Source organism: Peromyscus maniculatus, chromosome 22, assembly GCF_049852395.1.
Source record: "Peromyscus maniculatus bairdii isolate BWxNUB_F1_BW_parent chromosome 22, HU_Pman_BW_mat_3.1, whole genome shotgun sequence".
Lineage (NCBI taxonomy): Eukaryota > Metazoa > Chordata > Mammalia > Rodentia > Cricetidae > Peromyscus > Peromyscus maniculatus.
The window spans coordinates 4,890,868-4,962,956 of record NC_134873.1 but is presented as its reverse complement, the minus strand read 5'-3'; positions in this window follow the sequence as shown (position 1 = coordinate 4,962,956).

The window sequence follows — 72,089 nt, the reverse complement described above, 5'->3', positions numbered from 1 at the left end:
TCAGTCCGTTTAGGAAGTTTAATTAATCCCTAGTGGGCCATGCAAGAAAAACACTCTGCTTTTGAGAAACGGGCCTTCTTGCACTCTACTGACTTTCCTAAAGGGCCAGTACAGTCAGCTAGCTCAGAACAAAAGAACTGTGCTTCCTACTCAAACGTGGCATATCTAGTTCAAGTCAGTATTGGAAATTAAGTAAAACTGGAACTTCACTTCAGTCCCATACACTGTACTTGCTGGGAACAGTAGCGAAAGCTATTTGCAATATGTTTGGCCATAATAGACAAGGGTGGTTTTCTTTGCCTGAATGAACACTTGCTGCTAGAACTTGAAACTGAACTTGATTCAACTACGTTTAGGAAGTGTAATTGAACCCTAGTGTGTCATGCAAGAAAAACACTCTGCTTTTGAAAACGGACATTCTTGCACTCTAGCGTGTTTCCTATATGCCCAGTACAGTGAGCTAGCTCAGAACAAAAGAACTGTGCTTCCCAAACAAACTGGGCATATCTAGTTAAACTCAGTTTTTGAAACTAAGGAAAACAGGAGATTCTCCTCAGTCCCAGCAATGTACTTGCTGGGAACAGACCCAAATGCTATTTGCACTGTTTATGGCCAGAATAGCACAAGAGTGGTATTCTTAGCATGAATGAACACTTGGTGCTAAAACTTGAAACTGAACGTGATTCAGTCCGTTTAGGAAGTTTAATTGATACCTAGTGGGCCATGCAAGAAAAACACTCTGCTTGAGAAAAGTGCATTCTTACCGTCTACTGTGTTTCCGATAAGGCCAGGACAGTGAGCTAGCTCAGAAAAAAAGAACTGTGATTCCTACACAAACGGGGCTTCATAGTTCAACTCAGTATTGGAAACTAAGTAAAACAGGAGCTTCTCTTCAGTCCCATACACTGTACTTGCTGGGAACAGACGCAAATGCTATTTGCACTGGGTATGGCCAGAGTAGCACAAGAGTGGTGTTCTTAATGTGAATGTACACTTGCTGCTAGAAATTGAAACTGAACGTGATTCAACTCCGTTTAGGAAGATTAATTGTACCCTAGTGTGCCATGCAAGAAAAACACTCTGCTTTTGAGAAACGGGCCTTCTTGCACTCTACTGTATTTCCTATAGGGCTAGTACAGTGAGCTAGCCTAGAGCAAAAGAATTGTGCTTCCTACACAAACGGGGCATATCTAATTCAACTCATTATTGGAAACAAAGTGAAAGAGGAGCTTCTCTTCAGACCCATACACTGTACTTGCTGGGAACAGACGCGAATGCTATTTGTACTGAGTATGGGCAGAATAGCACAAGATTGGTGTCCTTAACCTGAATGAACACTTTGTGCTAGAACTTGAAACTGAACGTGATTCAACTCCTTTTAGGAAGTTTAATTGAACCCTAGTGTGCCATGCAAGAAAAACACTCTGGTTTTGAGAAACTGGCATTCTTGCACTCTACTGTGTTTTCTATAGGGCCAGTACAGTAAGCTAGCTCAGAACAAAAGAACTGTGCGTCCCACACAATCAGGGCATACCTAGTACAATTCAGTATTGGAAACAAAGTAAAACAGGAGCTTCTCTTCAATCCAATACACTGTATTTGCTGGGAACAGTCAAGAATGCTATTTGCACTGTGTATGGCCAGAATAGCACAAGAGTTGTGTTCTTAGCCTGAATGAACACTTACTCCTAGAACTTGAATCTGAACATGATTCAAATCCGTTTATGAAGTTTAATTGAACCCCAGTGGTCCATGCAAGGAAAACACTCTGCTTTTGAGAAACGGGCATTCTTGCACTCTACTGTGTTTCCTATAGGGCCAGTACAGTGAGCTACCACAGAACAAAAGAACAGCTCTTCCTACACAAACGTGGCATATCTAGTTCAACTCAGTATTGGAAACTAAGTAAAACGGGAGCTTCTCTTCAGTCGCATTCACTGTACTTGCTGGGAACAGACGCGAATGCTATTTCCAATGTGTATGGCCAGAATAGCACAAGACTGGTGGTCTAGGCCTGAATCAACACTTGCTGCTAGCACTAGAAACTGAACGTGATTCAAAGCCGTTAAGGAAGTTTAAATTAACCCTTTTTGCCCATGCAAGAAAAACACTCTGCTTTTGAGAAACGGGCATTCTTGCACTCTAATGTGATTCCTATAGGCCAGTACAGTGAGCTAGCTCCGAACAAGAGAACTGTGCTTCCTCCACAAAGGGGGCATATTTAGTTCAACCAAGTATTGGAAAATAAGTAAAACAGGAGCTTCTCTTCAGTCCCATACCTTGTACTTGCTGGGAACACATCGAATGCTATTTGCACTGTGTATGGCCAGAATAGCACAAGAGTGGTGTTCTTAGCGTGAATAAACATTTGGTGCTAAAACTTAAAACTGAACGTGATTCAACTCCGTTTAGGAAGTTTAATGGAACCCTAGTGTGAGATGCATGAATAACACTCTGCTTTTGAGAAACGGGCATTCTGGCACTCTACTGTGTTTCCTATAGGGCCAGTATAGTGAGCTAGCTCAAAACAAAAGAACTGTGCTTTCTACACAAACGTGGCATATCTAGTTCAACTCAGTATTGGAAACTAAGTAAAACAGGAGCTTCTCTTCTGTCCCATACACTATACTTGCTGGGAACAAACTCGCATGCAATTTGGACAGTGTAAGTCCAGAGTAGACCAGAGTGGTGTTGTTAGCCTGAATGAACACTTGCTGATAGAATTTGAAACTGAACGTGTTACAACTCCGTTTAGGAAGTTTAATTGAACCCTAGTGTACCATGCAAGAAAAACAATCTGCTTTTGAGAAACGGGCATTCTTGCACTCTACTGTGTTTCCTATTGTGCCAGTACAGTGAGCTAGCTCAGAAAAAAGGAACTGTGCTTCCTATACAAACGGGGTATATCTATTTCAACTCAGTATTGGAAAATGAGTAAACAGGAGCTTCACTTCTGTCCCATACACTGTACTTGCTGGGAACAGACGCGAATGCTATTAGCACTGTGTATGGCCGGAATAGCAAAAGAGCGGTGTTCTTAAAGTGAATGAACACTTGCTGCTAGAACTTGAAACTGAAACTGATTCAACTCCGTTTAGGAAGTTTAATTCAACCCTAGTGTGCCATTCAAGAAAAACACTCTGTTTTTGAGAAACGGGCATTCTTGCACTCTACTGTGTTTCCTATGGTCCAGAAGAGTGAGCTAGCTCACAACAAAAGAACTGTGCTTCGTACATAAACGGGGCATATCTAGTTCAACTCAGGATTGGAAACTAATTAAAACAAGAGCTTCTCGTCAGTGTCATATACTGTACATGCTGAGAACAGACGCGAATGCTATGTGCACTGTGTATGACCAGAATAGGACAAGAGTTGTGTTCTTATCCTGAATGATCACTTGGAGCTAAAACTAGAAACTCAACGTGATTCAAATTCGTTTAGGAAGTTTAATAGAATCCTAGTGTGCATTGCAAGAAAAACACTCTGCTTTTGAGAAACGGGCATTCATGCACTCTTCGTTTTTTCCTATAGGGCCAGTACAGTGAGCTAGTTCACAACAAAAGAACTGTGCTTCCTACACAAACGTGGCATATCTAGTTCAACTCAGTATTGGGAACTAAGTAAAACAGGAGCTTCTCTAAAGTCCGATACACTGTACTTGCTGGGAACAGACCCGAATGCTATTTGCACTGTGTATGGCCAGAATAGCACAAGAGTGTTGTTCTTAGCCTGAATGAACTCTTGCTGCTAGAACTTGAAACTGAACAATATTCAACTCCGTTTAGGAAGTTTAATTGAACCCTAGTGTGCCATGCAAGAAAAACACTCTGCTTTTGATAAACAGGCATTCTTGTACTCTACTGTGTTTCCTATAGGGTCAGTACAGTGAGCTAGCGCAGAACAAAAGAACTGTGCTTCAACACAAACGAGGCATATCTAGTTCAACTCGGTATTGGTAACTAAGTAAAACAGGAGCTTCTCTTCAGTCCCATACACTGTACTTGCTCGTAACAGACTGGAATGCTATTTGCTTTGTGTTTGGTCAGAAAAGCACAAGAGTACTATTCTTAGCCTGAATGAACACTTGCTGCTAGAACTTGAAACTGAACGTGATTCAACTCCGTTTAGGAACTTTATTTGAACACCAGTGGGCCATACAGAAAAACACTCTGCTTTTGAGAAATGGGCATTCTTGCACTCTACTGTTTTTCCTATAGGGCCAGTACAGTTGGCTAGCTCAAAAAAAAAAAGAACTGTGCTTCCTACACAAACGGGGCATATCGAGTTCAAGTCAGTATTGGAAACTAAATAAAACAGGAGCTTCTCTTCAATCCAATACTCTGTACTTGCTGGGAACAGACGCGAATCCTCTTTGTACTGTGTATGGACAGAATAGCACAAGAGTGGTGTGCTTAGCCTGAATAAACACTTGCTGCTAGAACTTGAAACTGAAAGTGATTCAGTCCGTTTAGGAAGTTTAATTAATCCCTAGTGGGCCATGCAAGAAAAACACTCTGCTTTTGAGAAACGGGCCTTCTTGCACTCTACTGACTTTCCTAAAGGGCCAGTACAGTCAGCTAGCTCAGAACAAAAGAACTGTGCTTCCTACTCAAACGTGGCATATCTAGTTCAAGTCAGTATTGGAAATTAAGTAAAACTGGAACTTCACTTCAGTCCCATACACTGTACTTGCTGGGAACAGTAGCGAAAGCTATTTACAATATGTTTGGCCATAATAGACAAGGGTGGTTTTCTTTGCCTGAATGAACACTTGCTGCTAGAACTTGAAACTGAACTTGATTCAACTACGTTTAGGAAGTGTAATTGAACCCTAGTGTGTCATGCAAGAAAAACACTCTGCTTTTGAAAACGGACATTCTTGCACTCTAGCGTGTTTCCTATATGCCCAGTACAGTGAGCTAGCTCAGAACAAAAGAACTGTGCTTCCCAAACAAACTGGGCATATCTAGTTAAACTCAGTTTTTGAAACTAAGGAAAACAGGAGATTCTCCTCAGTCCCAGCAATGTACTTGCTGGGAACAGACCCAAATGCTATTTGCACTGTTTATGGCCAGAATAGCACAAGAGTGGTATTCTTAGCATGAATGAACACTTGGTGCTAAAACTTGAAACTGAACGTGATTCAGTCCGTTTAGGAAGTTTAATTGATACCTAGTGGGCCATGCAAGAAAAACACTCTGCTTGAGAAAAGTGCATTCTTACCGTCTACTGTGTTTCCGATAAGGCCAGGACAGTGAGCTAGCTCAGAAAAAAAGAACTGTGATTCCTACACAAACGGGGCTTCATAGTTCAACTCAGTATTGGAAACTAAGTAAAACAGGAGCTTCTCTTCAGTCCCATACACTGTACTTGCTGGGAACAGACGCAAATGCTATTTGCACTGGGTATGGCCAGAGTAGCACAAGAGTGGTGTTCTTAATGTGAATGTACACTTGCTGCTAGAAATTGAAACTGAACGTGATTCAACTCCGTTTAGGAAGATTAATTGTACCCTAGTGTGCCATGCAAGAAAAACACTCTGCTTTTGAGAAACGGGCCTTCTTGCACTCTACTGTATTTCCTATAGGGCTAGTACAGTGAGCTAGCCTAGAGCAAAAGAATTGTGCTTCCTACACAAACGGGGCATATCTAATTCAACTCATTATTGGAAACAAAGTGAAAGAGGAGCTTCTCTTCAGACCCATACACTGTACTTGCTGGGAACAGACGCGAATGCTATTTGTACTGAGTATGGGCAGAATAGCACAAGATTGGTGTCCTTAACCTGAATGAACACTTTGTGCTAGAACTTGAAACTGAACGTGATTCAACTCCTTTTAGGAAGTTTAATTGAACCCTAGTGTGCCATGCAAGAAAAACACTCTGGTTTTGAGAAACTGGCATTCTTGCACTCTACTGTGTTTTCTATAGGGCCAGTACAGTAAGCTAGCTCAGAACAAAAGAACTGTGCGTCCCACACAATCAGGGCATACCTAGTACAATTCAGTATTGGAAACAAAGTAAAACAGGAGCTTCTCTTCAATCCAATACACTGTATTTGCTGGGAACAGTCAAGAATGCTATTTGCACTGTGTATGGCCAGAATAGCACAAGAGTTGTGTTCTTAGCCTGAATGAACACTTACTCCTAGAACTTGAATCTGAACATGATTCAAATCCGTTTATGAAGTTTAATTGAACCCCAGTGGTCCATGCAAGGAAAACACTCTGCTTTTGAGAAACGGGCATTCTTGCACTCTACTGTGTTTCCTATAGGGCCAGTACAGTGAGCTACCACAGAACAAAAGAACAGCTCTTCCTACACAAACGTGGCATATCTAGTTCAACTCAGTATTGGAAACTAAGTAAAACGGGAGCTTCTCTTCAGTCGCATTCACTGTACTTGCTGGGAACAGACGCGAATGCTATTTCCAATGTGTATGGCCAGAATAGCACAAGACTGGTGGTCTAGGCCTGAATCAACACTTGCTGCTAGCACTAGAAACTGAACGTGATTCAAAGCCGTTAAGGAAGTTTAAATTAACCCTTTTTGCCCATGCAAGAAAAACACTCTGCTTTTGAGAAACGGGCATTCTTGCACTCTAATGTGATTCCTATAGGCCAGTACAGTGAGCTAGCTCCGAACAAGAGAACTGTGCTTCCTCCACAAAGGGGGCATATTTAGTTCAACCAAGTATTGGAAAATAAGTAAAACAGGAGCTTCTCTTCAGTCCCATACCTTGTACTTGCTGGGAACACATCGAATGCTATTTGCACTGTGTATGGCCAGAATAGCACAAGAGTGGTGTTCTTAGCGTGAATAAACATTTGGTGCTAAAACTTAAAACTGAACGTGATTCAACTCCGTTTAGGAAGTTTAATGGAACCCTAGTGTGAGATGCATGAATAACACTCTGCTTTTGAGAAACGGGCATTCTGGCACTCTACTGTGTTTCCTATAGGGCCAGTATAGTGAGCTAGCTCAAAACAAAAGAACTGTGCTTTCTACACAAACGTGGCATATCTAGTTCAACTCAGTATTGGAAACTAAGTAAAACAGGAGCTTCTCTTCTGTCCCATACACTATACTTGCTGGGAACAAACTCGCATGCAATTTGGACAGTGTAAGTCCAGAGTAGACCAGAGTGGTGTTGTTAGCCTGAATGAACACTTGCTGATAGAATTTGAAACTGAACGTGTTACAACTCCGTTTAGGAAGTTTAATTGAACCCTAGTGTACCATGCAAGAAAAACAATCTGCTTTTGAGAAACGGGCATTCTTGCACTCTACTGTGTTTCCTATTGTGCCAGTACAGTGAGCTAGCTCAGAAAAAAGGAACTGTGCTTCCTATACAAACGGGGTATATCTATTTCAACTCAGTATTGGAAAATGAGTAAACAGGAGCTTCACTTCTGTCCCATACACTGTACTTGCTGGGAACAGACGCGAATGCTATTAGCACTGTGTATGGCCGGAATAGCAAAAGAGCGGTGTTCTTAAAGTGAATGAACACTTGCTGCTAGAACTTGAAACTGAAACTGATTCAACTCCGTTTAGGAAGTTTAATTCAACCCTAGTGTGCCATTCAAGAAAAACACTCTGTTTTTGAGAAACGGGCATTCTTGCACTCTACTGTGTTTCCTATGGTCCAGAAGAGTGAGCTAGCTCACAACAAAAGAACTGTGCTTCGTACATAAACGGGGCATATCTAGTTCAACTCAGGATTGGAAACTAATTAAAACAAGAGCTTCTCGTCAGTGTCATATACTGTACATGCTGAGAACAGACGCGAATGCTATGTGCACTGTGTATGACCAGAATAGGACAAGAGTTGTGTTCTTATCCTGAATGATCACTTGGAGCTAAAACTAGAAACTCAACGTGATTCAAATTCGTTTAGGAAGTTTAATAGAATCCTAGTGTGCATTGCAAGAAAAACACTCTGCTTTTGAGAAACGGGCATTCATGCACTCTTCGTTTTTTCCTATAGGGCCAGTACAGTGAGCTAGTTCACAACAAAAGAACTGTGCTTCCTACACAAACGTGGCATATCTAGTTCAACTCAGTATTGGGAACTAAGTAAAACAGGAGCTTCTCTAAAGTCCGATACACTGTACTTGCTGGGAACAGACCCGAATGCTATTTGCACTGTGTATGGCCAGAATAGCACAAGAGTGTTGTTCTTAGCCTGAATGAACTCTTGCTGCTAGAACTTGAAACTGAACAATATTCAACTCCGTTTAGGAAGTTTAATTGAACCCTAGTGTGCCATGCAAGAAAAACACTCTGCTTTTGATAAACAGGCATTCTTGTACTCTACTGTGTTTCCTATAGGGTCAGTACAGTGAGCTAGCGCAGAACAAAAGAACTGTGCTTCAACACAAACGAGGCATATCTAGTTCAACTCGGTATTGGTAACTAAGTAAAACAGGAGCTTCTCTTCAGTCCCATACACTGTACTTGCTCGTAACAGACTGGAATGCTATTTGCTTTGTGTTTGGTCAGAAAAGCACAAGAGTACTATTCTTAGCCTGAATGAACACTTGCTGCTAGAACTTGAAACTGAACGTGATTCAACTCCGTTTAGGAACTTTATTTGAACACCAGTGGGCCATACAGAAAAACACTCTGCTTTTGAGAAATGGGCATTCTTGCACTCTACTGTTTTTCCTATAGGGCCAGTACAGTTGGCTAGCTCAAAAAAAAAAAGAACTGTGCTTCCTACACAAACGGGGCATATCGAGTTCAAGTCAGTATTGGAAACTAAATAAAACAGGAGCTTCTCTTCAATCCAATACTCTGTACTTGCTGGGAACAGACGCGAATCCTCTTTGTACTGTGTATGGACAGAATAGCACAAGAGTGGTGTGCTTAGCCTGAATAAACACTTGCTGCTAGAACTTGAAACTGAAAGTGATTCAGTCCGTTTAGGAAGTTTAATTAATCCCTAGTGGGCCATGCAAGAAAAACACTCTGCTTTTGAGAAACGGGCCTTCTTGCACTCTACTGACTTTCCTAAAGGGCCAGTACAGTCAGCTAGCTCAGAACAAAAGAACTGTGCTTCCTACTCAAACGTGGCATATCTAGTTCAAGTCAGTATTGGAAATTAAGTAAAACTGGAACTTCACTTCAGTCCCATACACTGTACTTGCTGGGAACAGTAGCGAAAGCTATTTACAATATGTTTGGCCATAATAGACAAGGGTGGTTTTCTTTGCCTGAATGAACACTTGCTGCTAGAACTTGAAACTGAACTTGATTCAACTACGTTTAGGAAGTGTAATTGAACCCTAGTGTGTCATGCAAGAAAAACACTCTGCTTTTGAAAACGGACATTCTTGCACTCTAGCGTGTTTCCTATATGCCCAGTACAGTGAGCTAGCTCAGAACAAAAGAACTGTGCTTCCCAAACAAACTGGGCATATCTAGTTAAACTCAGTTTTTGAAACTAAGGAAAACAGGAGATTCTCCTCAGTCCCAGCAATGTACTTGCTGGGAACAGACCCAAATGCTATTTGCACTGTTTATGGCCAGAATAGCACAAGAGTGGTATTCTTAGCATGAATGAACACTTGGTGCTAAAACTTGAAACTGAACGTGATTCAGTCCGTTTAGGAAGTTTAATTGATACCTAGTGGGCCATGCAAGAAAAACACTCTGCTTGAGAAAAGTGCATTCTTACCGTCTACTGTGTTTCCGATAAGGCCAGGACAGTGAGCTAGCTCAGAAAAAAAGAACTGTGATTCCTACACAAACGGGGCTTCATAGTTCAACTCAGTATTGGAAACTAAGTAAAACAGGAGCTTCTCTTCAGTCCCATACACTGTACTTGCTGGGAACAGACGCAAATGCTATTTGCACTGGGTATGGCCAGAGTATCACAAGAGTGGTGTTCTTAATGTGAATGTACACTTGCTGCTAGAAATTGAAACTGAACGTGATTCAACTCCGTTTAGGAAGATTAATTGTACCCTAGTGTGCCATGCAAGAAAAACACTCTGCTTTTGAGAAACGGGCCTTCTTGCACTCTACTGTATTTCCTATAGGGCTAGTACAGTGAGCTAGCCTAGAGCAAAAGAATTGTGCTTCCTACACAAACGGGGCATATCTAATTCAACTCATTATTGGAAACAAAGTGAAAGAGGAGCTTCTCTTCAGACCCATACACTGTACTTGCTGGGAACAGACGCGAATGCTATTTGTACTGAGTATGGGCAGAATAGCACAAGATTGGTGTCCTTAACCTGAATGAACACTTTGTGCTAGAACTTGAAACTGAACGTGATTCAACTCCTTTTAGGAAGTTTAATTGAACCCTAGTGTGCCATGCAAGAAAAACACTCTGGTTTTGAGAAACTGGCATTCTTGCACTCTACTGTGTTTTCTATAGGGCCAGTACAGTAAGCTAGCTCAGAACAAAAGAACTGTGCGGGCCAGGCGGTGGTGGCGCACGCCTTTAATCCCAGCACTCGGGAGGCAGAGGCAGGTGGATCTCTGTGAGTTCGAGGCCAGCCTGGGCTACCGAGTGAGTTCCAGGAAAGGCGCAAAGCTACACAGAGAAACCCTGTCTCAAAAAACCAAAAAAAAAAAAAAAAAAAAAAGAACTGTGCGTCCCACACAATCAAGGCATACCTAGTACAATTCAGTATTGGAAACAAAGTAAAACAGGAGCTTCTCTTCAATCCAATACACTGTACTTGCTGGTAACAGTCAAGAATGCTATTTGCACTGTGTATGGCCAGAATAGCACAAGAGTTGTGTTCTTAGCCTGAATGAACACTTGCTCCTAGAACTTGAATCTGAACATGATTCAAATCCGTTTATGAAGTTTAATTGAACCCCAGTGGGCCATGCAAGGAAAACACTCTGCTTTTGAGAAACGGGCATTCTTGCACTCTACTGTGTTTCCTATAGGGCCAGTACAGTGAGCTACCACAGAACAAAAGAACAGCGCTTCCTACACAAACGTGGCATATCTAGTTCAACTCAGTATTGTAAACTAAGTAAAACGGGAGCTTCTCTTCAGTCGCATTCACTGTACTTGCTGGGAACAGACGCGAATGCTATTTCCACTGTGTATGGCCAGAATAGCACAAGAGTGGTATTCTTAGCATGAATGAACACTTGGTGCTAAAACTTGAAACTGAACGTGATTCAACTCCTTTTAGGAAGTTTAACTGAACCCTAGTGTGCCATGCAAGAAAAACACTCTGGTTTTGAGAAACTGGCATTCTTGCACTGTACTGTGTTTTCTATAGGGCCAGTACAGTAAGCTAGCTCAGAACAAAAGAACTGTGCGTCCCACACAATCAGGGCATACCTAGTACAATTCAGTATTGGAAACAAAGTAAAACAGGAGCTTCTCTTCAATCCAATACACTGTACTTGCTGGGAACAGTCAAGAATGCTATTTGCACTGTGTATGGCCAGAATAGCACAAGAGTTGTGTTCTTAGCCTGAATGAACACTTACTCCTAGAACTTAAATCTGAACATGATTCAAATCCGTTTATGAAGTTTAATTGAACCCCAGTGGTCATTGCAAGGAAAACACTCTGCTTTTGAGAAACGGGCATTCTTGCACTCTACTGTGTTTCCTATAGGGCCAGTACAGTGAGCTACCACAGAACAAAAGAACAGCTCTTCCTACACAAACGTGGCATATCTAGTTCAACTCAGTATTGGAAACTAAGTAAAACGGGAGCTTCTCTTCAGTCGCATTCACTGTACTTGCTGGGAACAGACGCGAATGCTATTTCCAATGTGTATGGCCAGAATAGCACAAGACTGGTGGTCTAGGCCTGAATCAACACTTGCTGCTAGCACTAGAAACTGAACGTAATTCAAAGCCGTTAAGGAAGTTTAAATTAACCCTTTTTGCCCATGCAAGGAAAACACTCTGCTTTTGAGAAACGGGCATTCTTGCACTCTACTGTGATTCCTATAGGCCAGTACAGTGAGCTAGCTCCGAACAAGAGAACTGTGCTTCCTCCACAAAGGGGGCATATTTAGTTCAACCAAGTATTGGAAAATAAGTAAAACAGGAGCTTCTCTTCAGTCCCATACCTTGTACTTGCTGGGAACACATCGAATGCTATTTGCACTGTGTATGGCCAGAATAGCACAAGAGTGTTGTTCTTAGCCTGAATGAACTCTTGCTGCTAGAACTTGAAACTGAACAATATTCAACTCCGTTTAGGAAGTTTAATTGAACCCTAGTGTGCCATGCAAGAAAAACACTCTGCTTTTGATAAACAGGCATTCTTGTACTCTACTGTGTTTCCTATAGGGTCAGTACAGTGAGCTAGCGCAGAACAAAAGAACTGTGCCTCAACACAAACGAGGCATGTCTAGTTCAACTCGGTATTGGTAACTAAGTAAAACAGGAGCTTCTCTTCAGTCCCATACACTGTACTTGCTTGTAACAGACAGGAATGCTATTTGCATTGTGTTTGGTCAGAAAAGCACAAGAGTACTATTCTTAGCCTGAATGAACACTTGCTGCTAGAACTTGAAACTGAACGTGATTCAACTCCGTTTAGGAACTTTATTTGAACACCAGTGGGCCATACAGAAAAACACTCTGCTTTTGAGAAATGGGCATTCTTGCACTCTACTGTTTTTCCTATAGGGCCAGTACAGTTGGCTAGCTCAAAAAAAAAAGAACTGTGCTTCCTACACAAACGGGGCATATTGAGTTCAAGTCAGTATTGGAAACTAAATAAAACAGGAGCTTCTCTTCAATCCAATACTCTGTACTTGCTGGGAACAGACGCGAATCCTCTTTGTACTGTGTATGGACAGAATAGCACAAGAGTGGTGTGCTTAGCCTGAATAAACACTTGCTGCTAGAACTTGAAACTGAAAGTGATTCAGTCCGTTTAGGAAGTTTAATTAATCCCTAGTGGGCCATGCAAGAAAAACACTCTGCTTTTGAGAAACGGGCCTTCTTGCACTCTACTGACTTTCCTAAAGGGCCAGTACAGTCAGCTAGCTCAGAACAAAAGAACTGTGCTTCCTACTCAAACGTGGCATATCTAGTTCAAGTCAGTATTGGAAATTAAGTAAAACTGGAACTTCTCTTCAGTCCCATACACTGTACTTGCTGGGAACAGTCGCGAAAGCTATTTGCACTATGTTTGGCCATAATAGACAAGGGTGGTTTTCTTTGCCTGAATGAACACTTGCTGCTAGAACTTGAAACTGAACGTGATTCAACTCCGTTTAGGAAGTGTAATTGAACCCTAGTGTGTCATGCAAGAAAAACACTCTGCTTTTGAGAAACGTGCATTCTTGCACTCTACTGTGTTTCCTATAAGGCCAGTACAGTGAGCTAGCTCAGAACAAAAGAACTGTGCTTCCAACACAAACGCGGCTATATAGTTCAACTCAGTATTGGAAACTAAGTAAAACAGGAGCTTCTCTTCAGTCCCATACACTGTACTTGCTGGGAACAGACGCGAATGCTATTTGCACTGGGTATGGCCAGTGTAGCACAAGAGAGGTGTTCTTAACGTGAATGTACACTTCCTCCTAGAACTTGAAACTGAACTTGATTCAACTACGTTTAGGAAGTTTATTTGAACCCTATTGGGCCAGGCAAGAAAAACACTCTGCTTTTGAAAACGGACATTCTTGCACTCTAGCGTGTTTCCTATATGCCCAGTACAGTGAGCTAGCTCAGAACAAAAGAACTGTGCTTCCCAAACAAACTGGGCATATCTAGTTAAGCTCAGTTTTTGAAACTAAGGAAAACAGGAGATTCTCCTCAGTCCCAGCAATGTACTTGCTGGGAACAGACCCAAATGCTATTTGCACTGTTTATGGCCAGAATAGCACAAGAGTGGTATTCTTAGCATGAATGAACACTTGGTGCTAAAACTTGAAACTGAACGTGATTCAGTCCATTTAGGAAGTTTAATTGAACCCTAGTGGGCCATGCAAGAAAAACACTCTGCTTGAGAAAAGTGCATTCTTACCGTCTACTGTGTTTCCGATAAGGCCAGGACAGTGAGCTAGCTCAGAAAAAAAGAACTGTGATTCCTACACAAACGGGGCTTCATAGTTCAACTCAGTATTGGAAACTAAGTAAAACAGGAGCCTCTCTTCAGTCCCATACACTGTACTTGCTGGGAACAGACGCAAATGCTATTTGCACTGGGTATGGCCAGAGTATCACAAGAGTGTTGTTCTTAATGTGAATGTACACTTGCTGCTAGAAATTGAAACTGAACGTGATTCAACTCTGTTTAGGAAGATTAATTGTACCCTAGTGTGCCATGCAAGAAAAACACTCTGCTTTTGAGAAACGGGCATTCTTGCACTCTACTGTATTTCCTATAGGGCTAGTACTGTAAGCTAGCCTAGAGCAAAAGAATTGTGCTTCCTACACAAACGGGGCATATCTAATTCAACTCATTATTGGAAACAAAGTGAAAGAGGAGCTTCTCTTCAGACCCATACACTGTACTTGCTGGGAACAGACGCGAATGCTATTTGTACTGAGTATTGGCAGAATAGCACAAGAGTGGTGTCCTTAACCTGAATGAACACTTTGTGCTAGAACTTGAAACTGAACGTGATTCAACTCCGTTTAGGAAGTGTAATTGAACCCTAGTGTGTCATGCAAGAAAAACACTCTGCTTTGAAAACGGACATTCTTGCACTCTAGCGTGTTTCCTATATGCCCAGTACAGTGAGCTAGCTCAGAACAAAAGAACTGTGCTTCCCAAACAAACTGGGCATATCTAGTTAAACTCAGTTTTTGAAACTAAGGAAAACAGGAGATTCTCCTCAGTCCCAGCAATGTACTTGCTGGGAACAGACCCAAATGCTATTTGCACTGTTTATGGCCCGAATACCACAAGAGTGGTATTCTTAGCATGAATGAACACTTGGTCCTAAAACTTGAAACTGAACATGATTCAAGTCCGTTAAGGAAGTTTAATTGAACCATAGTGAGCCATGCAAGGAAAACACTCTGCTTTTGAGAAACGGGCATTCTTGCACTCTACTGTGTTTCCTATCGGGCCAGTACAGTGTGTTGGCCCACAACAAAAGAACTGTGCTTTCTACACAAACGGGGCATATCTAGTTCGACTCAGTATTGGAAACTAAGAAAAACAGGAGCTTTTCTTCAGTCCCATACACTGTACTTGCTGGGAACAGACGTGAATGCTATTTGCACTGTGTATGGCCAGAATAGGACAAGAGTGGTATTCTTGACCTGAATGAACACTTGCTGCTAGAACTTGAAACAGTAAGTGATTGAACTTTGTTTAGGAAATTTAATGAACCCTAGTGTGCAATGCAAGAAAAACACTCTTCTTCTGAGAAATGGACATTCATGCACTCTACTGTGTTTCCTAGAGCGCCAGTACAGTGATCTAGCTCAGAACAAAAGAACTGTGCTTCCTACCCAAATGTGTCATGTCTTGTTCAACTCAGTATTGCAAACTACGTAAAACATTAGCTTCTCTTCAGTCCCATAACTGTACTTGCTCAGAACAGACGCCAATGCTATTTGTATTGTGTATGGCCAGAATAGTACAAGAGTGGTGTTCTTAGCCTGAATAAACACTTGGTGCTAGAACTTGAAACTGAACATGATTCAACACCGTTTAGGAAGTTTGTTTGCACCCTTGTGGGCCATGCAAGAAAAACACTCTGCTTTTGAGAAATCGGCATTCCTGCACTCTACTGAGTTTCCTGTAGGGCCAGTACAGTGAGCTACCTCAGAACAAAGAACTGTGCTTCCTACACAAACGGGGCATATCTAGTTCATCTCAGCATTGGAAACTAAGTAAAACAGGAGCTTCTCCTCTGTGCCATACACTCTACTTGCTGGGAACAGACACGAATGTTATGTGCACTGTGTATGGCCAGAATAGCACAAGAGTGGTGTTCTTAGCCTGAATGAACACTTGGTGCTAGAACTTGAAACTGAACATGATTCAAGTCCGTTAAGGAAGTTTAATTGAACCCTAGTGAGCCATGCAAGGAAAACACTCTGCTTTTGAGAAAGGGGCATTCTTGCACTCTACTGTGTTTCCTATAGTGCCAGTACAGTGAGTTGGCTCACAACAAAAGAACTGTGCTTACTCCACAAACGGGGCATATCAAGTTCGACTCAGTATTGGAAACTAAGAAAAACAGGAGCTTCTCTTCAGTCCCATAAACTGTACTTGCTGGGAAGAGACCCGAATGCTATTTGCACTGTGTATGGCCAGAATAGCACAAGAGTGGTATTCTTGACCTGAATGAACACTTGCTGCTAGAACTTGAAACTGAAAGTGATTCAACATTGTTTAGGAACGTTAATGAACCCTAGTGTGCCATGCAAGAAAAACACTCTTCTTCTGAGAAATGGGCATTCTTAAACTCTACTGTGTTTCCTAGAGCGCCAGTATAGTGATCTAGCTCAGAACAAAAGAACTGTGCTTCCTACACAAATGTGGCATGTCTAGTTCAACTCAGTACTGCAAACTACGTAAAACATTAGCTTCTCTTCAGTCCCATAACTGTACTTGCTCGGAACAGACGCCAATGCTATTTGTATTGTGTATGGCCAGAATAGTACAAGAGTGGTGTTCTTAGCCTGAATTAACACTTGGTGCTAGAACTTGAAACTGAACATGATTCAACTCCGTTTAGGAAGTTTATTTGAACCCTTGTGGGCCATGCAAGAAAAACACTCTGCTTTTGAGAAAAGTGCATTCTTGCTCTCTACTGTGTTTCCTATAGGGCCAGTACAGTGAGCTAGCTCAGAGCAAAAACACTGTGCTTACTACACAAACCGTGCATATTTAGTTCAACTCAGTATTGGAAACTAAGTAATACAGGAGCTTCTCTTCAGTCCCATACACTGTACTTGCTGGGAACTGACCCAAATGCTATTTGCACTGCGTATGGCCGGAATAGCACAAGAGTGGTGTTCTTAGCGTGAATAAACACTTGGTGCTAAAACTTGAAACTGAACGTGATTCATCCGTTTAGGAAGTTTAATTGAACCCTAGTGGGCCATGCGAGAAAAACACTCTGCTTGAGAAAAGTGCATTCTTACCGTCTACTGTGTTTCCCATAAGGCCAGGACAGTGAGCTAGCTCAGAAAAAAAAAACTGTGATTCCTACACAAACGGGGCTTCATAGTTCAACTCAGTATTGGAAACTAAGTAAAACAGGAGCCTCTCTTCAGTCCCATACACTGTACTTGCTGGGAACAGACGCGAATGCTATTTGTACTAATTATGGCCAGAAAAGCACTAGAGTGGTGTCCTTAGCCTGAATGAACACTTGGTGCTAAAACTTAAAACTGAACGTGATTCAACTCCGTTTAGGAAGTTTAATGGAACCCTAGTGTGAGATGCATGAATAACACTCTGCTTTTGAGAAACGGGCATTCTGGCACTCTACTGTGTTTCCTATAGGGCCAGTATAGTGAGCTAGCTCAAAACAAAAGAACTGTGCTTTCTACACAAACGTGGCATATCTAGTTCAACTCAGTATTGGAAACTAAGTAAAACAGGAGCTTCTCTTCTGTCCCATACACTATACTTGCTGGGAACAAACTCGCATGCAATTTGGACGGTGTAAGTCCAGAGTAGACCAGAGTGGTGTTGTTAGCCTGAATGAACACTTGCTGATAGAATTTGAAACTGAACGTGTTTCAACTCCGTTTAGGAAGTTTAATTGAAACCTAGTGTACCATGCAAGAAAAACAATCTGCTTTTGAGAAACGGGCATTCTTGCCCTCTACTGTGTTTCCTATTGTGCCAGTACAGTGAGCTAGATCAGAAAAAAGGAACTGTGCTTCCTATACAAACGGGGTATATCTATTTCAACTCAGTATTGGAAAATGAGTAAACAGGAGCTTCACTTCTGTCCCATACACTGTACTTGCTGGGAACAGACGCGAATGCTATTAGCACTGTGTATGGCCAGAATAGCAAAAGAGCGGTGTTCTTAAAGTGAATGAACACTTGCTGCTAGAACTTGAAACTGAAACTGATTCAACTCCGTTTAGGAAGTTTAATTCAACCCTAGTGTGCCATTCAAGAAAAACACTCTGTTTTTGAGAAACGGGCATTCTTGCACTCTACTGTGTTTCCTATGGTCCAGAAGAGTGAGCTAGCTCACAACAAAAGAACTGTGCTTCGTACATAAACGGGGCATATCTAGTTCAACTCAGGATTGGAAACTAATTAAAACAAGAGCTTCTCGTCAGTGTCATATACTGTACATGCTGAGAACAGACGTGAATGCTATGTGCACTGTGTATGACCAGAATAGGACAAGAGTTGTGTTCTTATCCTGAATGATCACTTGGAGCTAAAACTAGAAACTCAACGTGATTCAAATCCGTTTAGGAAGTTTAATAGAATCCCAGTGTGCATTGCAAGAAAAACACTCTGCTTTTGAGAAACGGGCATTCTTGCACTCTTCGTTTTTTCCTATAGGGCCAGTACAGTGAGCTAGCTCACAACAAAAGAACTGTGCTTCCTACACAAACGTGGCATATCTAGTTCAACTCAGTATTGGGAACTAAGTAAAACAGGAGCTTCTCTAACGTCCCATACACTGTACTTGCTGGGAACAGACCCGAATGCTATTTGTACTGTGTATGGCCAGAATAGCACAAGAGTGGTGTTCTTAGCCTGAATGAACACTTGGTGCTAGAACTTGAAACTGAACATGATTCAAGTCAGTTAAGGAAGTTTAATTGAACCCTAGTGAGCCATGCAAGGAAAACACTCTGCTTTTGAGAAATGGGCATTCTTGCACTCTACTGTGTTTCCTATAGGGCCAGTACATTGTGTTGGCTCACAACAAAAGAACTGTGCTTTCTACACAAACGGGACATATCTAGTTCGACTCAGTATTGGAAAATAAGAAAAACAGGAGCTTCTCTTCAGTCCCATACACTGTACTTGCTGGGAACAGACCTGAATGCTATTTGCACTGTGTATGGCCAGAATAGGACAAGAGTGGTATTCTTGACCTGAATGAACACTTGCTGCTAGAACTTGAAACTGAACGTGATTCAACATTGTTTAGGAAATTTAATGAACCCTAGTGTGCCATGCAAGAAAAACACTCTTCTTCTGAGAAATGGACATTCTTGCACTCTACTGTGTTTCCTAGAGCGCCAGTACAGTGATCTAGCTCAGAACAAAAGAACTGTTCTTCCTACCCAAATGTGTCATGTCTTGTTCAACTCAGTATTGCAAACTACGTAAAACATTAGCTTCTCTTCAGTCCCATAACTGTACTTGCTCAGAACAGACGCCAATGCTATTTGTATTGTGTATGGCCAGAATAGTACAAGAGTGCTGTTCTTAGCCTGAATGAACACTTGGTGCTAGAACTTGAAACTGAACATGATTCAACACCGTTTAGGAAGTTTGTTTGAACCCTTGTGGGCCATGCAAGAAAAACACTCTGCTTTTGAGAAATAGGTTTTCTTGCACTCTTCTGAGTTTCCTGTAGGGCCAGTACAGTGAGCTACCTCAGAACAAAAGTACTGTGCTTCCTACACAAACGGGGCATATCTAGTTCATCTCAGCATTGGAAACTAAGTAAAACAGGAGCTTCTCCTCTGTGCCATACACTGTAATTGCTGGGAACAGACACAAATGCTATTTGCACTATTTTTGGCCAGAATAGCACAAGAGTGGTGTTCTTAGGGTGAATGAACACTTGGTGCTAAATTAGAAACTGAACGTGATTCAACTCCATTTAGGAAGTTTAATTGAACCCTAGTGTGCCATGCAAGAGAAACACTGTGCTTTGAGAGATGGGCATTCTTGCACTCTACTGTGTTTCCTATGGGGCCAGAACAGTGAGCTAGCTCACAACAAAAGGAATGTGCTTCCTACACAAATCGGGAATATCTAGTTCAATTCAGTATTGGAAACTAAGTAAAACAGGAGCTTCTCTTCAGTCCCATACACTGTACTTGCTGGGAACAGATGCGAATGATATTTGCACTATGTATGGCCATAATAGCAAAAGAGTGGTATTCTTATCCTGAATGAACACTTGCTGCTAGAACTTGAAACTGAATGTTATTCCACTCCGTTTACGAAGGTTAATTTAAACCTAGTGTGCCATGCAATAAAAACACTCTGCTTTTGAGAAACGGGCATTCTTGCACTAAACTATGTTTCCTGTATTACCTGTACAGTGAGCTAGCTCAAAAAAAGAACTATGCTTCCTACAAATACGGGGAATATGTAGTTCAACTCAGTATTGCAAACTAAGTAAAACAGGAGCCTGGCTTCAGTCCAATACACTATACTTCCTGGTAACAGACGCGAGTGCTCTTTCCACTGTGTATGGCCAGATTAGCACAAGAGTGGTGTTTTTAGTCTGAATGAACACTTGCTGCTAGGACTTGAAAATGAACGTGATTCAACTCCGTTAAGGAATTTAATTGAACCCTAGTGTGCCATGCAAGGAAACCACTCTGCTTTTGAGAAACGGGCATTCTTGCACTCTACTTTTATACCAAAAAGGCCAGTACAGTGTCCTAGCTCACTACAAAAGAACTGTGCTTCCTAAACAAACGGAGCATATCTAGAATCAACTCAGTATTGGAAACTAAGTAAAACAGGAGCTTTTCTTCAGTCCCATACACTGTACTTGCTGGGAACATACGCGAATGCTCTTTGCAGTGTGTATGGCCAGAATAGCACAAGAGTGGTGTTCTTAGCCTGAATGAACACTTGGTGCTAAAACTAGAAACTGAACGTGATTCAACTCCATTTAGGAAGTTTAATTAAACTCTAGTGTGCTATGCAACAAAAACACTCCTCTTCTGAGAAACCGGCATTCTTGCACAATACTGTGTTTCCAATAGGGCCAGTACAGTGAGCTAGATCAGAACAAAAGAACTGTGCTTCCTACACAAACGTGCCTTGTCTAGTTCAACTCATATTACAAACTAAGTTCAACAGGAGCTTCTCTTCATTCTGATACACTGTGCTTGCTGAGAACAGACGCGAATGATATTTGTATTGTGTATGGCCAGAATAGTACAAGAGTGGTGTTCTTAGGCTGAATGAACAATTGGTGCTAGAACTGAAACTGAACATGATTCAAATACGTTTAGGAAGTTTATTTGAACCCTAGTTGACCATGCAAGAAAAACACTCTGCTCTTGAGAAATGGGCATTCTTGCACTCTACAGTGTTTCCTATAGGGTCAGTACATAGCTAGCTCAGAACAAAAGAACTGTGCTTCCTACACAAACGGGGCATATCTAGTTCAACTCAGTATTGGAAACTAAATAAAACAGGAGCTTCTATTAACGTCCATAAACTATACTTGCTTGAACAGACCCGAATACAATTTGCACTGTGTATGGCCTGAATAGTACAAGAGAGGTGTTCTTATCCTGAATGAACCCTTGCTGCTAGAACATGAAACTGAACGTGATTCAACTCCAATTAGGAAGTTTAATTTAACCCTAGGGTGCCATGCTAGAGAAACACTCTGCTTTTGAGATACGGGCATTCTTGCACTCTACTGTTTTTCCTATAGGGCCAGTAGAGGGACCTAGCTCAGAACAAAAGAACTGTGCTTCCTACACAAACGGGGCATATCTAGTTCATCTCAGTATTGGACACTAAGTAAAACAGGAACTTCTCATCAGTTCCATACACTGTACTTGCTGGGAACAGACCCGAATGCTATTTACACTGTGTATCGCCAGAATAGCACAAGAGGGGTGTTCTTACCGTGAATGAACACTTGGAGCTAAAACTAGAAACTAAACGTGATTCAACTCCGTTTAGGAAGTTTATTTGAACCCTAGTGGGCCATGCAAGAAAAACACTCTGCTTTTGAGAAAGTCTCATTCTTTCATTCTACTATGTTTCCTATAGGGCCAGTACAATGAGCTAGCTCAGAACAATTGAACTGTGCTTTTTATACAAACGGGGCATATCTAGTTCAACTCATTATTGGAAACTAAGTAAAACAGGAGCTTCTCTTCAGTCCCATACACTGTACTTGCTAGGAACAGACGCGAATGCTATTTGCACTGTGTATGGCCAGAATAGCACAAGAGTGGTGTTCTTAGACTGAATGAACACTTGCTGCTAGAACTTCAAACTGAACGTGATTCAACTCCGTTTAGGAAGTTTATTTGAACCCTAGTGTGCCATGCAAGAAAAACGCTTGCTTTTGAGAAACAGGCATTCTTGCTCTCTACTGTTTTTCCTATAGGGCCAGTACAGTGAGATAGCTCACAACAAAAACTGTACTTCCTACACAAACAGGGCATATCTAGTTCAACTCAGTATTGGAAACTAAAAAAAACAGGAGCTTCTCTTCAGTCCCATACACTGTAGTTCCTTGGAACAGACCCGAATGCTATTTCCACTGTGTATGCCCAGAATAGCACAACAGTGGTATTCATGGCCTGAATGAACACTGCTGCTAGAACTTGAACCTGAACGTGATTCAACTCTGTATAGGAAGTTTAATTGAACCCTAGTGTGACATGCAAGAAAAACACTCTGCTTCTGAGAAACGGGCATTCTTGCACTCTACTGTGTTTCCTATAGGGCCAGTACAGTGAGCTAGCTCAGATCAAAAGAACTGTGCTTCCTACACAATCGTGGCATGTCTAGTTCAACTCATTATTGGACACTAAGTAAAACAGGAGCTTCTCTTCAGTTCCATACACTGTACTTGCTGGGAACAGACCCAAATGCTATTTACACTGTGTATGGCCAGAATAGCACAAGAGTGGTGTTCTTAACGAGAATGAACACTTGTTGCTAGAACTTGAAACGGAACATGATTCAAATCCGTTTAGGAAGTTTATTTGAACCCTAGTGGACCATGAAAGAAAAACACTCTGCTCTTGAGAAATGGGCATTCTTATACTCTACTGTGTTTCTTATAGGGCCAGTACAGTGAGCTAGCTCAGAACAAAAGAACTGTGCTTCCTACACAAACGGGGCATATCTCATTCAACTCAGTATTGGAAACTAAGTAAAACAAGCGCTTCTCTTCAGTCCCATACACTGTACTTACTTGGACCAGACGCGAATGCTATTTGCACTGTTTATTGCCAGAATAGCACAAGAGTGGTGTTCTTCGCATGAATGAACACTTGGTGCTAAAACTAGAAACTGGTCGTGATTCAACTCCATTTAGGAAGTTTATTTGAACCCTAGTGTGCCATGAAAGAAAAACGCTTGCTTTTGAGAAACAGGCATTTTTGCTCTCTACTGTTTTTCCTATAGGGCCAGTACAGTGAGCTATCTCACAACAAAGAACTGCGCTTCCTACACAAACAGGGCATATCTAGATCAACTCAGTATTGGAAACTAAGTAAAACAGGAGCTTCTCTTCAGTCCCATACACTGTACTTTCTGGGAACTGACGTGAATGCTATCTGCACTATATAAGGCCAGAATAGCACAAGAGATGTGTTGTTAACGTGTATGGACCCTTACAGCTAGTACTTGAAACTGAACGTTATTCAACTCCGTTTAGAAAGTTTAATTGAACCCTAGTGTGCCATGCAAGAAAAACACTCTGCTTTTGAAAAACGGGCATTCTTACACTCTAGTGTATTTCCTATAGGGCCAGTACAGTGAGATGGCTCACAACAAATGAACTGTGCTGCCTACACAAACGTGGCATGTCTAGTTCAACTCAGTATTGCAAACTAAGTAAAACAGGAGCTTCTCTTCAGTCACATACACTGTACTTCCTGGGAACACACCTGAATGCTATTTGCACTGTGTATCCACAGAATAGCACAAGAGTCGTGTTCTTAGCCTGAATGATCACTAGGTGCTAGAACTTGAAACTGAAAGTGATTCAACTCTGTTTAGGAAGTTTAACTGAATCCTAGTGTGCCATGCAAGAAAAACACTGTGCTTTTGAGAAATGGGCATTCTTGCACTCTACTGTGTTTCCTAGAGCGCCAGTAGAGTGAGCTAGCTCATAACAAAATAAATGTGCTTCCTACACAAACGGGAAATATCTAGTTCAACTCAGTATTGGTAACTGAGTAAAACAGGAGCTTCTCTTCAGTCCCTTACACTGTACTTGCTGGGAACAGACGTGAATGCTATTTGCACTGTGTCTGGCCAGAATAGCACAAGAGTGGTGTTTTTAGTGTGAATGGACACTTGCTGTTAGAACTTGAAACTGAATGTTATTCAACTCCGTTTAGGAAGTTTAATTGAACCCTAGTGTGTCATGCAAGAAAAACACTCTGCTTTTGAGAAAAGGGCATTCTTACACTCTACTCTGTTTCCTATAGGGCTGGTGCAGTGAGCAAGCTCAAAAAAAAGAACTGTGCTGCCTACACAAACGGAACATTCTAGTTGAACTCAGTATTGGAATCTAAGTAAAACCGGAGCCTCTCGTCAGTCCCATACACTGTACTTGCTGGGAACAGACAGGAATGCTATTTGCAATGTGTATTGCCAGAATAGCACAAGAGTGGTGTTCTTAACCTGAATGAACACTTGGTGCTAGAACTTGAAAGTGAACGTGATTCAATTCCGTTTAGGAAGTTTAATTGGACCCTAGTGTGCCATGCAAGAAAACCACTCTGCTTTTAAGAAACGGGCGTTCTTGCACTCTACTGTGTTTCCTATAGGGCCAGTACAGTGAGATAGCTCAAAATAAAAGAACTGTGCTTCCTACACAAACGGGGCATATCTAGTTCAACTCAGCATTGGAAACTAGGTAAAACAGGAGCTTCTCTTCAGTCCCATACACTGTACTTGCTGGGAACAGACCCGAATGCTATTAGCACTGTGTACGGCCAGAATAGCACAAGAGTAGTTTCCTTACCCTGAATGAACACTTAATGCTAGAACTTGAATCTGAACAAAATTCAACTCTGTTTAGGATGTTTAATTGAACACTAATATGCCATGCAAAAAACACTCTGCTTTTGAGAAATGGGCCTTCTTGCACTCTACTGTGTTTCCTTTAGGGCCAGTACAGTGAACTAGCTCAGAACAAAAGAACTCTGCTTCCTACACAAACGGGACATATCTAGTTCAACTCAGTATTGGACACTAAGTAAACAGGAGCTTCTCTTCAGTACAATACACTGTACTTGCTGGGACAGCCGCGAATGCAATTTGCACTGTGTATGGCCAGAATAGCACAAGATTTGTGTTCTTCAGCTGAATGAACACTTGCTGATAGGACTTGAAACTGAAAGTGATTCAACTCCGTTTAGGAAGTTTAATTGAACTCTAGTGTGCCATGCAAGAAAAACACTCAGCTTTTGAGAAACGGGCCTTCTTGCACTCTACTGTGTTTCCTATAGGGCCAGTACAGGAGCTCCCTCAGAACAAAAGAGCTGTGCTTCCTACACAAACGGGGCATATCTAGTTCAACTCAGTATTGGCAACTAAGTAAAACAGGAGCTTCTCTTCAGTCCCATACACTGTACTTGCTGGAATCAGACGCGAATGCTATTTGCACTGTGAATGGTCAGAATAGCACAAGAGTGTTATTATTAGCCTGAATGAACACTTGGTGCTAGAACTTGAAACTTAGCACGACTCAACTCCGTTTAGGAAGTTTAATTGAACCCTAGTGTGCCATTCAAGCAAAACACTCTGCTTTTGAGAAACGGGCATTGTTGCACTCTACTGTGTTTCCAATAGGGCCATTACAGTGAGGTAGCTCAGAACAAAAGAACTGTGTTCCTACACAAACGGGGCATATCTAGTTCGACTCAGTATTTGAAACTAGAAAAAACAGGAGCTTTTCTTCAGTCCAATATTCTGTACTTGCTGGGAACAGACGGGAATGTATTTGCACTGTATATGGCCAGAATACCACAAGAGTGATATTCTTAGCCTGAATGAACACTTCGTGCTTAAACGTGAAACTGAATGTGATTCAACTCCTTCTCGGAAGTTTAATTGAACCCTCGTGTGCCATGCAAGAAAAAGACCCTGCTTTTGAGAAACGGGCATTCTTGCACTCTACTGTGTTTTCTATAGGGCCAGTACAGTGATCTTGCTCAGGCCAAAAGAACTCTGCTTCCTACACAAACGGGGCATATCTAGTTCAACTCAGTAATTTACACTAAGTAAAACAGGAGCTTCTCTTCAGTCCCATACACTGTATTGCTGCGAACAGACGGGAATGCTATTTGCACTATGTATGGCCAGAATAGCACAAAATGGTGTTCTTTCCTTAATGAACACTTGCTGCTAGAACTTGAAACTGAAAGTGATTCAACTCCATTTAGGAAGTTTAATTGAACTCTAGTGTGCCATGCAAGAAAAACGCTCTGATTTTGAGAAACGGGCATTCATGCACTCTACTGTGTTTCCTATAGGGCCAGTACAGTGCTCTAGCTCTGAACAATAGAACTGTTCTTCTTGCACAAACGGGGCATATCAAGTTCAACTCAGTAATTTACACTAAGTAAAACAGGAGCTTCTCTTCAGTCCCATACACTGTACTTGCTGGGAACAGACTGGAATGCTATTTCCACGGGGTATGGCCAGAATAGCACAAGAGTGGTGTTCTTAGCCTGAATGAACACTTGCTGCTAGAACTTGAATCTCAACGTGATTCAACTCCGTTTAGGAGGTTTAATTGAACCCTAGTGTGCCATGCAAGAAAAATACTCTGCTTTTGAGAAACTGCATTCTTGCACTCTGCTGTGTTTCCTATAGGGTCAGTACAGTGAGCTAGCTCACAACAAAAGAACTGTGCTTCCTGTACAAATGCGGCATATCTACTTCAACTCAGTAATTTACACTAAGTAAAACAGGAGCTTCTCTTCTGTCCAATACACTGTACTTGCTGCGAACAGACGTGAATGCTATTTGCACTGTGTATGGCCAGAATAGCACAAGAGTGCTGTTCTTTCCTGAATGAACACTTGCTGCTAGAACTTGAAACTGAAAGTGATTCAACTTCGTTTAGGAAGTTTAATTGAACTCTAGTGTGCCATGAAAGAAAAACCCTCTGCTTTTGAGAAATGGGCATTCTTGCACTCTACTGTGTTTCCTATAGGGCCAGTACAGTGAGCTAGCCCAGAACAAAAGAACCGTGCTTCCTACACAAATGGGGCATATCTAATTCAACTCAGTATTGGAAACTAAGTAAAACAGGAGCTTCTCTTCAGTCCCATACACTGTACTTGCTAGAAACAGACGTGAATGCTATTTGCACTGTGTATGGCCAGAATAGCACAACAGTTGTGCTTGTAGCCTGAATGAACACTTGCTGCTAGTAATTGAAACTGAACGTGATTCATCTCCGTTTTGGAATTTTAATTGAATCCTATAGTGCCATGCAAGAAAAACTCTCTGCTTTTGAGAAACAGGCATACTTGCACTCTACTGTGTTTCCTATAGGGCTAGTACAGTGAGCTAACTCAGAACAAAAGAACTGTGCTTCTTACACAAACGGTGCATGTCTAGTTCAACTCAGTATAGCAAACTATGTAAAACAGGAGCTTCTCTTCAGTCCAACACACTGTACTTGCTTGGAACAGACGCGAATGGTATTTGCTCTGTGTATGGCCAGAATAGCACAAGAGTGGTGTTCTTAGCCTGAATGAACACTTGGTGCTAGAAATTGAATCTCAACGTGATTCAACTCCGTTTAGGAAGTTTAATTCAACTCTAGCGTGCCATACACGAGAAACACTCTGCTTTTGAGGAACGGGCATTCTTGCACTCTGCTATGTTTCCTATAGGGCCAGTACAGTGTGCTAGCTCAGAACAAAAGAACTGTGCTTCCTACACAAACAGGGCATATCTAGTTCAACTCAGTAATTGAAACTAAGTAAAACAGGAGCCTCTCTTCAGTCCAATACACTGTACTTGCTGGGAACAGATGCGAATGCTATTTGCACTGTGTATGGCCAGAATAGCACAAGAGTGGTTTTCTTCGCCTGAAAGAATACTTTGTGCTAGAACTTGAAACTGAACGTATTTTAACTCCATTTAGGAAGTTTAATTGAACCCTAGTGTGCCATGCACGAAAAACACTCTGCTTTTGCCAAACGGGCATTCTTGCACTCTATTGTGTTTCCTATAGGTCCAGAACAGTCAGCTGATTCAGAACAAAAAACTGTGCTTTCAAAACACAAGAGGCATACGTAGTCAACTCAGCATTGGAAACTCACTAGAATAGGAGCTTCCCTTCAGTCCAATACACTGTTATTGCTGGGAAAAGATGTGAGTGCTATATTTACTGGGTATGGACGGGAGAGCACAATAATGGCTGTTATTACACTATATAAACACTTGCTGCTAGAACTTGAAACTAATTGTGATTTAATTCCTTTTAGGAAGGGGAATTGAACCCTATCTTGCATAGAAGAAAACCACTCTACTTTTGAGAATGGTGCACTCTTGTACCATACTGTTTTTTCTAGAGGGCCAGAACAGTGAGCTGTCCTAGAACAAAAGAACTTTGCTTCAAACATATACAAGACATACCTAGTTCAAACTCTGAATTGAAAACTGATTTGAAGAGGAGATTCTCTTCAGTCCAATACACTATACTTGCTGGAGGCAGGCACCAGTGCTATTTGCACTGTATATGTCCAGGGGAACATAAGAGTGGCTGTTCTTAACCCAAATTATCACTTGATGCTAGAACTTTAAACTGAATGGGATTCAACTCCATTTAGAAAACTGAATTGAACCCTAGGTTGCCTACCAGAAAAACACTCTGATTTTGAGAAAGGGGAACTCCTGTACTCTACTGTGTTTCTTAAAGAACCAGAACAGTGAGCTGGCTAAGAACATAGGAACGGAGCTTCCTACACACTCAAGACATTCCACGTACAATTCAGCATTGGAAACTGACTCGATTAGGAGCTTCTTTTCAGTCCTATATACCATGTACTTGCTGGGAACAGAAGCAAGTGATATTTGCACTGGGTATGGCCAGGAGAGCACGAGTGGCTCTTCTTACCCTACATTAACACTTGTTGCTAGAACTTGAAATGAATGTGATTCAACTCAATTTAGGAAGGGGAATTGAACCCTAGCTTGCCATACTAGAAAAGCACTCTACGTTTGAGAAAGGGGCACTCTTGTATTCTACTGTGTTTCCTATAGGGCCAGAACAGTTAGCTGGCCCAGAAGAAAAGAACTGTGCTTCCAACAAACACGAGGCACACCTAAATCAACTCAGCATTGGAAACTGACTAGAATAGGAGCTCCTCTTCAGTCCAATACACTGTACTTGCTGGGAACAGAAGGAAGTGATATATGCACTGTGTATGGCCAGAGCACAAGAGTGGCTGTTCCTACCCTATATTAGCACTTTCTGCTAGAACTTGAAACTGAATGTGATTCAACTCAGTTTAAAAAGGGAATTGAACCCTAGCTTGCATTACTAGAAAAACAGTCTGCTTTTGAGAAAGGGGCACTCTTGTACTCTACTGCATTTCCTATAGAGCCAGAACAGTGAGCTGGCTCAGAAAAAATGAACTGTGCTTCCAACACACATGAGGCACACCTAGTTCAACTCAGGATTGGAATATGACTAGAATAGGAGCTTCTCTTCAGTCCAATACACTCTAATTGCTTTGAACAGACGCAAGTGCTATTGCACTGTATATGGCCAGGGGAGCACAAGAGTGGTTGTTCTTACCCAAATTATCACTTGAAGCTAGAACTAGAAACTGAATGGTATTCAACTTCATATAGAAAAATGAATTGATACCAAGCTTGCCTTACCAGAAACACTCTCTGCTTTTCAGAAAGGGGCACTCTTGTACTCTACTGTTATTCCTACAGGGCCAGAAGAGTGAGCTGGCTCAGAACAAAAGAAATGTGGTTCCTACAAACTCACGGCATTCCTAGTTCTTTTCACCATTGGAAAATGACTAGAATAGGAGCTTATCTTCAGTCCAATACCCTGTACTTGCTGGGAACAGAGGCAAGGGGTATTTCCACTGGCAATGGCCATGAGAGCACAAGAGTGGCTGTTCTTACCCTACATTAGCACTTGCAACTAGAACTTGAAACTGAATGTGATTCAACTCACTTTAGGAAGGTTAAATGAACCCTAGCTTGCCTTACCAAAAAACACTCTTCTTATGAGAAAAGGACACTCTTTTACTCTACTGTGTTTCTATAGAACCAGAACAGTGAGCTGGCTCAGAAAAAAGGAAAGGTGTTTCCTAGACTCTCAGGGCATACCTAGTTCAATTCAGCATTGGAAACTGAATACAGTAGGAGCTCCTCTTCAGTCAAATACTCTGTACTTTTTGAAAACAGACAGGAGTGTTATTTGCACTTTATATAGCCAGAAGAGCACAAGAGTGGCTCTTATTAACCTATATTAACACTTGCTGCTAGAACTTTAAACTGGATGTGATTCAACTCATTTTAGGAAGGGGAATTGATCCTAGTTTGCCTTACAAAAAAATTCTGCTTTTGAGAAAGGGGCACTCTTTTTCACTACTGTGTTTCCTATAGGGCCAGAACAGTGAGCTGGCTCAGAAGAAAAGAACTGTGCTTCCTACAAACACAGGGCATATCTGGTCAACTCAGTATTTGAAGCTAAGTAAAAGAGCAGCTCCTCTTCAGTCCAATAAACTGTACTTGCTGGGAACACTCGTGAGTGGTATTAGCACTATGTATGGCCAGGGGAGCTCAAGAGTGGCTGCTCTTACCCCAAATTAACACTTGCTGCTAGAACTTGAAACTGAATGGTATTCAACTCTATTTAGGAAGGGTAATTGGACCCTACTTGCCTTACTAGAAAAACACTCTGCTTTTGAGAAAGTGGAACTCTATTCCTCTACTGTGTTTCCTATAGGGCCAGAACAGTGAGCTGGCTCAAAACAAAAGAACTATGCTCGCAACACACAAGAGGCATACCTAGTTAAACTCAGCATTGGAAACTCACTAGAATAGGAGCTTCTCTTCTGTCCAATACATTGTACCAGTCAGTAAAAGAGCGCCAATCTTTAGCGGGGGTGTCTTTGTGGATCTCCGTGGGCCTCCATAGCTCTCTGCTTCCTCCCCTTCTCATGTGGTCTTCATTTACCATGGTCTCCTATTCCTTGTTCTCCCTCTCTTTTCTTGATCCAGCTAGGAGATCCACAAAGATACCCCCCGCAAAAGGCTGCTGGCAATGGTCGAGAGACGGCAGGAACTGACCTACTCTGGTGATGGGATGGCCAGGCACCCTGATTGTTGTGCCATAAACTCCATCCAAGGACTGAGGAATCTGGATGCAGACATCCACAGCTGGGCCACTGGTGGAGCACTGAGAGTCAAATTAGTGACAAAGAAGAGGGTTTATATGAGCGAGAATTGTTGAAGCCAAGGTTGGATAAAGCACAGGGACAAATAACCAAATGAATGGAAGCACAGGATCTATGAACCAAAAGCTGAGGGGCCCCCAACTGGATCAGGCCCCCTGAATAGGTGAGACAGTCATTTGGCTTGATCTGTTTGGGAGGCAGCTGTGCGGTGGTGCTGGGTCCTGGGCTCGTTGCATGAGTTGGCTGTTTGAATCCTGGGACTTATGCAGGGATGCTTGGCTTGGTCTGGGAGGGGGGCTCTGGACCTGCCTGGACTGCGTCTACCAGATCGATCCCGGTCCTCGGGGGAGACCTTGATCTGGAGGAGTTGGGAATGGGGGGTGGGCTGGGGGGAGGGGAGGGGGGCGAGAGGGGGAGAACAGGGGAATCTGTGGCTATTATATTGAACTGAATGGTGTTGTAAAATAAAAAAATCTACACCTTATTAAATCTATACCTTATTAAGAAATTTTTACCTCATTCTTCTCTTGAGCACATTTCTTTCTGTTAATATTTTTCTAGAAAAATGTTAAAATTTTCTTCTCAATAAACTGCTACTCAGAGGGCTGGAGAGATGTCTCAGTGGTTGAGAGCACCTGCTATGTTTCCAGAGGACCTGAGTTCAGTTCCTAGCACCCATGCAGAGCAGGAAAAAAATGAAATAGAAAAAAATTCAGGTAGACTGGACTCTGTAACTATGAAGGATTTATGCAATAAAAATCCATAAAATAAAAGAAAAGAGTGCCAATTTCTCAAAAGCAGAGTGTTTTTATTGTAAGGCAAGATAGGGTTCAATTACCCCTCTTAAAGGGAGTTGAATCACATTCAGTTTCAAGTTCTAGCAGTAAGTGTTAATATAGGGTAAGAACAACCACTCTTATTCTCCTCTGGCCATACACAGTGCAAATAGGACTTGCGTCTGTTCCCAGAAAGGACATTGTATTGGACAGAAGAGAAGTTCTTATTCTAGTCACTTTCAAATGATGAGTTGAACTAGGTATGCCTCCTGTCATTTGGAAGCACACTTCTTTTGTTCTGAGCCACCTAACTGTTCTGGCACTATAGGAAACACAGTAGAGTACAAGAGTACCCCTCTCTCAAAAGCAGAGTGACTTTCTTGTAAGGCAAGCTCCGGATCATACCACTTCCTAAACGGAGTTGAATGACATTCAGTTTCAAGTTCTAGCAGCAAGTGTTAAATTAGGATAAGAACAGTCACTCTTGTGCTTCCCTGGCCATAAAAAGTACAATTTGAACTCACGTCTGTTCTTAGATAATACATTGTATTGGACTGAAGAGAAGCTCCTATTCTAGTCAGTTTCCAATGATGAGTTGAAATAGTTATGCCTCGTGTCTGTTGAAAGCACACTTATTTTTTCTGAGCCAGCTCACTGTTCTGGCCCTATAGGAAACACAGTAGAGTACAAGAGTGCCCCCTACTCAAAAGCACAGTGTTTTTCTTGTAAGGCAAGCTACCATTTAATTCCACTTTCTAAACGGAGTTGAATCACATTCACTTTCAAGTTCTAGCAGCAAGTGTTAATATAGTGTAATAACAGCCACTCTTGTGCGCTACTGGCAATACACAGTGTTTATAGTAGTCGCGACTGTTCCCAGCAAGTACAATGTATTGAACCTAAGATAAGCACCAATTCTAGTCAGTTTCCAATGCTGGGTTGAACTAGGTATGACTCGTGTGTGTTGGAATAACAGTTCATTGTTCTGAGCCAGCTCATTGTTTGGCCCTATAGGAATCACAGTAGAGTACAAGTGTGCCCCTTTCTCACGAGCAGAGTGTTTTCCTTGTAAGGCAAGCTAGGGTTCAATTTTCAGACTTAAAGCCAGTTGATGCACATTCACATTCAAGTTCAGGTAACAAATGTTAATTTAAGGCAAGAACAGCCACTCTTGACTCCCCCGGCCATACACAGTACAAATTGCACCCATGTCTGTTCCTAGCAAGTACAGTGTATTAAACTAATGAGAAACTTCTATCAGCAAGTGTTAACATAGGGTAAGAACAGCTCCTGTAGTTCTCTCCTTGCTGTACACAGTGCAAATAGCTCCCAAGTCTGTTCCCAGCAAGTACTGTGTATTGGATTGAAGAGAAGCTCCTATTATTCAGTTTCCAATGATGAGTTGAACTAGGTATGCCTCGTGTGTGTTGAAAGCTCAGTTCTTTTGTTATGAGCCATGTCACTGTTCTGACCCTATAGGAAACAAAGTAGAGTACAAGAGTGTCCCTTTCTCAAAAGCAGAGTGTTTTTCTTATAAGGCAAGCTAGGCTTCAGTTCTTTTTCCTAAACGAATTTGAATCAAATTCAGTGTCAAGTTATAGCAGCAAGTGTTATTATAGGGTAAGAAGAAGCACTCTTTTGCTCACCAGGCCATACACAATGCATTTAGTACTCGTGTCTGTTCCCAGCAAGTACAGTGTATTGGACTGAAGAAAAGCTCCTATTCTAGAGTTTTCAATGCTGAGTTGAACTAGGTATTCCTCGTGTGTGTTGAAAGCACAGTTCGTTTGTTATGAGCTAGCTTACTGTTCTGGCCCTATAGTAAACACAGTAGGGTACAACAGCGCCCCTTTTTAAAAGCAGAGTGTTTTCTTGTAAGGCAAGCTAGGGTTCAATTCTCCTTCCCAAACGGAGTTGAATCACTTTCAGTTTCAAGTTCTGGCAGCAAGTGTTAATATAGGGTAAGGACAGCCACACTTGTGCTCTCATGGTCATACACATTGCAAATTGCACTTGCGAATGTTCCCAGCAAGTTCAGTGTATGGGACTGAAGAGAAGCTCCTATTTTCGTCAGTTTCCAATGCTGAATTGAAATACGTATGCCTTTTGTGTATAGGAAGAACAGTTCTTTTGTTCTGAGCCAGGTCACTGTTCTGGCCCTGTAGGAAACACAGTAGAGTAAAAGAGTGCCCCTTTCTCAAAAGCACAGTGTTTTTTGTAAGGCAAGCTATGGTCAATTCCCCTTCCTAAACGGAGTTGAATTGCATTCAATTTAAAGTTCTAGCAGCAAGTGTTAATATAGGTTAATAACAGCCACTCTTGTGCTCTTCTGGCCATACACTGTGCAAATAACACCCGTGTCTGTTCTCAGCTAATACAGAGTATTGGACTGAAGAGGAGCTGCTATTGAAGTCAGTTTCCAATGATGAATTGAACTAGGTATGCCCTGAGAGTCTAGGAAGCACCATTCCTTTGTTCCAAGGCTTCTCACTGTTCTGGTCCTATAGAAAACATAGTAGAGTACAAGAGTGCCCTTTTGTCAAAAGCAGAGTGTTTTTCTGGTGAGGCAAGCTAAAGTTCAATACATTTTTCTAAATGGAGTTGAATCCCATTAAGTTTCAAGTTCCAGCAGCAAGTGTTAATTTTGGGTAAGAACAGCCACTCTTGTGCTCTTCTGGCCATACACAGTGCAAATAGCACTCGCGTCTGTTCTCAGCAAATACAGTGTATTGGACTGAACAGAAACTCCTATTCTATTCAGTTTCTAATGCTGAATTGAACTAGGTATGCCCTGAGAATGTAGGAAGCACCTTTCCTTTGTTCTGAGCCAGCTCACACTTCTGGTGCTGTAGGAAACACAGTAGAGTACAAGAGTGCCCCTTTCTCAAAAGCAGAGTGTTTTTCAGGTAAGGCAAGGTAGGGTTGAATTCCCCTTCCAAAACGGAATTGAATCACATTCACTTTCAAGTTCTAGCAGCAAATGTTAATTTAGGGTAAGAACAGCCACTCTTGTGCTCTCCTGGCCATACACAGTTCAAATTGCACTGACATCTGTTCCCAGCAAGTACAATGTATTGGACTGAAGAGAAGCAACTCTTCTACTCAGTTTCTAGTCCTGAGTTGAAGTACGCATGCCTTGTGTGTGTTCGAAGCACAATTCTTTTGTTCAGAGCCTGCTCACTGTTCTGGCCCTATAGGAATGCAGAGTGTTTTACTTGTAAGGCAAGCTAGGCTTCAATTCAACTTCCTAAACGGAATTGAATCAAATTCAGTTTCAAGCTATAGCAGCAAGTGTTAATATAGGGTAATAACAGCCACTCTTGTGCTCTTCTTGCCAGAGTGCAAATATCACTCACGACTGTTAACAACAAGTACAGTGTATTGGACAGAAGAGAAGCTCCTATTCTAGTCAGTTTCCAATACTGAGGTGAACCTGGTATGCCTCGTGTGTGTTGGAAGCACAGTTCTCTTGTTCTGTTCCAGCTCCCTGTTCTGGACCTACGGGAAACAAAGTAGAGTACAAGAGTGCCCCTTTTTCAAAATCAGAGTGTTTTTCTTGTAAGGCAAGTTAGGGTTCAATTCACCTTCCTAAACAGAGTTGAATTCGATTTAGTTTCAAGGCTAGCAGCAAGTGTTACTATTGCGTAAGAACAGCCATTCTTGTGCTCCCATGCCATACACAGTGCAAATAGCACTCGCGTCTTTTCTCAGCAAGTACATTGTATTGGACTGAAGAGAAGCTAGGGTTCATTTCCCGTTTCTAAACGGAGTTGAATCACATCCAGTTTCAAGTTCTAACAGCAAGTGTTAATATAGGGTTATAAGAGCCACTCTTATGCTCTCCTGGATATACACAGTGCAAATAGCACGTGCGTCTGTTCCCAGCAAGTACAGTGTATTGGATTGAATAGAAGCTCCTATTCTAGTCAGTTTCCAATGCTGAGTTGAACTAGGTATTCCTCGTGTGTGATGGAAACACAGTTCTTTTGTTCTGAGAAAGCTCACTGTTCTGGCCCTACAGGAAACACAGTGCAGTACAAGAATGACCCTTTCTCAAAAGCAGAGTGTTTTTCTTGTAAGGCAAGCTGGTTCAATTCCCCTTCCTAAATGGATTAACCACATTTCGTTTCAAGTTCTAGCAGCAAGTGTTAATGTAGTGTAACTAAAGCCACTTTTGTGCTCTCCTGGCCATACACAGTGCAAATAGCAATCGCAACTAAACGGAGTTGAATCACATTCAGTTTCAAGTTATAGCAGCAAGTGTTAATATAGTATAATAAGAGCCACTCTTGTGCTCTCCTGGCTAAACAGAGTGCAAATATCCCTCGCGACTTTTAATAGCAAGTACAGTGTATTGGTTGAAGAGAAGCTCCTATTCTAGTCAGTTTCCAATACTGAGGTGAACCTGGTATGCCTCGTGTTCGTTGGAAGCACAGTTCTTTTCTTCTGAGCCAGCTCACTGTTCTGGACCTATAGGAAATACAGTAGAGTACAAGAGTGACCCTTTCTCAAAAGCAGAGTGCTTTACTTGTAAGGCAAGCTAGGGTTCAATTCCCCTTTCTAAATGGAGTTGAAACACATTCAGTTTCATGTTCTGGCAACAAGTGTTTATTTAGGGTAAGAAGAGCCACTCTTGAGTTCCCCTGGCCAAACACAGTGCAAAAAGCACTCGCATCTGTTCTTAGCAAGTACAGTGTATTGGACTGAAGAGAAGCTCCTATTCTTGTCAGTTTCCAATGCTGAGTTTAACTTGGTATGCCTCGTGTGTGTTGGAAGCACAGTTCTTTAGTTTTGAGCCATGTCACTGTTCTGGCCTTATAGAACAAGCAGTAGAGTATAAGAGTGTCCCTTTCTCAAAAGCAGAGTGTTTTTCTAGTAAGGAAATCTAGGGTTCAATTCCCCTTTATGGTGATATTTTATTTGTACTGAAATATGATTTTATTTGTATGTTAATAAATAAAGTTGCCCTGTGGTCAGAGCTATTAGAGCCATAGCAAGAGTGTCGTGGTTAGAAGAGCTAGGTTGATTACTGTGTGTTCAGGGATACAGCCAGTATTTGAGACATACGCTTTTAAGACCTGGAGTGCGGTACTTACAGGCAGTGTCGAGGCAGTCATATCGTTGGGTTTACAACCAATGAGAAGGCAGAACAGAAAGACTATTTAAAGACAGACAAATAGGAAGAAGATCTCTCTTGGGGAAGCTAGGAGCACTGTGGGAGGTAAGATTTTAGCTCTGAGCTCTGCCCTCTCGGCTTTCTCTTTTACATTGGCTCTGTGTTTCTTATTTTAATAAGACGATTGGTTACATCTACATCTGGCGCACAACGTGACAAGAATCCATCAAAAACTGCTTTGGGCCGGCTCCCTAGTCTGAGCAGCCAGCTCATTAGCCCGAGCAGCCGATTCCTAGCCCGAGCAGCTGGCTCCCTAGCCCCAGCCCAGGCCTGCATGGCCTCAGGCCGGACTAACTGTGAGCTGCTAGCTTAAAGCCAGTGTTACAAAGAACTCAGGCCTGCCCTGCCAAACAGGGCCCCTGCCTGTAAAGCCAAGCCTTGACTTGGCTCAAGAGGGAATAAGTGGCTGGATTTAAGCTTTAGCTGGCTATGCTTTCACTTTCACTTTCGCTTTTGCTTTCTCTCTGTCTCTCTCTCTCTCTCCCCTCTCTCTCTCTCTCTCTCCCTCGATTCACACTTAGGTCACTAGGTGGCTGGATTGAAATTCGCTTCGATTTCTACTGTTCTACTCACATTTGGTAAGTCATAAAGGAAACTATTTAAAAGACAAATTTTTTCCACATTTAAAAAAATGGGTTTTATGTGTACATTGGAAGAAAATTGGGTTTTGTTTGAAATTTTAGGCAGTCTGACAATGGAACAACTATATGAGAAGATTAGTATTAATGGAATTATGCAGTTTATCACCATGCTTATCCTCATTTTACTATTTAAAAAGATAGTCGATTTAAGTGCCAGGATGACATCTTTAGAAAAACTTGTTAAACCTGTAAAAATTCAGACAAAAGAAATTAACAGTAAAGTTGGTTCAAGTTTGGATAATAAGGTTACAGAAAGGAAGCCTATTTTCACACAGTCACCCTTAATTTATCCTGTAACCGTACAGCTGTTGCCTGATCAAATGATTGCACAAAATATTTGGGCTCCAATTGAACTGTTGGATTTTAAAAGGTTTAAGGAGGCAATAGTATCTTATGGCATGCATTCCACATATGTAAAGCAAATGTTAAACTCTTGGTCAACATATAATGGGTTTGTACCACAGGACTGGCGGGAGCTGGCACAAGCTGTTCTGGAACCCAGCCAGAGACTTCAATTTCTAACGTGGTTTAAGGAGGAGGCTAAAAACATTGAAAAACAATGGAGGGATAAAGGAATAAAAGTTTGTCAGGATCAGCTTATTGCAGAAGGCCAATATGCTTCAGTACAAACACAATGTTTATATGATGTCCAAACTCTAATTTTATGTCGAATGGCAGCCTTGAATGCATTGGACAGAGTTGAGGAACCAGGAAAAAAACCTGAGTCATTTACAAAGGTTATGCAAGGTCCAAAGAATATTTCACAGATTTTTTTTACACAGACTGGCTTCAGCAGTAAAGAGAATGGTCTCAGAATCAGAAGCTAGTAAGGCAATAATTGAAGCTTTGGCATTTGAGAATGCGAATGCAGCATGCAAAAGAATAATCAGGCCATTAAAGGCAAGATCTGCACCTTTGGAAGATTGGATTAGAGAAACAATTAATGTTGAGGCTGATGAGCATGATGATACGTGGGTAGGAGAAGTAATTTCGAAAGGTTTGAGGAGTGTTAGATGTTTTGGATGTGGAAAGCAAGGACATTTTAAAAGGGACTGTAAACAGGTCATTCCTAGAAGCAATGTTTCTTCACAGAACAATGGCAACAGAATGCCCCTTCCTTCTGGAGTATGCAGAAGGTGTGGTAAGGGAAAACACTGGACCAATGAATGTAGATTAACAAAGAACAGACAGGGTAATCCTTTGCCTCAGTTTTCGGGAAACTCCCGGAGGGGCCTCATGCAGGCCCCCATAGCAAAACCAGTTCAAACCTTTCCTGCAGCTGTAGAGGAAATCCCTGCTCAGAGCGATTAATTAACCAAATGCCTATTCGAATAAATCATGCTGGTCAGGATGATGAAACAGAGAGAATAGAAAATTCAGGAGAAAACATAAAGAAAATTTTTTGGCAAACTTCTATTAATAAACAAAGACCAAAATTAACGATAAAAATAAATGGTGTTTTGTTGTCTGGTCTGGTAGACACAGGTGCGGACGTTACCATAATTGCACCAGAATTTTGGCATCCAGCTTGGCCTCTTCAGGAGGTAAATGTTCAACTGTTAGGAATTGGGACATTATCTCAGGTGAAACAGAGTGCAAGATGGCTCAAATGTATAGGTCCAGAAGGACAGAGAGGAAAATTAAAACCATATGTGGCTAACATAGCTATGAACCTGTAGGGTAGAGACTTATTGCAACAATGGAATACTCAGAATAACATACCTCCAATCTAAGTAACAAATCATAAACTAGCACATGTTTCTGAGAGAAATATTAGAAGGCATTATTTTGAGTGGTCACCAGCCATCCATATTATATAAGAACAGGGCACAACAACTGATAATCTTCCAAAGATACCAACAGCTCTGCCTTTAAAATGGTTAACAGACAAGCCTGTATGGGTTCAGCAATGGCCTTTAACAACAGAGAAACTCCAGGCTTTAGAAGAGCTGGTAGAAGAACAATTAAATGTTCAGCATATTGAACAGTCAACCAGCCCTTGAAATTCTCCTGTATTTGTTATTAAAAAGAAATCTGGGAAATGGAGAATGGTAATAGACCTTAGAGCAATAACAAAGTAATTCAGCCAATGGGCTCTCTACAATCTGGAATTCCTTTGCCTACTCTGTTCCCAAAAGGATGGCTCCTCATTTTTGTCTTTTAGGAGAATGAAGGTTAAGGAATCTGAAGAACACAAGACAAATGAGACAACTGAAGAAAAGCGACAAATCATCTATCCCAGGAAACAGAGTGAAATGGCGTATGGGTATATATAATCTAAAAAATTTTATGTCTTCCTAAATGTTTGTTTCTGCTTTTCTCTAAAGATTTAACACTATTGGTGTTCTAATAGTCCCAGTTCAATTAAAATTTAAAGCTGACTTTGGAGTTGGAGAATGGCTCTCTCCTTCTTTAAACTCAAGCATGTTGTTAAAAGGAAAATGCAAACTCCCTGTATCATGCCAGAATAAAAGAGCCATCTTCTGCTATAGGACAGGACAAAAGCCAAATTAATTAAGGGACTATTCCATTACTAATCTCAACTCTTTGATGCTATTCTGATACTTTAAACTTTTCTTAAAGTATAAATTTTATATCAAAATTTACAAGATTTATATATATATACATTTTAAACTTTGTTAAGATATGAATGGTCATATAGAGTGCTAACTAATTCTAGAAAAAAGGCTTCAATTAGCTGCATATATATGTCTTTGTGTTCGAGTCTCTTATCAGTTTTCTGCAGGAAATCACGGCCAGGCCTAACATCAACTGAAGTCTCCAGGAAGAAGATGGGGCCCCATAACAACAACAATTCCACGTGGACAATAATAATATCATTAAGCTGACAAACATCACCTACAGATCAGCTTTGAACTACAAGGTGCTCAGAGCAATTTTGAGATGACTAGCTGAGATGATCCAGTCTCAAAGACTACTTGAATAAGAAAGAACTTCAGATAAACCCTGAACTTTGGCATTATACACAGACTGGATAATAATGAAGGATATAGTTACCTTTGCTAGAATTTGACAATTAACCTAAAATTTTTCTTTCAGGATAAAGATAACTTCGCCCATACCCAGCAGGAAGCAATTTTAAGAATATGACGCACACATTCCCAAAGAGGTGGTGTGGGGCGGGTGGTTTTTTTTTTTGTCTTTTTAATGGGTTTTGGGTCTGGGATAATTTTCATTATTTAGGGGGGTTGATTACAAGTTGTTGTCAAGTGTTAGGAAAAAGGCTATGCAAAAGAGATTAGATTTAAGGTTCTTGTTTAAAAAAAGAAAGAAAAGAAAAGAAAAAGATAATTACTAGTTTTAAATACTTTACAATATTACCAACTATTAGGATATAAAGAAATGAAAGTTAGTAGTTAGACATTACAATAGAAATTGCAGTCATATTAGATATGTTTTAAAAATTGAGCAGATATATTTTAGACAGGTCATCTTCAAACCCTTCAGAGATCTACCGAATATGGCATTTAAAATGTTTTAATAACTTAGAAATTTTTCTTTTTTGAGACATGTCAGCTCCTGGCAGTACCAATCTACTTCAGAGAAAATATGGGCATTGAAGAAACTGCATATGGAGTTAATTTTCATTTTTGCAAAAGTTAGCCACTGGACAACAAAGTATCCTCGAATCAACTCGACAAAATGGACAGACAGAACACGGAACAAAGGACTACCGATTCCTGCCAAAACAAGTGTGGTTACGGCTTTATCAAAAGGCATCTTCTGAGACAAGGACAATATGGCACCATCCATGAAGTGGCCTTCACAATCCGGAAAAGGTACAGTGCCCTTTTCTTTGAAGGCAGCTTAACAGGCAGTGGGCCGATGGCTTCTGTTGTGCAATGGAACAGCAACTGAAAGCTCATGCCTCTCAATAGTAGACTGGCATTTAATAGAGGGATGTGGAGAAGAAGGGGATGCTGAGATGAAGACATATGTACACAGCCAAGAAGAATGGACAGCAGAATTCAAAAACCATCAACAATTTCCAGAATTTAAAATCCTGAATCATGACATGACACTAGTGGAATTCAGGTGTTTCTGGTACATGGACTGCTCTCACCCAATGTGAGGTTGAACTGTTGACCTTGTGTACAATCTACTTCACAAATGAGTCTGTCAGATACAATAAGCCTATAGGCTGAAGATGATGCCCCAACACTGCAGAGAAACCTCAGGGGACTCTCCAGGCAGCTGACTGTTTCTGTCAACTCACACTACTTTTGTGCACTTCCTGTTTTTATTTTTGTTAGCTAATATTATTTCCTTCTTCGGTCTCTGAGGGAGTTGAAGATTAGCTAGTTATACTTGAAGATTAATTAGGATAGAAAGTGAATTAGATACATTTTGGACTTATTGAAATAGTATAAATAAGGGAATTATTTTCTCTGATTTGTCAAATAAATTGACTAGACATCGTTTAGGTATTTGTTACTTGTATATATTGTATATAGTTATTGTACTTTTGTGTATAGTTTTTCTTTTGTTAGTTATAATCTTTTGCCTTTTTTATTTTTTTAAAATAGAAAAGGGGAAATATGGTGATATTTTATTTGTACAGAAATATGATTTTAATTGTATGTTAATAAATAAAGTTGCCCTGGGGTCAGAGCTATTAGAGCCATAGCAAGAGCGTCGTGGTTAGAAGAGCTACGTAGATTTCTGTGTGTTCAGGGATACAACCAGTATTTGAGACATACGCTTTTAAGACCTGGAGGGCAGTACTTACAGGCAGTGATGAGGCAGTCATATGGTTGGATTTACAACCAATGAGAAGGCAGAACAGAAAAACTATTTAAAGACAGACAAACAGGAAGAAGCTCTCTCTCGGGGAAGCTAGGAGCACTGCAGGAGGTAATATTTTAGCTCTGAGATCTGACCTCTCGGCTTTCTCTTTTACATTGGATCTATGTTTCTTATTTTAATAAGATGATTGCGTACATCTATATCCGTTCCTAAATGGAATTGAATCACATTCAGTTTTAAGTGCTAGGAGCAAGTGTTAATATAGGGTAATAATAGCCACTCTTGTGCTCTCCTGGCAAAAAACAGTGACAATAGAACTCGTGTCTGTTCTTAGCAATACAGTGTGTTGGACTGAAGAGAAGCTCCTATTCTAGTCAGTTTCCAAAGCTGAAGTGAAATAGGTATGCCCCGTTTGTTTGAAGCACAGCTCTTTTGTTCTGAGCCAGCTCTCTGTGTGGCCCTATAGGAAACACAGTAGACTCCAAGAGTGCCGATTTCTCAAAAGCAGAGTGTTTTTCTTGTAAGGCAAGCTAGGGTTCAATTCCCATTCCTGAACAAAGTTGAATCACATTCAGTTTAAAGTTTTGGCAGCAAGTGTTAATATAGGGCAAAAATAGCCACTCTCGTGCTATCCTGACCAAACACAGTGCAAATATCACTCGCGACTGTTAACAGCAAGTACAGTGTATTGGACTGAAGAGAAGCTCCTATTCTAGTAAGTTTCCAATGCTGAGGTAAACTAGGTATGACTCGTGTGTTGGAAGCACAATTCTCTTGTTCAGAGCCTGCTAACTGTTCTTGCCCTAAAGAAACACAGTAGAGTACAACAGTGACCTTTTCTCAAAAGCAGAGTGTTTTACTTGTAAGGCAAGCTAGGCTTCAATTCCACTTGCTAAACCGAGTTGAATCACATTCAGTTTCAAGTTACAGCAGAGCAAGTATTAATATAGGGTAATAACAGCCACTCTTGGGCTCTCCAGGCCAAACACAGTACAAATATCACTCGTGACTGTTAACAGCAAATACAGTGTATTGGAATGAGGAGAAGCTCCTATTATAGTCAGTTTCCAATGCTGAGGTGATCTAGGTATGCCTCGTGTGTGTTGGAAGCACAGTTCTTTTCTTCTGAGTCAGCTCACTGTTCTGGACCTATAGGAAATACAGTAGAGTACAAGAGTGCCCCTTTCTCAAAAGCAAAGTGATTTTCTTGTAAAACAAGCTAGAGTTCAATTCCCCTTCCTAAACGGAGTTGAATCACATTCAGTTTCAAGTTCTAGCAGCAAGTGTTAATATAGTGTAAGAAGAGCCATTCTTGTGCTCCCCTGGTCATACACAGTGCAAATAGCACCTGCGTCTCCTCTCAACAAGTTCACTGTATTGGACTGAAGAACAGCTCCTGTCCTAGTCAGTTTCCAATGCTGAGTTGAACTATGTATCCCTCGTGTGTGTTGGAAGCACAGTTCTTTTGTTCTGAGCCAGCTCATTCTTCTGGCCTTTTAGGACAAACAGTAGAGTACAAGAGAACCCCTTTCTTAAAAGCAGAGTGATTTTCTTGTAAGGAAAGCTAGGGTTCAATTCCCCCTCCTAAACAGAGTTGATTCACGTTCAGTTTCAAGTTATAGCAGCAAGTGTTAATATAGTGTATTAATAGCCACTCTTTTGCTGTTATGGTCATAAAAAGTACAAAAAAGCCGGGCGTTGGTGGCGCACGCCTTTAATCCCAGCACTCGGGAGGCAGAGGCAGGCGGATCTCTGTGAGTTCAAGACCAGCCTGGGCTACCAAGTGAGCTCCAGGAAAGGCGCAAAGCTACACAGAGAAACCCTGTCTCGAAAAACCAAAAAAAAAAAAAAAAGTACAAAAAGCACTCGCGTCTGTTCCCAGCAAATACAGTGTATTGAACTGAACAGAAGCTCCTATTCTAGTCAGTTTCCAATGCTGAGTTGAACTCGGTATGCCTCCTGTGTGTTGGAAGCACAGTTCTTTTGTTCTGAGCCAGCTCACTGTTCTGGCCCTATCGGAAATACAGTAGAGTACAAGAGTGCCCCTTTCTCAAAAGCAGACTGTTCCTCTTGTAAGGCAAGCTAGGGTTCAATTCCCTTCCTAAACGCAGTTGAATCACATTCACTTTCAAGTTCAGGAAACAAGTGTTAATTTAGGGTAAGAATAGCCACGCTTGTGCTCCCCTGGATATTCACAGTACAAGTAGCACTCGCGTTTGTTATTAGGAAGTATAGTGTATTAGACCAAGGAGAAAGTCCCCTTCCTAAATGGAGTTGAATCACATTCAGTTTCAAGTTCTAGCAGCAAGTGTTAATATAGGGTAATAACAGCCACTCTTGTGCTCCTTTACGATGCAGAGTGCAAATAGATCTCAAGGCTGTTTCCAGCAATATAGTGTATTGGACTGAAGAGAAGCTCCTAGTCTAGTCAGTTTCCAAAGCTGAGTTGAACTAGGTATGCCTCGTGTGTTGGAAGCACAGTTCTTTTGTTCTGTGCTAGCTCACTGTTCTGCCCATAGAGGAAACACAGTAGAGTATAAGAGTGCCCCGTTCTCAAAAGCAGAGTATTTTTCTTGTAAGGCAATCTATGCTTCAATTTCACTTCCTAAACTGAGTTGAATCACATTCAGTTTCATGTTCAGGCAGCTAGGGTTAACTTAGAAAAAGAACAGACATGCCTGTGCTCCCCTGGCCCTACACTGTGGAAATAGCACTCGCGAGTGTTCCTAGTAAGTACGTTTTATTGGACTGAAGAGAAACTCCTATTGTAGTCAGTTTACAATGCTGAGTTGAACTAGGTATGCCTCGTGTGTGTTAGAAGCACATTTCTTTTGTTCTGAGACAGTTAACTGTTCTGGGCATTTAGGAAACACAGTAGAGTACAAGAGTGCCCCTTTCTCAAAAGCAGAGTGTTTTTGTTGTAAGGCAAGCTAGGGTTCAATTCCCCTTCCTAAATGGACTTGAATCACATTCAGTTCCAAGTTCTATCAGCAAGTGTTAATTTGGGGTAGAAACAGCCACTCTTATGCTCTCCTGGCCGTACATAGTGCTAATAGCACTCTCGACTGTTCCAAGCAAGTACAGTGTATTGGACCAAAGATAAGCTCCTATTCAAGTCAGTTTCCAATGCTTAGTTGAACTAGGTATGCCTTGTGTGTTGGAAGCCCGGTTCTTTGTTCTGATCCAACTCACTGTTCTGGTCCTATAGGAAACACAGTAGAGTACAAGAGTGCCCCTTTCTCAAAAGGAGATTGTTTTTCTTGTAAGGCAAGCTATGGTTCAATTCCACTTCCTAAACGGAGTTGAATCACATTCAGTTTCATGTTCAGGCAGCTAGGGTTAATATAGGGTAATAACAGCCACTCTTGTGCTTTCCTGGACAAATACAGTGCAAATAGCACTCGTGAATATTTCAAGCAACTACAGAGTATTGGACTGAAGAGAAGTTCCTATTCTCGTCAGTTTCCAATGATGAATTCAACTAGGTATGCCTCGTTAGTTTTGGTAGCCCAGTTCTTTTATTCTGAGCCTAATCCCTTTCCTGGCCCTAGAGGAAGCACAGTAGAATACAAGAGTGACCCTTTCTCAAAAGCAGAGTGTTTTTCTTGTAAGGCAAGCTAGGATTCAATTCCCCTTCCTAAACGTTGATGAATCACATTCAGGTTTAAGTTCTAGCAGCAAATGTTAATTTAGGGTAAGAACAGCCATTCTTGTTCTCCCCTGGATATTCACTGTGCAAATAGCACTCGCGTCTCTTCTTAGCAAGTACAGTGTATTGACTGAAGAGGTGCTCATATTCTAGTCAGTTTCCAAAGCTGAGTTGAACATGGTATGCCTCTTTTGTTATGGAAGCACAGTTCTTTGATTCTCAGCCAGCTCACGATTCTGGCCATATAGGAAACACAGTAGGGTACAAGAGTGACCCTTTCTCAAAAGCAGAGTGTTTTTCTTGTAAGGCAAGCTGGCGTTCATTTCCCCTTCTTAAACAGAGTTGTATCACCTTCAGTTTTAAGTTCTAGAAGCAAGTATTAACATAAGGTAATAACAGCCACTCTTGTGCTCTTCTGGCAATACACAGTGCAAATAGCCCTCGATTCTCATACTAGCTACACAGTGTATTGGACTGAAGAGAAGCTCCTATTCTAGTCAGTTACCAATGTTGAGTTGAAGTAGGTATGCCTCGTGTGAGTTGGAAGCACAGTTCTTTTGTTCTGAGCCAGCTCACAGTTCTGGCCATATGTGAAACAAAGTCGAGTACAAGAGTGCCCCTTTCTCAACAGCAGAGTGTTTTTCTTGTAAGGCAAGCTAGGTTTCAATTCCCCTTCCTAAACGGAGTATAATCACATTCCCTTTCAAGTTCAGGCAACAAGTGTGAAATTAGTGTAAGAACAGCCACTCTTGTGCTCCCCAGGCCATACACAGTACATAAAGCACTCGCATTTGTTCTTAGCAAGTACACTGTATTGGATTGAAGAGAAGCTACTATTCTAGTCAGTTTCCAATGCTGAGTTGAAGTAGGTATGCGTCTTGTGTATTGGAAGCACAGTTCTTTTGTTCAGAGCCAGCTCACTGTTCTGGCCCAAAAGGAAAAACAGTCAGTACAAGCGTGACTCTTTCTAAAAAAGAGAGTCTTTTTCTTGTAAGGCAAGCTAGGGTTCAGTTCCCCTTCCTAAATGGAGTTGAATCACATTCAATTTAATGTTCAGGCAAGAAGTGTTAATTTAGGGAGAGAAGAGCCACTCTTGTGCTCCCCTGGCTATTCACAGTACAACTAGCACTCCCGTCTGTTCTTAGCAAGGACAGTGTATTGTACTGAATAGAAGCTCCTATTCTAGTCAGTTTCCAATGCTAAGTTCAACTAGGTATGCCTCGTGTGTGTTGGAAGCAGAGTTCTTTGGTTCTGAATCAGCTTCCTGATTTGGACATATAGGAAACACAGTAGAGTACAAGAGTGACCCTTTATCAAAAGCAGAGTGTTTTCCATGTAAGTCAAGTTAGGGTTCAATTCCACTTCCTAAACGGAGTTGAATCATAATCAGTTTCAAGTTCGATCAGCAAGTGGTAATATAGGGTAATAATAGCAAATCTTGTGCTCTCCTGGCCAAACACAGTGCAAATGGCACTGGCGTCTGTTCCTAGCAAGTACAGTGTATTGGACTGAAGAAAAGCTCCTATTCTAGTCCGTTTCAAATGCTGAGGTGAACTAGGTATGCCTCGTGTGTTTTGGACACAGTTCTTTTGTTCTGAGCCAGCTCACTGTTCTGGACCTCTAGGAAATACAGTAGAGTACAAGAGTGCCCCTTTCTCAAAAGCAGAGTGTTTTTCTGGTAAGGCAAGCTAGGGTTCAGTTCCCCTTCATTAATGGAGTTGAATCACATTCAGTTTCATGTTCAGGCAACAAGTATTAATTTAGGGTAAGAACAGCCACTTTTTTGTTCCACTGGCCATACACAATGTAAAAAGCACTCACATTTGTTCTTAGCAAGTACAGTGTATTGGTTTGAAGAGAAGCTCCTATTCCAGTCAGTTTCCAATGCTGAGTTGAACTAGGTATGCCTCGTTTGTGTGTAAGCACAGGTCTATTGTTTTGAGCCTCCTCACTGTTCTGGCCCTATAGGAAACACAGTAGAGTACAAGTGTGCCCCTTTCTCAAAAGAAGAGTGTTTGTCTTGTAAAGCCAGCTAATGGTTCAATTCCCATTTCTTAACGGGTTGAATCTCAATCAGTTTCAAGTACTTTCTTCAAGTGTTAATTGAGGTTAAGATCAGCCACTCTTGTGCTTCCCTGGCTATAAACAGTACAAATAGCACTCGCGTCTGTTCTCAGCAAGTACAGTGTATTAGACTGAAGAGAAGCTCGTATTCTAGTCAGTTTCCAATGCTGAGTTGAACTAGGTATGCCTCTTGTATGTTGGAAGCACAGTTCTTTTGTTCTGAGCCACCTCACTATTCTGTCTCTATAGGAAACACAGGAGAGTACAAAAGTGCCCCTTTCTCAAAACAGTGTTTTTCTTGTAAGGCAAGCTAGGGTTCAATTCCACTTCCTAAAAGGTGTTGAATCACATTCAGTTTCAAGTTCTAGCAACAAGTGTTAATATAGGTTAATAATAGCCAATCTTTTGCTCTCCTGCCCAAACACAGTGCAAATATCACTTGTGACTGTTAACAGCAATTACAGTGTATTGGACTGAAGAGAAGCTCCTATTTTCGTCCGTTTCCAATATTGAGGTGAACTGGGTATGCCTGGTGTGTTGGAAGCACAGTTCTTTTGTTCTGAGACAGCTCACAGTTCTGGACATATAGGAAATACACTAGAGTACAAGAGTGTCCCTATCTCAAAAGCAAAGTGTTTTTCTTGTAGGGCAAGCTAGGGTTCAATTCCCCTTCATTAACGGAGTTGAATCACATTTAGTTTCTTGTTCATGCAACAAGTATTAATTTAGGATACGAACAGCCACTCTTAGGTTCCACTGGCCATACACAGTGCAAAAAGCACTCACATTTGTTCTTAGCAAGTACAATGTATTGGTTTGTAGAGAAGCTCCTATTCCAGTCAGTTTCCAATGCTGAGTTGAACTAGGTATGCCTCGTTTGTGTGTAAGCACAGATCTATTGTTTTGAGCCTGCTCACTGTTCTTGCCCTATCAGAAACACAGTACAGTACAAGAGTGACTCTTCCTGATAAGCAGAGTATTTTTCTTGTAAAGCAAGCTAGGGTTCAATTCCCCTTCTTAAACGGAGTTGAATCACATTCAGTTTCATGTTCAGGCAACAAGTGATAATTTAGGGTTAGAACAGCCACTCTTTTGTTCCCCTGGCCATACACAGTGCAAAAAGCACTCGCATCTGTTTTAAGCAAGTACAGTGTATTGGACTGAAGAGAAGTTCCTGTTCTAGTCAGTTTCCAAAGTTGAAGTGAACTAGGTATGCCTCGTGTGTGTTGGAGGCACAGTTCTTTTGTTCTGAGCCAGCTCACTGTTCTGGACCTACAGGAAACACAGTAGAGTACAAGAGTGACCCTTTCTCAAAAGCACAGTTTTTTTCTTGTAAGGCAAGCTAGGGATCAATTCCCCTTCCTAAACGGAGTTGAATCACATTCAGTTTCATTTCTAGCAGCAAGGGTTAATTTAGGGTAATAACAGCCACTCCTTTTCTCTCATAGCCATACAATGCAAATAGCACTCGTATCTGTTCCCAGCAAGTACAGTGTATTGGACTGAATAGAAGCTCCTATTCTAGTCAATTTCCAAAGCTGAATTGTACGAGGTATGCCTCATGTGTGTTGGAAGCAAAGTTCTTTTTTTCTGAGCCAGTTCACTGTTCTGGCACTATTTGAAACACAGTAGAGTATAAGTGTGCCTCTTTCTCAAAAGCAGAGTGTTTTTCTGGTAAGGCAAGCTAGGGTTCAATTCCCCTTCCTAAACGGAGTTGAATCACATTCAGTTTCATGTTCTACAGCAAGTGTTAATATAGGGTAATAACAGCCACTCTTGTCTTCTCCTGGCCATACACAGTGCAAGTAGCACTCTCGTCTGTTCTTAGCAAGTACAGTGTTTTGGACTGAAGAGAAGTTCCTATTCTATCAGTTTCCAAAGCTGAGTTGAACTAGGTATGCCTCGTGTGTGTTGGAAGCACAGTTCTTTCGTTCTGAGCCAGCTCTCTGCTCTGGCAATATAGGAAACAAAGCAGAGTACAAGGGTGCCCCTTTCTCAAAAGCAGAGTGTTTTTCCTGTAAGGCAATTTAGGGTTCAATTCCCCTTCCTAAACGCAGTTGAATCACATTCAGTTTCAAGTTCTAGAAGCAAGTGTTAATATAGGGTAAGAACAGTCACTCTTGTGCTCCCCTGGCCATATACAGTGCAAATAGCACTCGTGTTTGTTCCCAGAAAGTACAGTGTATTGGACTGAGTGGAAGCTCCTATTCTAGTCAGGTTCCAATGCTGAGTTGAACCTGGTATGCTTCGTGTATGTTGAAAGCACAGTTCTTTTGTTCTGAGCCAGCTCATTGTTCTGGCCCTATAGGAAACACAGTGACTCTTTCTCAAAAGCAGAGTGTTTTTATTGTAAGGCAAGCTAAGGTTCAATTCCCTTTCCTAAACGGAGTTGAATCACATTAAGTTTTAATTTCAGGCAACAAGTGTTAATTTAGGATAATAACAGCTACTCTTGTGCTCCCCTCGACAAACACAGTGCAAATAGTACTCAAATCTTTTTTTAGCAAGAACTGTGTATGGGACTGAAGAGAAGCTCATATTCTAGTCAGTTTCCAAAGCTGAGTTGAAGTCAGTATGCCTCTTGTGTGTTGGAATCACAGTTCTTTTATTCAGAGCCAGCTCACTCTTGTGGCCCTATAGGTAACACAGTAGAGTCCAAGAGTGATTCTTTCTCAAAGGAGAGTATTTTTTTTTGCAATCGCTCCAGCCATCTTTATTTATACATCAAAAACAAGTATGCTTTTCCATAATAACAAACATGTTTTTTTCCATCCTCCATTAACCCACAGCAAAAACAAATATGTCAAATATGTTTTTCTCAACTTTAACATCAAATCATCTTTAAACCCAAAACAACAGATATCATTTTGCTGGCTTGGCCAAATATCGAGTTGGGTACATCTTGTCTTTACAAAACTAAAAGGTAATTGACATAGGCACACATTTTCTAGAACAACAATATCATTCAAAACATATTTATAGAAATAGGGGTGATCTGCCTCCGATCCTCTCAGCTCTGCATCAGAACAGCTCCCAGGCTCTTTCAGACAGCTGGCTTCCCCAGACAAGAAACCTGAGAAGCATCAGCTCCCAAAGAATTTTAGGGGAAAATATTGGAGAAAAATTGGGTTTCCAGGAATGATCACATCTTTTCCATGCAAGATTGACAAAATGACACTAAATCCACCAAGAGAATCATCAATATCAAGAGAGAGAAGAGAGAATGCAGGCCGTGTGGTCCCAGCAGTATCCTGAAGTCCACTGGTCCTTGCCGAGTAAGACTGTCCCTGTGGGCTTTTACCTCATCTGGACCTGTTGGACAAGCACTCATATACTGGTCCAAAACTAGACCGCAGGGCTCCCAAAAGAGAATCATTGGTCTGAGGGCATATAATCAACCCAATATGACAGGAATTTAACAAAGTTGGTCATATTGCTCCCACAGTCAAGAAGCAAGGGTAGATGAATGCTAACACCCAGCTGCTTTCTCCTTTTTTCCTTTTTATTTATCCTTGGACCTTAGGCCATAGGATGGTGCCACCCAATTTCAGAGCTGGTCTCAGTTCCACTTCTCTGGAAATGTCCTTACAGATATGCCCCAAACTGTATCTCATAGGTGATTCCAAACTTGGTTAACTTGACAATGAAAATGAACCCTCACAGCCCCTATTATCCAACATGACACATTTCTACTCAACTGCCACTTGTATGTTCAAGAGATACTTTTGAGTCATATTACATTTGCCCTCATTGTTACTCCTTCCAAATTTAAAGCCTTTCTTCTGACTTCAGTGCCACACTTTTTTTCTCCTACTGTCTTCTGGCCACAGCTGGGTTTCATTCTTTTTTTAAAAAAAAAAAAAAAAGAAAATATAACAAGATATTTGAAAAAAACAAGGTGAATACAGGTTCAAAAATAATTAAGATACATTTTCCTAAGGCTAACTAGAATTAGGCTTTAAAGAATTCTACTATTTCAAGTTTACCACTAGTTACTAGATACTAATTTACAAACAAGGTATTAACTTTTTTAGTTCCTTTATCAAGAGAAAAATCTACCTTCAGACTATGAGGGTGGTGATGGGGAGGGACTACAAAACAAGATTCAAACAATCCCATGTAATTATCACATTTTTCAAATGGAAGAACTCCAAACTGCACTAGAAGTTCCAATCACTAAGACACTTTCCATTGAAATGATTTAAGTACAAATACATGGCACCAAGGTTTAGGCCTAATATAGACCTGACAACCAATCCTTGTTTTCTGGAAGAAAGGCCTCAAAAGTCCCACTCAATTCCACTGCACAAGCTAACAGATTAAGTATGTTTTCTTACATTAACTCCCTAGGATTTGCTAAGGTTTTTGCAAGTCACTAGGTAACACATACAGTCCTAAGGAAATAATGTCACTTAAAAATCAGCACACTAATTAAAGCGAGCTTGTGTGTGTCTACTGCCTTAAACTAAAAGTGAGGCATTGCTTACAAACTCTGACGAGCCGCCCTCCATTGGCCGGCTCACTACTCCTGCCCCACGGCTGCTTTTTCAAAGAAGTATACATTAACCAGATGGCCATTGAGGTGCTTGCTGTAATCCTTTTCCTTTCTGAAAGACCGATCACAGAAAATACAAACAAACTCTCCCTCGGTTATTTTAACTGCCAACCCCTCCTTCCCACTTTTTGAACTTGCTTCTTGTGGCACTGGCCGAGTCCCATGCAGCCCAGAATCATCACTTCCCTTGGACATATTATCACTCAGGTCACTTCCATCATGGCTGTGGATGCCTTCATCTTCATCAATGTCCGGTGACTCATTTTCAGCCAAAGTGATAGGAGACAAGGCCATTAAGGTTGGTGATGGGAGCGGAGGCAATGTTGACGCTGGTTCGGGTGCTGAGGCTTTCACAGGGACACTGTCTGGGTTCTGCTCAGTGTCCACTTCCATTTCACAAAGCCCAGCTGAACCAGTCTGACACTTAGCATGTAACGTATCACCACCTGACCCATTTGAGTTTTGTTCCGAGGATAAGACACTAGTAGATTCCTTGGGAGCAGCAAGTGTAGCTAGACTCTTGCCAGCTTCCTCTGTTCCCACTTTCTTGAGAGGGGCCATTTTATTTCCTTCCCCATCAGAGCCAATTTCTTGACCCTTGGGTGTCTCGTCTCTTCTTGAGTTTCCCTTTGGAAGATCCTGTGCGCACCTGCTTCCCTTCAGAAGCTGGCTATCTCTAACAGGCACTAAGCCAACTTCAATGAGGACTTGCTCCTGCCACACCACCTCACTCCGCATGCCCGACCTCTCCTTGGTACTCTCTTTTCAGGGAGAAGACCTTTTGGTGACTGGTTTCACTTGAAGAGGTGGCTCCATGACAGCAGGAGGCTCCTTCTGAACAGAACCCATGTGAGGAGGCCCTGTCTGAGCAACCTCCACCTGAGCATGGTACAAAGGACAAACCAGCTTCTACTGACAATGTCCCCGCTGAGACTCCATGGGAGGAGGCGGCTCCATCTGATCAGGCTTCATGTGAGGGGGCGGCTCCCTCTGAGCAGGCTCCATGGGAGGAGCTGTTCCATCTGAGTAAGCTCCATGGGAAGAGGCTGCTCCATCTTTGGAGGCTCCGTGGGAGGAGGCGGCTCCCTCTGAGGAAGCTCCAGGGGAGAAGGCAGCTCCCTCTGAGCAGGCTCCAGTGGAGGAGGAGGCTTCCTCTGAGGAGGCCCCAGGGGAGAAGGCAGCTCCATCTGATCAGGCCCAGTCTGAGCAATATCCATGGGAGAAGGAAGCCTGGACTGAGTAGAGCCTGTGGGGGTGACCACCACCTGAGTGAGCGCAGGACCGGAAGAGACCTCCTCCTGAGCCAGCTCCATGGAAGGAGGCTCTGCCTGAGCTGTCTCCTTCTGCATCTCCTGAGCAGGTCTGCTGCCTTTCTTACTTGATTTACCTTTTTGAGGTTTCTTCTTTGCACCTTTTTTAATGGAAGTATTTTGCTTTTTATTGTCCCCCTTAGCCTCCTCCGTCTTGCTGTCATCCTTTGGCACCTCGTACTATTTTTGGATTTGCTTTCTATCTTTTTTTTCTTTTTTGTCACTGGTTCCTCGTTCACAGGCTCATCTGACGGATGGGCTTCAGCATCCACCTTTCTTTTGTTCTTCTTGGCTTTACTGACTTTTTCCTGATTATTTCCTGTATGTACATCTATGTGTTTCATCTCTGCTGCCTTAGTCTCCGTCTCGGATTTCCGAGTTCTGGTAGTTACCTGGACCACTGAGGCATTGCCACAAGATTTCTTCTCTTTTGAAACATCCTTTTTCTCTAGATATTAGGATAGCTACACCAGCTTGTTTCTTAGGTCCATTTGCTTGGAACGCCTTTTCCCAGCCCTTTACTCGGAGGTAGTGTCTGTCTTTGAAGTTAAGTTGTGTTTCTTGTATGCAACAGATGGATGGATCCTGTTTTCTTATCCATTCTGTTAGCCTGTGTCTTTTTATAGGTGAGTTGAGACCATTGATATTGATGGATATTAATGACCAGTGATTGTTAATTCCTGTTATTTTCTGTGGTTGTGTTGTGTTGTCCTTCTTTGGTGTATATTGGTGTGGGATTATCTATTGCCTGAGTTTTCATGGATGTGTTTAGCTTCTTTGGGTTGAATTTTCCCTTCTAGTACTTTCTGTAGGGCTGGGTTTGTGCACAGGTATTGATTAAATCTGGTTTTATCTTGGAATATTTTGTTTATTCTGCCTATTGTGATTGAGAGTTTTGCTGGGTATAATAGTATGGGTTGGCATCCATGGTCTCTTAGTGTCTGCATGAGATTTGTCCATGATCTTCTAGATTTCATAGTCTCTATTGAGTAGTCTGGTGTTATTCTGATGGGTTTACCTTTATATGTTACTTGGTCTTTTTCTTTTGCGGCTCTTAATATTTTTGCTTTGTTCTGTGTGTTTAGTGTTTTGATTATTATGTGGCAAAGGGACTTTTTTTTGGATCCAGCCTATTCGGTGTTCTGTAAGCTTCTTGTATCTTCATCGGTATTTCTTTCTTTAGGTTAGGAAAGTTTTCTTCTATGATTTTGTTGAATATATTTTCTGTACGTTTGAGTTGGTATTCTTCTCCTTCTTCTATCCCGATTATTCTTAGGTTTGGTCTTTTCATGGTGTCCCAAATTTCCTGGACGTTTTGTGTTACGATTTTTTTGTCTTTAGTGTTTTCTTTGACTGAGGAATCTATTTTCTCTATCGTGTCTTCAGTGTCAGAGATTCTCTGTTCCATCTCTTGCAATCGGTTGGTTATGCTTGTTTCTGTAGTTCCTGTTCGTTTAGTCAGGACTTCTATTTCCAGCATTCCCTCAGCATGTGTTTTCTTTATTGTCTCAAATTCATTTTTCAGATCTTGGAATGTTCCTTTCATCTGTTTAATTGCTTTTTCTTGGCTTGATTTGATTTCTTCCCATTTTTTGTTCGTTTTTTCTTCCATTTCTTTAAGGGAGTTTTTTATTTCCTCTTTAATGGAGTTTTTCATTTCCTCTTTAAGGGAGTTTTTCATTTCCTCTTTAAGGAAAGTTTTTATTTCCTTTTTAAGGTAGTTTTTCATTTCCTCTTTAAGGAAAGTTTTTATTTCCTCTTTGAGGGAATGTTTCACTTCTTCTTTAAGGGCCTATATCATCTTCTTAAAGTCATTTTTAGGGTTGATTTCTTATGTTTCTTCTGTCATGGTATGTTTAGGTCTTGCAGGTGTAGAATCACTAGGTTCTGATGTTGCCATATAGGTCTTTACATTGTTGCCTGTATTTTTGCACTGGCGTCTACTCATCTATTCCTCTGTGCGGTGCAGGTGGTGTCTGTGTCTGAGAGTGCCTCTCTTGTTCTGATTTTTAGTCTTGGTTTAGTAGGGGTTCTTGGTTAAATTGGTGCTATTGGGCTGTTTCTTCAGTGGCAGCTGACTTCAGTCGGTGAATTATATACTTATGATTCTGGTGATCTGTTTTGGTGGCTGGGTACTGCCTTCTTCTGTGTTCCCAGGTTACATTTTGTTCATTTGTTGACTCCTCAGCTGATCTTGTTTCTTCAGACTTCAAACTGTAGGCATCTGAATCCTCTCCCAGATGGGTTTCAGCTGAGCTGGGTAGTCTCACCAACACCTCCAAGTTTTTGGGTTTCACAGGATCAGCAGTTGGGCCCTGGGTTGTCCTAGACGGAGTGTTCCGATTCACTCCGGCTCCGACCCATGAAGACTGCCTCCTGCCCAGGTGTTGGGGCCAGGGGCATCCCCGCTCCAAGCCACGTATGCCCGTCTCCGTCCCCGGGCGTATCCACCTCCGCTGGCTGACACCACAGACTTACCTGCATCTGCTTGTCTCCACCGCCTGGCTAGTACGTCCCCATCAGAAGACGCTGGGTCCGAATGCCTCCTGCTATTAATTCTTAGTGGTTGTAAGGCAATCTAGGATTGAATTCCACTTCCTAAACGGTGTCGAATCACATTCAGTTTCAAGTTCTAGCATCAAGAGTTAATATCGGGTAATAACAACCACTCTTGTGCTCTCCTGGCCAAACAGTGCAAATATCCCTGGCTACTGTTAAGAGCAAGTACAGTGTATTGGACTGAAAAGAAGCTCTTATTCTAGTCAGTTTCCAGTGCTGAGGTGAGCTAGGTATGCCTCATGTGTGTTGGAAGCACACTTCTTTTGCTCTGAGCCAGCTCACTGTTCTGGCCCTATAGGAAACACAGTAGAGTACAAGAGTGACCCTTTTTCAAAAGCAGATTGTTTTCCTGTAAAGCAAGCTAAGGTTCAATTCCACTTCCTAAATGGAGTTGAATTACAGTCAGTTTCATGTTCCAGCAGCAAGTGTTAATATAGGGAAATAACAACCACTCTTGTGCTCTCCTGGCCATTAACATTTCAAATAGCACTCCCGTCACTTCCCAGCAAGTACAGTGTATTGGAATGAAGAGAAGCTCTTATTCTATTCAGTTTCCAATGCTGAATTGAGCTAGGTATGTCTCGTGTGTGTTCGAAGCATGGTTCTTTGTACTGAGCCAGCTCACTGTTCTGGTCCTATAGGAAACACATTAAAGTAAAAGAGTGCCACTTTCTCAAAGGCACAAAGTTTTTCTTGTAATGCAAGCTAGGGTTCAATTGCCCTTTCAAAACAGAGTTGAATCACATTCAGTTTCCAGTTCTAGCAGCAAGTGTGTATTTAGGGGAAGAACAGCCACTCTTGTGCTCTCCTGGGCAAACACAGTGCAATAGCACTCGCGAGTGTACCCAGCAAGTACAGTGTATTGACTGAAGAGAAGCTCCTATTCTAGTCAGTTTCCAATGCTTAATTGAACTATGTATGCCTCATGTGTGTTAGAAGCACAGTTAATTTTTTCTGAGCCAGCTCAGTGTACTGGCATTATAGGAAACACAGCACAGTAGAAGAGTGCCCCTTTCTCAAAAGCAGACGTTTTTCTTGTAACGGAAGCTAGTGTTCTGTTCCCCTTCCTAAACAGAGAAGAATCACATTAAGTTTCAAGTTCTAGCAGCAAGTGTTAATAGAGGGTAAGAACAGCCACTTTTGTGCGCTACTGGCAATAAACAGTATAAATAGCAGTCGCGACTGCTCCCAGAAAGTACAGTGTATTGGACCTAAAAGAAGTTCCAATTCTAGTCAGTTTTCAATGCTGAGTTGAACTACGTATGCCTCGTGTTTGTTGGAAGCACAGTTCTTTTGCTCTAGGCCAGCTCACTGCTCTAGCCCTACAGGAAACACAGTAGAGTAGAAGAGTGCCCCTTTCTCAAAAGCAGAGTGTTTTTCTTTTAAGGAAAGCTAGGGTTCAATTGCCCTTCCTAAAGGGAGTTGAATTACATTCAGTTTCAAGTTCTAGCAGCAAGTGTGTATTTAGGGTAAGAACAGCCACTCTTGTGCTCTCCTGGGCAAACAGAGTGCAAATAGCACTCGTGTCTATTCCCAGCAAATACAGTGTAGTGGAGTTAATAAGAGCTTATCTTTTACTTAGTTTATAATACTTAGTTGAACTAGATATGCCCCGTGTTTGTAGGAAGTACAGTTCTTTTGTTCTGAGGCAGTTCACCATTCTGGTCATATAGGAAACACAGTAGAGTACAAGAGTGCCTGTTTCTCAAAAACAGAGAGTTTTTATTTTAAGGCATGCTATGGTTCAATTGCCCTTCCTAAACAGAGTTGAATCCGATTCAGTTTCAAAGCAGCAAGAGATTGTGTGGGGTAAGTATAGCCACTCATGTGCTCTCCTGGTAATACACAGTGCAAATAGCACTCACATCTGTTCCCAGCAAATACAAAGTATTGGATAAAGAGAAGCTCCTATTGTAGTCAGTTTCCGAGTGCCCCTTTCTCAAAAGCACAGTGTTTTTCTTCTAGTAAAAGTTGGGGTTCAATTCCCCTTCCTAAACAGAGTTGAATCCCATTCAGTTTCTAGTTCTAGCACCAAGTGTTATTATGGGGTAATAACATCTACTCTTTTGCTCCCCTGGACATACACAGTGCAAATGAGAATCGTGTCTTTTCTAAGCAAGTACAGTGTATTGGACTGAAGAGAAGCTACTATTCTAGTCAGTTTCAAATGCTGAATTGAACTAGGTATGCCCTGTGTGTGTAGGAAGCATAGTTCTTATGTTCTGAGTGAGCTCACTCTCTGGCACTATAGAAAACACAGTAGAGTACAAGAGTGCACGTTTCTCAAAAGCAGAGTGTTCTTCTTATAAGGCAAGCTAGGTTTCAATTCAACTTCCTAAACAGAGTTGAATACCATTAAGTTTCAAGTTCTAGCAGCAAGTGTTAATTAGGGGTAGGAACAGCCATTCGTGTGCTCATCTGGCCATACACAGTGCCAATAGCACTCGTGTCTGTTCCCAGGAAGAACAGTGTTTTGGACTGAAGAGGAGCTAATGTTTTACTTAGTTTCTAATACTTAGTTGAAGTAGATATGTCCCTTCTTTGTAGGAAGCATAGTACTTTTGTTCTGAGCGAGCTCACTGTTCTGGCACTATAGGAAACACAGTAGAGTACAAGAATGGCCCTCTATCAAAAGCAGAGTATTTTTCTTGTAAGGCAAGCCAGGGTTCAATTCCACTTTCTAAACGGAGTTGAATCAAATTCAGTTTCAAGTTCTAGCCGCAAGTGTTAATTTAGGGTAAGAGCAGCCATGCTTCTGCTCCCCTGGCCATGCACAGTGCAAATAGCACTAGCGTCTGATCTTAACAAATACAGTGTATTGGACTGAAGGGAAGCTCCTTTTCTAGTCAGGTTGCAATGCTGAGTTGAACTAGGTATGCCTTGTGTGTGTTGGAAGCACAGTTCTTTTGTTCTGTGCTAGCTCACTGTTCTGGTGCTATAGGAAACACAGTAGAGTTCAAGAGTGCCTGTTTCTCAAAAGCAGAGTGTTTTCTGCTAAGTCAAGCTAGGGTTCATATCCCCTTTATAATCGGACATGAATAATATTCAGTTTCAAGTTCTAACAGCAAGTGTTAATATATGGTAAGATCAGCTACTCTTGTGCTCAAGAGGCACTGCACAGTGCAAATAGCACTCGCGTCTATTCCCAGCAAGTACAGTGTATTGGACTGAAGAGAAGCTCCTATTCCTGTCAGTGTCCAATGCTGAGTTGAACTTGGTATGTCTTGTGTGTGTTGGAAGCACAGTTCTTTTCTTCTAAGCCAGCTAACTGTTCTGGCCCTGTAGGAAAAACAGTAGAATACAAGAGTGCCCCTTTCTCAAAATCAGAGATTTTTTTCTTGTAAGGCTAGCTAGGGTTCAATTCTGCTTCCTAAACAGAGTTGAATCCCATTCAGTTTCTAGTTCTAGCATCAAGTGTTGTTGTGGGGTAATAACATCCACTCTTTTGCTCCGCTGGACATACACAGTGCAAATAACAATCGTGTCTTCTCCCAGCAAGTACAGTGTATTGGACTGAAGAGAAGCTACTATTCTAGTCAGTTTCAAATGCTGAATTGAACTAGGTATGCCCTGTGTGTGTAGGAAGCATAGTTCTTTTGTTCTGAGTGAGCTCACTCTCTGGCCCTATAGAAACACAGTAGAGTACAAGAGTGCACGTTTCTCAAAAGCAGAGTGTTTTTCTTAAAAGGCAAGCTAAGGTTCAATTCAGCTTCCTAAATGGAGTTGAATACCATTAATTTTCAAGTAATTGCAGCAAGTGTTAATTAGGGGTAGGAACAGCCATTCGTGTGCTCACCAGGCCATACAGAGTGCAAATAACACCTGTGTCTGTTCCCAGCAAGAACAGTATTTTGGACTGAAGAGGAGCTAATGTTTTACTTAGTTTCCAATACTTAGTTGAACTAGATATGCCCCTTGTTTGTAGGAAGCAGAGTTCTTTTGTTCTGAGCCAGCTCACTGTTCTGGCACTATAGGAAACACAGAAGAGTACAAGAGTGCCCCTTTCTCAAAAGCAGAGTGTTTTTCTTGTAAGGGAATCCAGGCTTAAATTCCACTTCCTAAACTTATTTGGATCAAATTCAGTTTCAAGTTCTAGCAGCAAGTGTTAATTTAGGGTAAGAGCAATCACTCTTGTGCTCCCATGGCCATACACAATACAAATACCACTAGCGTCTGTCCTTAGAGAATACAGTCTATTGGACTGAAGAGAAGCTCCTATTCTAGTCAGTTTCCAATGCTTAACTGAGTTGGTAGGCCTGGAGTGTGTTGGAAGCACAGTTCTTTTGTTCTGAGCCATCTCACTGTTCTGGCCCTATAGGAAACACAGGTGAGTACAAGAGTGTCCCTTTCTCAAAAGCAGAGTGTTTTTCTTGTATAGCAAACTAGGGTTCAATTCCCTGTCCTAAACGGAGTTCAATCACATTCAGTTTCAACTTCTAGCAGCAAATGTTAGTATGTGGTAAGTACAGCAACTCTTGTGCTCTCCTGGCCATACACAGAGCAAATAGCACTTGCATTTGTTCCCAGCATGTACCTTGTATTGGAGTGAAGAGAAGCATCTATTCTAGTCAGTATCCAATGCTGAGTTGAACTAGGTTTGCCTCGTGTGTGTAGGAAGCAAAGTTCTTTTGTTCTGAGCCATCAAACTGTTCTGGCTCTATAGGAAACACATAGGATACAAGAGTGCCCCTTTCTCAAAAGCAGAGTGTTTTCTTGTAAGAAAAGCTCGGATACAATTATACTTCTTAAACGGAGATGATTCACATTCAGTTTCAAGTTCTAGCAGCAAGTGTTAATTTAGGGTAAGAACAGACACTCTAGTGCTCTCCTGGCCATATACAGTGCAAATAGCACTCGCATCTGTTCCAAGGAAGTACAGTGTATTGGACTGAAGAGGGGCTAGTATTCTAGTCAGTTTCCAATACTGAGTTGCACAAAGGTATGCATCGTGTCTGTTGGAAGCACACTTATGATGTTCTGAGCAACCTCACTGTTCTGGCCCTATAGGAAACACAGTAGAGTACAAGAGTGCCCCTTTCTCAAAAGCCGAGTGTATTTCTTGTAAGGTAAGCTAGGTTTCATTCCACTTACTAAACTGAGTTGAATGACATCAGTTTCAAGTTCTATCAGCAAGTGTTAATTTGGGATAATAACAACCGATCTTGTGCTCACCTCTCCATACACAGTACAAATTGCTCTCACATCTGGTCTTTGTACCCAGCAAGTAGATGGTATTGGACTGAAGAGAAGCTCCTATTTTAGTCAGTTACCAAATCTGAGTCGAACTAGGTATGCCCCATGTGTGTTGGATGCACAGTTCTTTTGTTCTTAGCCAGATCACTGTTCTGGCCCTATAGGAAATACAGTAGAGTACAAGAGTGACCCTTTCCCAAAAGCAGAGTGTTTTTCTTCTAAGGCAAGCTAGGTTTCAATTCCACTTCCATAATGGAGTTGATTCCCATTCAGGTTCAAGTTCTAGCAACAAGAGATAGTTTGGGGTAATAACAGTAACTCCTTGCTCCCCTGGCCATACACAGAGCAAATAACAATCACATCTGTTCCTAGCAAGTACAGTGTATTGGATTGAAGTGGAGCTTCTGTTTCAGTTAGTTTCCTATGTTGTGTTGAACTAGATATGGCCCGAGTGATACAAAGCACAATTCTTTTTTTCTTAGCCAGCTCACTGTTCTGGACCTAATGGAAACACAGTAGAGTACTACTGTTCCCCTTTCTCAAAATCAGAGTGTTTTTCTTGTAAGTCAAACTAGAGTTAAATTACCCTTTCTAAAAAGAGTTGAATCCCCTTGAGGTACAAGTTCTAGCAGCAAGAGTTAGTTTGAGGTAAGAACAGCCACTTTTGTGCTCCCCTGGCCATAAACAGAGCAAATAACAATTGTGTCTGGTCCCAGCAAATATGGTGTATTGGACTGAAGAGGAGCTCCTGTTTTAATTAGTTTCCTATGCTGAGTTGAACTAGTTATGCCCCGTGTGTGTAGGAAGTACACTTCTTTTGTTCTGAGCCAGCTCACTGTACTCGCCCTATAGGAAACACAGTAGAATACAAGAGTACCCCTTTCTCGAGAAGCACAGTGTTTTTCTCATAAGGAAAGCTTGGGTTTCATTCCCCTTCCTAAATGGAGTTGAATCCCATTCAGGTTCAAGTACTAGCAGCAAGAGTTAGCATGGGGTAAATACCTACATCTTGTGCCCCCTTGGCAATATACAGTGCAAGTAGCACTCGCGTCTGTTCCCAACAAGTACAGTGTATTGGACTGAAGAGGAGTTACTGTTCTAGTCAGTTTCCAATGCTGAGTTGAACTTGATATGGCTCCTGTCTTTAGGAAGCACAGTTCTTTGTTGTGAGCCAACTCACTGTTCGGGCCCTATAGTAATCACAGTAGAGTACATGAGTGCCTCTTTCTCAAAAGTATTTTTCTGGTAAGGCAAATTAGGTTTCAATTCCCCTTCATAACAGAGTTGAATGACATTCAATATCAAGTTCTAACAGCAAGAGTTTGTTTGGGGTAAGAACATCCACTCTTGTGCTCTCCTGGCCATACACAAGGAAAATAGCACTCGTGTGTGTTCCCTGCAAGTAGAGTGTATTGTACTGAAGAGGAGCTCCTGTAAAAGTAATTTTCCAATGCTGAGTTGAACTAGATATGGACCTTGTGTGTAGGAAACACATTTCTTTTGTTCTGAGTCAGCTCACTGTACTTGCCCTATAGGAAACACAGTAGAGTACAAGAGTCCCCCTTTCTCAAACACAGAGTCTTTTTCTGGTAAGGCAAGCTAGGGTTCAATTCACCTTCCTAAATGGAGTTGAATTACATGCAGAATCAAGTTCTATGAACAGCCACTCTTGTGCTCCCCTGGCCATACGCAATGCAAATCACACTCGCGTCTATTCCCAGCAAGTTCAGTGTATTGGACTGTAGAGGAGCTCCTGTTCTAGTCACTTTCGAATACTGAGTTGAAGTAAATATGGACCATGTGTGTGAAGCACAGTTCTTTTGTTCAGAGCCAGCTTACTGTTTTGGCCCTATAGGAAACAGAGTACAAGAGTGCCACTTTCTCAAAAGCAGAATGTTTTTCTTCTAAGGCAACCTAGGGTTCAATTCCTTTTCCTAAATGGAGTTGAATCCCATTCAGTTTTATGTTATAACACCAAGAGATAGATTCGGGTAAGAACAGTCACTCTTGTGCTCCCCTGGCCATACAGAGTACAAAGAGCACTCGTGACTTTTCATAGCAACTACAGAGTTTTTCAATGAAGAAGAGCTCTTGTTTTAGTTAGTTTCCTATTCTGAGTAGAAGTAGATGTACCGTGTTTGTAGGAAGCACTGTTCTTTTGTTGTGAGCCAGCTCACTGTTCTGGCACTATAGGAACCACAGTAGACTACAAGAGTGCCCCTTTATCAATAGCAGAGTGTTTTTTCCTTTTAAGGCAAGCTAGGGTTCAATTCCCCATGGTAAATGGAGTTGAATCCCATTCAGTTTCAAGTTCTAGCAGCACGACTTAGTTTGCAGTAAGAACATCCACTCTTATGCTCTCCTGGAGATACACAGTGCAAATAGCACTCAGGACTGTTTCCCTCTAGTACAGTGTATTGGACTGAAGAGGAGCTCCTGTTTGAATCAGTTTCCAATGCTGATTTGAACTATTTATGCCCTGTGTTTGTAGGAAGATCAGTTCTTTTTTTCTGAGACAGCGCACTCTTCTGGCCATATAGGAAACCCAGTTTATTACAAGAGTGCCCTTTTCTCAAAAGCAGAGTGTTTTTCTTGCAAGGCAAGCTATGGTTCAATTGCACTTCCTAAAGGGACTTGAATCACATTCAGGTTCAGTTCTAGCAGCAAGAGTTACTTTGGGATAAGAAGAGCCACTCTTCTGCTTCCCTTTTCTAAACTCTTCTAATAGCACTCGCATTTCTTCCCAGAAACTACAGTGTATTGGACTGAAAGGAGCTCCTGTTTACTATTCTGAGTTGAACTAGATATGGCCCGTGTGTGTAGGTAGCACGGTTCATTTGTTCTGAGCCAACTCACTCTTCTGGCCCTAGAGGAATCACAGCAGAGTAGAAGAGTGCCCCTTTCTCAATTGCAGAGTGTTTTTCTTGTAATGTAAGCTAAGGTTCAATTCCCCTTCCTAAAATGAGATGAATCACATTGAGGTTCAAGTTCTAACAGCAAGACTTAGTTTGGGGTAAGAAAACCCACTCTTGTGTTCCCTTTACCAAACCCAGTGCAAATAGCACTCACGACTGTTCCCAGCAAGTACAGTGTATTGGCCTGAAGAGGAACACCTGTTCTAGTTAGTATCCTATGCTGAGATGAACTAGATATGGCCCGTGTGTATAGGAAGCACAGTACTTTTGTTCTGAGCCAGCTCACTCTACTGGGCCTATAGGAAACACAGTAGAGTACAAGAGTGCCCCTTTCTCAAAAGCAGAGTTTTTTTTCTTGTAAGGCAAGCTAGCGTTCAATTCCCCTTCGTAAATGGAGTTGAATCATATTCAATTTCAAGTTCTAGCAGCAAGAGTTAGTTTGGGTTAAGGAAAGCAACTCTTATGTTTCCTTGCCTAAACAAGCAAAGAGCACTCACGAAATTTCCCAAAAGTACAGTGTATTGGACTGAAGAGAATCTCCTGTTCTAGTCAGTTTGCTATGCTGAGTTGAACTAGATATGGCCCGTGTTTGTACGAAGCAGAGTTCTCTTGTTCTGAGCCAGCTCAGTGTTTTTGCCCTATAAGAAACACAGTAGAGTATAAGAGTGCTTCTTCTCCAAAGCAGAGTGTTTGTCTTGGAAGACAAGGTAGAGTTCAATTCTTCTTCCTAAACAAAGTTGAATCCCTTTCAGTTTCAAGTTCAAGCAGTAAGAGTTAGTTTAGGGAAAGGACAGCCACTCATTTGCTCTTTTGCCATACATAGTGCAAAAAGGACTCGCGACTGTTCCCAGCAAGTACAGTGTATTGGACTGAAGAGGAGTTCCTGTTTTACTTAGTATCCTATGCTGAGTTGAACTAGATATGGCCCATGTGTGTAGGAAGCAAAGTTCTTTTGTTTTGAGCTAGCTATCTGTACTGGCCCTATAGGAAACACAGTAGAGTGCAAGAATGCCCTTTTCTCAAAATCAGAGTGATTTTCTAGTATGGCAAACTAGGGTTCAATTAAACTTCCTAAAGGGAATAGAATCACATTCAGTTTCAAGTGCTAGCAGCAAGTGTTAATTCAGGGTAAGAACACCACTCTTGTGCACCCCTTGCCATACACTGTGCAAATAGCACTCACGTCTGCTCCCAGCCATAACTGTATTTGACTGAAAGAAGAGCTACTGTTTTAGTCTGTTTCATATGCTGAGTTAAACTAGATATGGCTCGTGTATAGGAAGCACAGTTCTTTGGTTCTGAGCCCGCTCACAGTTCTGGCCCTAGGGGAAACACAGTAGAGTACAAGAGTGCCCCTTTCTCAAATGCAGAGTGTTTTTCAGGTAGGGCAAGCTAAGATTCAATTCCCCTTCCTAAACTGAGTGGAATCCCATTCAGATTCAAGTTCTAGCAGACAGTTCATTTGGGGAAAAAACAGGCACTCCTGTGCTCCCCTTGCCATGTACAGTGAAAATAGCACTATCGTCTGTACCCAGGAAAAACAGTGTATTGGGCTGAAGAGAGGCTCCTGTTTTAGTCAGTTTCCTATGCTGAGTTGAACTAGATATGGCCCGTTAGTGTAAGAAGCACAGTTCTTTTGTTCTGAGCTAGGTCACTATTCTGGCCTTATAGAATAAACAGTAGATTGAATACACAGTAGAGTACAAGAGTACCCCTTTCTCAAAAGAAGAGTGTTTTCTTTTAAGGCAAGCTTCGGTCAAATTCCCCTTCCTGAACGGAGTTGATTCACATTCAGTTACAAGTTCTAGCAGCAACAGCTTGTTTTGGGTAAGAACTGGCACTCTTGTGCTCCCCTTGCAAAGACAATGCAAATAGCACTTGCGTCTCTTCGCAGCATGTACAGTGTATTGGACTGAACAGGAGCACCTGTTTTATTCAGTTTCCTATGCTAAGTGGAACTAGATATGGCCCGTGTGAGTAGGATGCACAGTTCTTTTGTTTTGAGCCATTTCACTACTCTGGCCCTATTTGTAACACAGTAGAGTACAAGTGTGTCCCTTTCTCAAAAGCAGATTGTTTTTCTTGTAAGGCAAGCTAGGGTGCAAAGTAGTTGAGCCCCATCAGTTTGAACTTCTGGAAGCAAAAGCTAATTTGGCTAAGGACAGGCATTCTTGTGCTTCCCTTACCATACACAGTGCAAAGAGCACTTGCGTTTTTTCCAAGAAAATACATTGTATTGGAAGGAAGAGGAGCTCCAGTTTTAGTCTGTTTCCTATGCTTAGTTGAACTACATATAGTCTCTGTGTGTGGGAATCACAGTTCATTTGTTCTGAGTCAGGTCACTGTTCTGTCCCTATAGGAAACAAAGTAGTGTACAAGAGTGCCCCTTTCTCATGAGTAGAATGTTTTTTGTAAGGTAATCAAGGGTTAAATTCCCTTTCCTAAAAGGAGTTGAATCCCATCAGTTTGAAATTCTAGCAGCCACAGCTAGTTTGAGTTAAGGACAGTTACATTCTGCTCCCCTTGCCATAAATGGTACAAATAGCACTGGGTCTGTTCCAACCAAGAACAGTGTATTGGTCGGCAAAGAGCTCCTGTTTTAATCAGTTCAATTCCCCTTCCTAAACAGAATTGAATCCCATTCAATTTCAACATCTAGCAGCATCAGTTAGATTTGGGTAAAAACAGGTACTTTTGTGCTTCCCTTGCCATACACAGTACAATTAGCACTTGGGTCTATTCTTAGCAAGTACAGTGTATTGAACTGAAGAGGAGCCTCTGTTTTAGTTAGTTTCCAATGCTGAGTTGAACTAGATAGGGCTCATGTGTGTAGGAAGCATAGTTCTTTTGTTCTGAGCCAGCTCAAAGTTCTGGACTTATAGGAAACACAGTAGAGTAATAGAGTGCTCCTTACTCAAAAGCACAGTGTGTTTCTTATAAGGTCTGCTAGGGTTCAATTCCATTTCCTAAACAAAGTGGAATCCCAGTTTCTCGTTCCAGCAGCCACTGTTGTTTTCGGGTAAGGAAAGTCACTATTGAGCTTCTATTGCCATACAGTGAAAAGAGCATTCGTGTCTGTGTCCAGCACGTATAGTCGATTGGACTGGAGTGGAGCTCCTGTTTAATTAGTTTCCTATGCTGTGTTGAACTAGATATGCCCCATGTGTGTAGGAAGCACAGTTTTTTCGTTCTGAGCCAGCTCAATGTTCTAGCACTATAGGAAAAACAGTAGAGTACAAGAGAGGCCCTTTTGAAAAATCAGAGTATTTTTTTTCTAAGGCAAGCTAGGGTTCAATTTCCCTTCCTAAATGGAGTTGATTCACATTGAGTTCAGGGTCTACCAACAAGAGTTATTTTTGGCTACATGTGGTCACTCTTGTTCAAACCTTGCCATACACAGTGCAAATACCATTGCATCTGTTCCCAGCAAGTTCAGGGGATTGGACTGGAGAAGAGTTGCTGTTCTAGTCAGTTTCCTACGCAGAGCTGAAATAGATATGGCCCCTGTGACCAGGAAGCACAGTTCTTTTGTTCTGAGCCAGCTTGCTGTTGTGACACTAAAGGAAACACAGTAGAGTACAATAGTGACCCTTTCACAAAAGCAGAGTGTTTTTCTGCTAAGACAAGCTAGGATTCAATTCCCCTTTGAAATAGAGTTGAATTCCATTCAGTTTCAAGTTCTAGGAGCAAGAGTTAGTTTGATGTAAGATCATTCATTCTTGTGCTTCCCTTGACATACACAGTGCTAAAAGCACTAGTGTCTGTTCCCAGCAAGTACAGTATATTGCATTGAAGAGGAGCTCCTCTTCTAGTGAGTTTCCAATGATGAGTTGAACTAGATATGACTTTTGTGTGTAGGAAGCACAGTTATTTTGTTGTCTGCCAGCTCACTGATCTGGCCCTATAAGAAACACAGTAGAGTACTAGAGTGACCCTTTCTCAAAAGCAGAGAGTTTTTCTTGTAAGGCAAGCTATGGTTCAATTCCCCTTCCTTAACGGAGTTGAATCACATTCAATTTCAAGTTCTACCATCAATTGTTAGTATGCGGTAAGTACAGCCACACTTGTAGTCTCTGGCGATACAAAGTTCATATAGCACTCACGTCTGTTCCCAGAAAGTACAGTGTATTTGACTGAAGAGGAGCTTCTATTCTAGTAAGTAACCAATACTGAGTTGAACTAGGTATGCCCCGTGTGTGTAGGAAGCACAGTTCTTTTGCTCTGAGCCAGGTCACTGTTCTGGCACTATAGGAAACACAGTAGAGTAAAAGAGTGGCCCTTTCTAAAAAGCAGAGTATTTTTCTTGTAAGGCAAGCTTGTATTCATTTCTACTTTCTAACTGGTTGAGTCCTGTTAAGTTTCCAGTTCTAGCACAAGAGTTACTTTCGGTTAAATATTGCCACACCTGTGCTCCCCTGGCCAAACTCAGTTCAAATAGCCTTCACGTCTGTTTTCAGTAAATACAGTGTATTGGACAGAAGCAGAGCTCATGTTTTAGTCAGTGTCCTGTGCACAGTTGAATTAGGGATGCCCTGTGTGTGTAGGAAGAACAGTTGTTTGTTCTGAGCCAGCTCACTGTTCTGGCCCTATAGGAAACACAGTAGAGTACAAGAGTGCCCCTTTCTCAAAAGCAGAGTGTTTTTCTTGTAAGGCAATCTAGAGTTGAGTTCCACTTCCTAAAAGGGTTTGAATCCCATTCAGTTTCAACTTCTAGCAGGAAGAATTTGGGGGGGGGGGTAAAACATCCACGCTTGTGCTCTCCCGGCCATACCCAGTGCAAATAGCACTCGCATCTCTTCCCAGCAATAAGAGTGTATTGGACTGAAGGGAAGCTCCTATTCTAGTCAGTTTTCAAAGCTTAGTTGAACTACATATGCCTCATGTGTGTTGGAAGCACAGTTCTTTTACTTTGAGCCAGCTCACTGTTCTGGCCTTATAGAAAACACAGTAGAGTACAACAGTGCCCCTTTCTCAAAAGCAGAGTATTTTTTTGTAAGGCAAGCCAGGGATAAATTGCCCTTCCTAAATAGAGTTGAATCACATTCAGTTTCAAGTTCCAGCAGCAAGTGTTAATTTGGGGTAAGAACAGCCACTCTTGTGCTCCCCTGTCATTCACAGTGCAAATACCACTCTCGACTGTTTCCTGAAAGTACAGTGTATTGGACTAAAGAAGTGCTCCTGCTTTATTTACTTTCCCATGCTGAGTTTAACTAGATTTACCCCGTGTAGGTATGAAGCAGAGTTCTTTTGTTCTGATTCTGTTAACTGTTCTGGCCCTATAAAAAAAACAGAGTAGAGTACAAGAGTGATCTTTTCTCAAAAGGAGAGAGTTTTTCATGTAAGGCAAGCTAGGGTTCATTGCCCTTCCTAATCAGACTTAAATCACATTCATTTTCAAGTTCTAGCAGCAAGTGTTAATTTGGGGTAAGAACAGCCACTCTTGTGATCCCCTGGCCATATACAGTACAAATACCACTCTTGTCTGTTCCCAGCAAGTACAGTATATTTTACTGAAGAGGAGCTCCTGTTATAGTCAGTTTACAATGCTGAGTTGAACTAGATATGACCCGTGTTTGTAGGAAGCACATTTCTATTGTTCTGAGCCAGCTCGCTGTTCTTGCCCTACTGGAAACACAGTAGAGTACAAGAGTGATCCATTCTCAAAAACAGAGTGTTTTTCTAGTAAGGAAGGCTAGGATTAATTTCTGCTTCCTAAATGGAGTTGAATCACAATCAGTTTTTAGTTATATAACCAAGAGTTAGTTTGTGGTAAGAACAGCTACTCTTGTGCTCCCCTGGCCATACTCAGTGCAAAAAGCATTCATGACTGTTCCCAGCAAGTACAGTGTATTGGACTGAAGAGGAGCACCTGTTTTAGTTAGTTTCCTATTCTAAGTTGAACTAGATATGCCCCATGTGTAGGAAGCACAGTTCTTTTGTTCTGAGCCAGCTCACTGTTCTGGCCCTGTAGGAAACACATTAGAGTACAGGAGTGCCCCTTTCTCAAAAGCAGTGTGTTTTTCTTGTAAGGCAAGCTAGGGTTCAATTCCCCTTCCTAAACCAAGTTGAATCCCATTATCTTTCAAGTTCTAGCAGCATTAGTTAGTTTTGGGTAAGTACAGCCACTTTTGTGCGACCCTTGCCATACACAGTGCATGTACCACTTTCCTCTGTTCCCAGCAAGTACAGTGTATTGGATTGAAGAGGAGCTTCTGTTCTTGTTAGTTTCCAATACTGAGTTGAACTAGGTACAGACTGTGTGTGTAGGAAGCACAATTCTTTGTTCTGAGCCATGCCACTCTTCTGGCCCTAAAGAAAACATAGTAGAGAACAAGACTGCTCTTTTCTCAAAAGCAGAGTGTTTTTCTTGTAAGCCATGCTCCGGTTCAGTTCCCCTTCCTAAACGGAGTTGAATCACATTCAGTTTCAATTCAACCAGCAACAGTTAGTTTGAGGTAATAAAAGCTACACTTGTGCCCTCCTGGCCGTACACAGTACAAATAGCACTTGAGTCTGTTCCCAGCAAGTACAGTGAATTGGACTGAAGAACGCTCGTGTTCTAGTCAGCTTCCTTTGCTCAGGAGTACAGTGTATTGGGCTGAAGAGGAACTCCTGTTCTAGTCAGTTTTTATGCTGAGTTTAGCAAGATATGGCCCGTTTGTGAAGGAAGCACAGTTTCTTTTTTCAGAGCCAGCTCACAGTTCTGGCCCTATTGGAAACACAGTAGAGTACAAGAGGCCCCTTTCTCAAAAGCAGTGTGATTTTCTTGTAATGGAAGCTAGGGTTCAATTCCCCTTGCTAAAACGAGTTGAATCTCATTATGTTTCAATTTCAAGCAGCAACAGTTAGTTTGGGGTAAGGACAGCCACTCTTGTGTGACCCTTGCCCTACACAGTGCAAAAAGCATTTTCATCTGCTCCCAGCAAGTTAAAGGGATAAGAATTGCGAGGATTTCCTCTTCTGGTCAGTTTCCAATGCTGAGTTGAACTAGATATGGCCCGTGTGTACAGCTCATTATTCTGGCCCTTTAGGAAACACAGTAGAGTACAATAGTGACCCTTTCTCAAAAGCAAATAGTTTTTCTTGTAAGACAAGCTAGGGTTCAATATCCCTTCCTAAATGGAGTTGTATCTCATTCAATTTCAAAGTCTAGCAGCAAGAGTTAGTATGGTGTAAGTACAGTCACTCTTGTGCTCTCCTCACGTCTGTTCACAGCAATTACTGTGTAATGGAATG